This window comes from Plecotus auritus (assembly GCF_963455305.1).
Source record: "Plecotus auritus genome assembly, chromosome: 11".
Lineage (NCBI taxonomy): Eukaryota > Metazoa > Chordata > Mammalia > Chiroptera > Vespertilionidae > Plecotus > Plecotus auritus.
This window is the reverse complement of record NC_137777.1, coordinates 35,377,523-35,449,611: the sequence shown is the minus strand read 5'-3', so window position 1 is coordinate 35,449,611 and position 72,089 is coordinate 35,377,523. Positions and strand designations below refer to the sequence as shown.

Sequence of the window (72,089 nt, the reverse complement as noted above, 5' to 3'; positions counted from 1 at the left end):
GAGGGCTCCCTGCATACATTGGCATAATTATCACAGGTAGATATTAACACCTCCACGTTATTGATGATGAAACTAAGGTTCAGAGAGCCTGGCTGGAGGTGGTGTGGAGCCTCCACAGCAGTGGAGGCAAAATAGACGACCCTGATGAGTGGCTGGTTTTTAGTGCAATTGATGGTTAGGTCCTAAGACACTGGGCATGGAACCCCCAAACAAAGAGTAGGGGGAGAGTCTGCCCTATCTATGCTCTAAGGACAGACAAGGACTGTCCTTCTGAGGTAGAAATCTGTTGAACAGCCTTAGATATGGAGCCAAACGAAAGAGGGATTACTTATTATCCTTCACTCACTGAATCGTCATCCATCATGTGTCAGCACACATCCATAGAGAGGGTCATAGGGACATTTAAGTCCCTGTCCACCAAGTGTTTCTGCTGTCTTCTCAACCTCAGAACTCTGCCTCCAGTTATTGGGAGCTTTTCTCTCTCTTTCTTTTTAACTGAGCTAACTCTACCACCGCATCCTGACAGTATAATTAATACTAGCCCTGGGAGAGGAATTGTTCTGCATTTAAAAAGTAAGTATTGTAGGCAGACACTTTTAGATCTCCTTGCCTGGCTGGGGGAGAATCAGTACACCCAGCAAGGAGTCAGAGAAGTCAAAGAACAAAGGAAAAGGAACACTAATGAATTCTCAGATGTGTTGGAAACCTGTTAAGTCCTGGGTTTGACATTAGTTGTGGAGTTAAGTGATTTTTAATATTTTTTAAATTGTAATTTTAAATTTAATATAATCCAAGAATGCTGTCTGTCATTTTACAAAACCTCACTAATGGTTGCACATGAGGGACATACTAACTCCTGCCAAAGGGATTCCCTCTGGAAATCCATCATCTAAGAGTCTGGGACAAAGGTGACCTTCCAAAACATTATGCATCTATTTTCCTGCATGTATTTCAAACTGAGCTGTTTATGTTTGTCTTTGGGGCCAAATTGCAAGGTCATAAGGTTTGGGGAGGTAGAAAGGAAGTTCATCTAGTCCAATACTTTTGTTTAAAGGGCAAAGAAATAAGCGAGTCGCAGTCCAACAACTAGTCAAGTAACAAATCCAGGATGAAAATTTGGGCCTTGTGGATCTTGGTGTAGGACCCATTCTGTGTCATCACTGGACAGTTCTGGGATTTAAGGCACCCCTTGAGACAATTATCTCAATCTATCATCTTATAGGTTGTCCTGTCAAAAGAAGTAGTAATAAATTGCTGTCCTGCCCTAGCCGGTTTGGCTCAATGGATAGCGCGTCAGCCTGTGGACTGAATGGTCCCAGGTTTGATTCTGGTCAAGAGCACATGCCTGGGTTTTGAGCTTGAGCTCCAGTGGGGGGCATACAGGAGGCAGCCAATCAATGGTTCCCTCTCATCAGAGATGTTTCTATCTCTCTCTCACTCTCCCTTCCTCTTTGAAATCAATAAAAATATTTTTAAAAAAAATAAAATAAAATGCTGTCCTTCATAAATCAGCAACTCCTTAATTGAATGCAATGATATTTCACCCCAAATAATTATCTAGGAAAGTAAGAAAAAGTTAGGGAAGTATTTCCTAAACTAATATTCTAATATCTTACTGAATTTATTGTATAAACCCATCTACCAGCTGTCAGTCACAAAATGAGATAGAATATGCTGGTCAACTCTTCAAAATTCCTTTAACAGTATATATTATTGTTATTATTATTATTATTACTACTCCTACCAGTACTGTATCTGAAATTGGTGTTGAAATATGTAATAAAATAAACACCGATTCAGACTAATGGGAGAAAACAGTCTAAATCATACACTGTAATATTAAAAGGTAGTGTTATCACCCTAGCTGAGTGGCTCAGTGATTGGAGAATTATCCTGTACACTAAAAGATTGCAGGTTCGATTTCTGGTCAGGGCACATACGTAGGTTGTGGGTTCGATTCCCTATAGAGGCTCGTATGGGGGCAACTGATGGATGTTTCTCTCTCACATAGATGTTTCTCTCTCTCCCTTCCTTTCTGTCTAAAAATTAATAAAATATCATCAGGTGAGGATCAAAATAATTTTAAAAATAAGAAAAGTAGTGTTATCATAGAGAAGTCCAAAGTCTAATTTAAACCTACACCTAACAGAGTGCAACCAAGTACGGGGTTATTCTCTGTTCTACTTCAAGATAAGAAATATTTTTACTTAAAATTATATATCTACATGCTATAATTAATGTGCTAGGTTCCATACAAAGGACTTTATCCTGTTGATTATTTAAACATGTCTGTATATTAAAACCTCATTAACTTAGGTTTCCAATAATTCAGCATTTAAGCTCATTTTCCCTATGCCAAAATGAAATAAGCCTTTCTTCCCAGATAATGTAAAGGTATATTTCAATAGGACACAAGGTGAATTAATGAAATTTAAATCTCCGGAAAGAGATTTTATTTGAGAGGCTTTCAAAATCCTACATTGCTGCCATCTGGTGGTCAAGTGTGGTTCTCCAATTTTAAAATTAAAACTGTAAAATGTATAATATGAAACAATATGTGCACGCTATTGCAAATTTAAATGTATTACCCTAAAATAAATGCAAGTAGAGAATTATATAATAACCTGTAAAATTCACAGGAATTTTATTAGTAATTATATTAGTAATTTGCTTTAAAAAGTCTTTACTCAACATGTTCTATAGTAGGTTATTAATTACTGTGTAGGGTAAGGTCCCTGCCTAATGACTACAACCCCAGAACAATAAGGAATAGTCTTTGCTAAGGCAATTCTGTGTCACTTTGTTAGGATAATAGAGAGCTAATCAGTTCATGGGTTTGGAGGTCTTTTTGCCATAACCCACATTAAGTGCTACTACTTGTTGGCTAAGTGACTTGGTAAATAATCTAACTGCTCTATGTGTTTTATACCTCATTCCTCATCTTCAAAATGGGGATAATTACACTGACCTCTTGGATTTGTTGTGGGGATTAACTATGAATATATATAAAATGTCTGATACACAGTAAGCATATAATTAATGTAGCAATTACTAGTATTTCTGTCCTGAACTACAACATTGACTGACTCAAGGAGAACACACAGTTCTTGTTTGGATGCTAACCCTGAACTTTCAGTCGCCCTGACCCTAAAGTACAAATCAATCACCCACTTTCTACCCTTCTCACATAAATGCTCAGGATGTGTTTCTCTGTAACTACTCTTCCTGTAGGAGTTTTGCCTCTTGAAAGGCAAAATATTTCTTGGTATTTTCCAAAGAGCCAAGAATATAAGGAATCCACACTCAAACATGGGGAAAATGGGAAACATCCACTGAGTTCAACCTACACCTTTAAACTGCGAACTTAAAGGACAAGGTTCTCGGCCCACAGGTGTTCCTCCCCATGACCCAGGTAAGAGAGCATTCTGATTCTGCGAATTCGCCACATGTCTGAGCACCGCTAAATAGAATGGGGTGTCATCTGGACTGCCAGCTGCTACCCCCTGCTATGCCCTAACAGAGCTAACATTGACTCATCAGAAATTGTTTCATGTACTCTGGTTTCCTCGAGGACTCGATGCAGGTGTTGAGCCCTAACACTCTTTATCCCTGTATAAAGATGTGGCGGTAGCAGGAAAACAGCATGAGAGGTTTTATCTTATTGATGTGGCACCAGTGACTGCATCACCCCGCCCAGGACAGCCAGGTCAGACTTAACCCTCCAAACCTGCAAATCAATAACACTCACTAAGTGTCTTACGTATGCTTGTGTGGAATACCATGCTCGGTGATAAATACTGGCCAAAATGAATAAATAAAAACATTATCCCTACTTTCAAGGAACGTAATGTCTATCTGGGAGAACTGAATAGTAACAAGGGAAACACTAAGAAATGGCATTAATATAATGCATTGTTCTTTGCAACGTGGAGAAGGAAGAGATCAGAGTACCCTGACATGATTCTAATCTTCGAGTATCTCTCACCCACACTCGGCATAATCATCAGGCACTCAGAATATATCTGTCTGTCATGAAGCTCATCCACAGTCTATATTTGGCCCACCCCAAAAGTTTAATAGCTACATCACTTAGAGAATATTTTATTAATCACCAATTACTATGTATGTGGAGCCTCTGAAAAAATCCATCAGAATATTCTTGTTCTAGGGTCATATAAACAGAAATTGGTTTATAAATTTCAGTTAATAAGATTGAAAACAAACTAGAGAGAGATTAATGTACAGTTCAGGTTTGTCATAATCAACCACTAGATGCAAGAGTCTAGACGGGCAATAATAAAGATTAACAGTCTTATCAGGATTATGAGGTAGCAAATTATTGGAAAAGATATATTTGATTTATTATAGTCATCAAAGAAATTATTCCAGAGCTATACAAAATGATATGAGTCAAAGTCCAGAAGAGACAGGGTCTATGCGTAATCACCAAAATGATGTGTATCCTGGTATCTCAAAAATTATTTGAAAACACAACAAAGAAATTTATTTTGTCTATCTTGGAAAGAAGGAGATGTGGGCAAGTTATCAGTACACATTTATAAGAGCCTGAACTACATCAGACCACACATGTCTTCTGGCGTAATTGAATGAATACATAGGAGTTCCAATGTAATGATTATCTATTTATATCTTAACAGAGCACTCGACACTGTTTTGCTATGAAAATTCATGAAAGTCTATAGATGTGTGAATCAAGGAACTGAAAGTGACACGGTAATTAACTAATTGGTTTCTAGAAAAAGTTAGAGAAGTAAAAGTACTGGTGCCTATTGCCTTTCTTCCAGAGTTCCAAACGGCAACACAGGGATTTTTGATGCATCCCACCTTCACAAACTAAAATATCTGTTTCATAGACCAATATTTATACTAGAGGCCCGGTGCACGAAATTCGTGCATGGGGGAGGGAGGTGTCCCTCTGCCCAGCCTGCACCCTCTCCAATCTGGGACCCCTCGAGGGATGTCTGACTGCCAGTGGGATCTGGCCTAAACAGGCAGTCGCACATCCCTCTCACAATCCAGGACTGCTGGCTCCCAACTGCTCACCTGCCTGCCTTCCTGATTGCCCCTAACCGCTTCTGCCAGCCTGATGGACACCTAACTGCTCCCCTGCCAGCCTGTTTGCCCCCAACTGCCCTACCCTGCAGGCCTGGTCCCTCCCAACTGCCCTCCCCTGCTGGCCTGATCACCCACAACTGCCCTCCCTTGCAGGCCTGGTTCCTCCCAACTGCCCTCCCTTGCTGGCCATCTTGTGGTGGCCATCTTGTGTCCACATGGGGGCAGCCATCTTTGACCACATGGGGGCAGCCATCTTGTGTGTTGGAGTGATGGTCAATCTGTATATTACTCTTTTATTAGATAGGTTAGAGGCCTGGTGGATGGGTGGGGGCCAGCTGGTTTGCCCTGAAGGGTGTCCCGGATCAGGGTGGGGGTTCCCTTGGGGCATGGGGTGGCCTGGGCGAGGGGCCTGTGGTGGTTTGCAGGCTGGCCACGCCCCCTGGCGACCCAAGCGGAGGCCCTGGTATCTGGGGTTTATTTATCTTCTACAATTGAAACTTTGTAGCCTGGAGCAGAGCCAAGCCTTCTGCTTGCTCTGTGGCAGCAGCCATTTCTATTGGGATTTATGTATCTTCTATAATTGAAACTTTGTAGCCTTAAGTGAGGCCTGGGCCGGCCAGGGTGTGGGGAAACCTTGGCTTCCTCCATCGCCAGGGGCAACCCTAGCTTCCTGCTCTTTCCAGCTCTGTGGCTGCCGCCATTTCTGTTTGGGTTTATGTATCTTCTATCATTGAAACTTTGTAGCCTTGAGTGAAGGCCTAGGCCAGCAAGGGCAGGCAGAAAGCTTGGCTTCCTCCATTGCCGGGGAAACCCAAGCCTCCCTCCTGCTCTCTGTGGCCGTAGCCATCTTGGTTGGGTTTATTTGCATATTCGCTCCTGATTGGCTGGTGGGCGTGGCTTGTGGCCATGGCTTGTGGGTGTAGCGGAGTGATGATTAATTTGCATATTACTCTTTTATTATATAGGATGCACAGCCCATGGACACAGCAATAGGGTAGTGAAGCCTGGGGGTGGGGGCTAGGTAGGGACTGGAAGGAAGAAAAGGGGGGAGGGGAAATGGGAGTTATCTGTGATACTATCAACAATAAAAAATATATAGAAAAGCCCTCGCCAGTTTGGCTCAGTGTATAGAACATATTGGCCTTCGGACCAAAGGGCCCCAGGTTTGATTCCGGTCAAGGGCATGTACCTTGGTTTTAGGTTCCTCCCTGGCCTGGGCCCTAGTTGGACTCATGCAGGAGGCAACCAATCTATGTGTTTCTCTCACATTGATGTTTCTCTCTGTCTTTCCCTCTCTCTCCCACTTTCCCTAAAAATCAATGGGAAAATATCCTTGGGTGAGGATTTAAATATATATATATGCTATCTAATAAAGAGGGAATATGCTAATATGCCCACAGCCAATAAGGAGGGAATATGCTAATTGACTGACCCGCCCTCAGAGATGGTGGTGCCCACAGCCACAAGATGGCGGTGCCCAGTCCCCTCAGCCCCCCAGCCACCCAGGGCTGGCCCGAGGCACAAGCAAGCCTCAGATGTCGGCTGCCCAGGCGCCCAGGGCCTCCCGAGGCTCAGGTAACCAGGGCCGGCCGAGGTTTGCGCTGCCGGCAGTGGCAGTAGCAGAGGTGTGATGGGGGCATTGCCTTCCCCTGATCTCCGGGTTGCCTCCCACCGCTGAGGGCTCCCGGACTGTGAGAGGGGGCAGGTTGGGCTGAGGGACCAACACTCCAGTGCATGAATTTTATATATATATATATATATATATATCAAAATAAAAATTGGTGATTCTGTTTAAAAAAATAAAAAATAAATATCTGTCTCAGAGCATCTACACTCTGAAAACCTGTGATAAGAAAAGAAAACAGATAGGTTTATGGTTGTTGAATGAATGATAAATATGACCAATATACTTACTGAAATAATCTGTCTCCTGGGTACAAGATAAATATTTCCAAATCAGTAGCTTTTTTTCCTGCAGTAATAACACAAATGCAAATGGAAAATATTCCATTCTCAGAAGTGACAAAAATTATAGAGCAGTAACAAGACAGCATATATGTGAAGAACAATACAAATATTACTAAAAACCATAAAGCAAAATTGGGAGAAATGCAAAGATACAATATTATTGGATGGGGAGTCAATAATAAAAATGTCAAATCTCCCAAAAGTAATATGTAGATCAATGTATTTATAATTAGTATCCCACAAAAATCTTTTACCTCAATTGGATTATCTTGAATTTTACATGAAAGAATAAATATTCAGAATAGCCAGGAAAACTATTTAAAAATCTAATGACAATGAGAGATGTACAATAAAGCCACTGTAATAAAAATCAGCATGGCATTGACAAGAAAATAGATTAAAATGAATAAATCAATGAAATAAAATAGACAATCTAGACATAGATCCAAGTGCATATGGGACAGTGGGACACATTAATTTCATGAGCAATGCATCTGATTATTTTAAAAAGCATAATGTCATAGCCAATGCCCCATAAGGAGAAAATAAAGTTGGGTGGGTCTCTATACTATGTACAAAACATCTCCAGGTGATTACAAGAGCTAACTGTATAAATAAATAAAATAAATAAAAATGTTAGAAGAAAATGTGAGAGGTTGCATATACTACAATCTAGGTACACACAAAAAAAAATGTATTAACCAAAGAAGAAAAACCAAAAGCTGAAAGAAAGAAACAAAATTAGAAAGGAAGAGAGGGAAGGAGTGAGGGAAAGAATATAGATTTGGCAATATGATTTTTTAATTAGGATGAAAGTATCTTAAATGGGCACAGTGGATATCTGTGAATTTGGACAGTGATTGACTGTACTGAGATTAATTTACATCATCAAATATTTTGCACCACTTAAAACAAGGTGGGGAAACTTTTTTCTGCCAAGGGCCATTTGAATATTTATAACATCATTCGAGGGCCATACAAAATTATTAACTTAAACATTAGCCTGCTGTATTTGGTCAGACATTTAATTAACTCACCCCTAATGCCTTGGCAGAGCCGGACCGAGTGATTTCTCAGGCCTCAAACGGCCCTTGGGCCGGATGTTCCCACCCCTGACTTAAAAGAATGAATTAGAATTATAGACAAACTTGGAGATAGTTCCTTGAAGTTTTCTGGAGTGAGGTCAAGAAAATGCAGAAAAGTACAAATAATGTAATGCCATTTTAAGAAAAATTGCCTTCTCTTTGTGTACTCATGCATATATGAATGTCTGTATATAGTTTGTTTATAATTATAGAGCATGAAGCCAAACACATTCATAAAGGGTAAGTTCTCCTGACTTGGGGAAGAGAACAGGGGAGGGACAAAAGGAAGGAAACAAGAGAAATTATAGCCCTAAACAAATTATGACATTATCCTACTTATATAAAACTATATATGTGCACATATATGTATGATGGCATGTATTTATTTATTTATATATATATATATATTCATATATATATATATATTCATATATATATATATATATATATATATATATAGAGAGAGAGAGAGAGAGAGAGAGAGAGAATTTTTCATTTTAAAATTAAAAAGTGAGAAAGAAAAGGAGGGAGAGGAGAGAAAACAGAGGAACAGAGGAGAAGAGAGTGAGAGAGAGAGACATGGAGCTAGAGATAGAATCATTGGCAATCCTGATGCCATTACATCACATCAGCTAACTACTTCACTTGCTAGTGACTTAAGACTTAACCTTGACAGCTTTCAACAATATCAGATCCTTGAACAAGGTTAGTCCAAAATGTAAGGGCATTTTTAGTTTTTGTAATTTTCTTTTTCTTTTTAGCTATCCTCCCACCTCTTCTTCCTTTAGACACAGGAACAACGTATTGCCCATGTTGAATGTCACCTCTGTGGCTCAGAATTTTAGCTGACTGCATGGAAATCTATTAAACCGTTATGTCTACAAACTGATTTTCTAAGCATTTTGTAGCATGTATGAAGTCCCCGATAATCTATTCAGTGAGAGGCTTCTCCTAAAAGCAAATCTGTCCAAGTCCAAGAAAAGTTGGCCTTTGCAAAACAACAACAAATGCATCCATGTCTTATAAGTAGTGAAAGACTGGGGCTATATTTCCAACACAGAAGAAACAATTTCTGAAACACCTTAATAAATCTCAGTACTTGTTAGAACACCACGAAGTCAAGCAGAAAACAAAGAAGGATATCAATTTCTCAAAAGATCAAGGTTATATAATTGGTTTTAGCAACCATTCAACAATTTATAATGTGATCAAACTTGTCAGCAAATGTCTTGGAAAAGTAATTACAATGGACATACTTTGAGGCTATGTGTTAGCATAAGATGTCACCAAGGAATTAAGAATAATGACAATATTATCGATTGAGAGAACAATGGATGAGGCATACTAATACCTGGAGAGAGGTTTTAATACCCACCTCAAGTCTGCAGAGTAAAATTAATATAAAACTTGAAGCCAGATTAGTATCACTCAAATAATCTATGTCCTTTAAAATGTTATATTAACCCTCATCTAGTCATTCATTCAACCTGCCTCCCTCACCTTCTCTCTGGTTTAGCAAGAATAGAAGACTGACCTTGAAGTACCTCAATTAATAATAATCTCATCTTTTGTTGTTGCTGTTGTTGAGCCCCTGTTATGTAAGAAGCACTCTTTATATCCTATCTCATTTAAGCATAATTGCAACTTTATAGAACAGGCATTTATTTCACCATTTTAAGATGAGGAGACTGAGGCTTGGAGAATTACAATGAATATGACCAAGGTCAAACCACTGGTAAATGTCAGAGGGGGACTCAGAGCTGTGGCTAACTTCAAAACATGTGCTTGTTCTGCTTCATTGCTTTGGGTCTCTTGGAAAGTCAAACCTGTCCTAGAGGCAGCCTAGCACAGACATGCCATGTCCACAGCCATTCTAGCTTAGAGTCACTGACCCAGTATTTTTCATACTAGGCCAGTGTGGTTGTTAATTCAACATCTGTGGGATGGATCAGAGGACACAGCTGCCCACTCTCATCAGCTCATCTTCCTCAGACATTCATCTAGTGGGAGGCCAATCAGCCACCTTCCCCAATCAATGCACTCCCCACTCCCACCGGCCACCATCCCAGACTCCCAGGACTCTTAGACAAGTGACCTTGGAAAATTAGTCATGACTCAAACCCGTATCTTCTTTCTTGGGAAATATATACATTTTGTCCTTCTAAACTTAGAAAATCTCATGGGAAGACTATTAAAGGCTAATGGGTCACTAAAAATAAGGTTCCAGAATCTTATTCCTGAGGACGTGGGTGGGCTGACGCACTCAGAGATTCTGTGAGCTGGAGGCCTCTAGGCCAGCACTTTCCCTTTGCAGTTGGAAACTGGGTTCAAAGAGGTGACATTACCTAAGATCCTTCATCATGTGGCCCTATCTTCCTTTCCAGCCTCCTCTCATGCCCCTCCTGCCATCGTCCTTGTCCCAATTATAGCACACAGCCCAGAGCAGAGCAGCTAAATGCATTGGACAAATTGCTTAATGTTTCTGCAGTCCATGTCCTCGTTTTCAAAATAACGATAATTCAACTTTTGGTCCTTCAACACATTTTTATTGAGATTCCATGATATAAGTAACTTTCTAGCCAACCTCATAAGGTTTATGTAAAAATTCATTCATTAGAATTGATTAATGAGGTTTAAATTCCATGTAAAACTTTTAGCCTAGTGAATGCTAAATAGTAAATTCTCTATAAGTTTATTAGCTATTATGAGTATTTTTTATTTCCTTATCTCACCTTCTCTCCTTTGTACATGCTGCCCTGTCTACTTAAAAGCCCTCCTCCTTCAGGACTAAAATAGCACCTCCTCTGTAAAGCCTTCCCTTCTTTACCTAGGAACGGATACTGGCTTCCTTCCCCTCCTTTGGGCTTCTTTTGTACCTATAGCAGGTCCTCAATGTCTATTTTGTTCAATGTAGTTTCATTGTAACATTGATGAGATGCCATAAAAACCTAATTCTTATTTACATCAATTAGCCTGTGCTTAATTGGTTTCATTATATGTGGTTTTGCCACAGTTCCAAGAATCTATCAATGATGTTAAGGGAGGACTCACTGTATATCAGTTGTAGAAATATGCACATTATATTATAATACTCTGTTCTGTATCTGTCTTCCCCGTCCCCCTGTGCACTGAGTTCTTTGAAGTTGAATGAGAATATTGTCTTATTCACAGAAATTCCTGCAGTTAGCACCGTGGCAAGAACAATAGATTCTCCTGAAGAAGTGGAAGGGCCTGCCTGAGCTGTTACAGTCCATTGGTTCCCTGATTCCCTGCCCTGTGCTTTCTCTCTATCATGCTGCTTCTCTGAATCTCTGGGGGGAGGGGGCCACATGACGCTGTGCTTCCTGTGCTTCTCTGGAGACCTAGGTCAGCCTGTGTCCAATCAGGAGACAAAATCTACACAGTGACTTAACCCAAAAAGTATAACACCAAGAATCAGTATACAATGGTTTAAGAGAAAATCTAATACATAAAAAAACTCGACATGGTACCCTTGATATAAGAAAAGACTCCCCTCCCCATGGCTGGAGTTCAGATCTCGAGGGAGAAGGTATCGTTGCCACTGAATGGCAGAGAAGTTTGCTGGTCCACAGTCGGGGGCAAGCAGGAAGCAAGCCTCTGTGGTGCAGGTGAGCTGTGACCAATGGGTAGGGACACAGGTGTGCAGAGCAAGAGGGGGCACCATTATTGGCAAGAGTTCTGAAGCACCCAATGTCTGCATTGGGAGAGCTTCAGGACACAGCCTGGGATGGAGGGAGCAGGCAAGCAGAGGGAATTGGGTGCCAGTGTGGGCAGGGTACCTAGAGTGCAGTGTCTGTGATCATCAGTCCAGACCAGGCTGCAAGGTCATCAAAGCACCATGCATTCTCGACTCCTGGCCAGTGCAGGGCACCCACACAGCTGACAGTGCAGCCACCAGCCAGCAACAGCCCTAAAACTCCTTCCTCCTGCAATGTCCTTCCCACACCCTCTATAAGACAGCTGGATGCCATGCTCACTGTAAAGGAGAAATGTTAAACGTTAGCCTGTCCATTATGGCAGAATAGGTATTGCAAGATGAATTTGAAGCTGACAGGCAATAAATTGATTACTGGTACAAAACACAAATAGCAGTTTCAGGGTGCAATAATTGTTTATGCTAATTGTGTTCAAGTCCATGAAATTGGCAGTCAAAAGTGAACAACAGGGTCACTCTAAAGAATAATGAGATAATGCAGGTAAAGGTGTAGCAAAAACTATACTGTCAATATTTTATTCAGTTCCCTTACTGTTATAAAAGTTTGCTATATTCGTTATCTAATGCTGTGTATTAAATTATGCCAAAACCTAGTGGCTTAAAACTGCACATGTTTATTGTCTCACAGTGTCTGTGCTTCAGGAATCCAGGCACAGTCTAATTGGGTCCTGTGTGTCAGTGTCTCACAAGGCTTCAATCAAGGTGCCGTCTCGGGCCACAGTCTCATCTGAAGGCCCCGTGTGGGTCAGGTCTTCCTCCAAATTCACTGGGACGGTTGTTGGCAGGGCTTAGTTCCTCAAGAACCATTGGACGGAGGGCCTCAGCTCTTTCATGGTCATTGGCAGGAGGCTGCTGTCAGTTCCTTCCTACATAGGCCTCCACAGCTGTTTCATCAGAGCAAGTACATGAGAAGAGCCAAAGAGACTGCAAACAAGACAGGAGTCATGGTCTTCTATACCCTCATTTTGGAGGAGACTCCACAAGAATACCAGGAGGTGGGGTCATTACAGGTCCTGTCGGAAGTTATCTGCTGCATTGCCTTTGCCTCTCAGTTCTCACGATTTTTCCTTAAGAATATAAAATTAATATACGAAATTATCGTTGTTGTTAATGCCCTATTAGAAATCTAAATACGTTATTCTGGTTACATAACATATTTTAAACAGCTTTTATCATGAGGAGAGTGAACACAAAACCAATTGTAAAAAAATAAACAACAGCAGAAACTGCTTTACAGTGGACCCATTGTCTACCAATCACAAAATCTCCTTCAAGTTAGACAAGTTCAACCATTTGAAACAGATTATGAAATGTGTCAAGTAAATCTAGCCTAATTCCTAAATTAATAGTATGTATTGCCTAGTCATGCACACTTATCAATTCTTTCTCAAAAGATTGATTACCATTCTGTATTTATAGATACCCAGTATAATTGATTTACAAAGCACTATTTTCATGATGAATGAGCACTTGTTAAGCATTCATTGATGCTCACTGTACATATACACATGTGGTCTTACATTTCAGCAGTTCACATAAGCTTTAACCCTTGTATGACCAAACACAGATGTGGTAGCAGTAACAGAATCTTACAAAACACTTTTTTATCTACTCACAGCACCCTTCCAGGACCAATACTCCTGAAATGATATATTAAACAAATGTGAATTCAATAAATATTTGTTAAATGCCTATCATATGCCAGAAACTCCACAAAGCACAGGGAATATAGTGGTGAATAAGACAAAAAACATCCCACCCTGATAGGACCTTTTCTGCAGTGAGAGAGCCAGAGAATAAGTATGTACATGAATAAATAATATTATTACAGATTGTGATGAGTGCTAAGAAGGAAATCAACATGATTATGAAAGAACAGAGAAAGGTTAGTTTATATATGAGATATAGAGTTCAGAATAATGATTACAAGGATGCTCAACGACATGAGAATGGCCTTTTTGAGAAGGTGATATTTGACCCGAATGAGAATGAATGAGACTTCCAAAGAGCGAGGGCAACGTGTTCCTCTGTGGCTAAGGGTTACAGTCACTAAGAAACTGAAGAAGAGACTGTGCCTGGTGCATGATAGTGAAGTGGGGGAGAATATAAGCTCGAAGAGGTAGGCAGAGGCCCCATCATGCAGGGCCATATGGGCCAGAGAAAGGATTTTAGATTTAAGTATAGAAGTGATATAAAGTTATTTATATTATTTAAATCTCCCTGGCTGCCTTGTAGCAAATGGACAGGGTTTGAAGTGGCAGGACCAGAGAGGAAGCTGTCACAGGGGACGGGTGCCATATGATAGTGGCTCAGACAAGACTTGTGGCAATGGAACCGGGAGGAAGTGAGTGGTTTCAAAAAATATATCTGAGGGGTTAGAGGTGAATGGTGAGGGAAAAGGAGGAGTCAGGGCTGATTCCAGGTTGGGGCCTGAGCATTTACTAAGACTGAGCAGAGTGGAGTTCTGGCAGAACAGTGGCTTGTGGGGTTGGGGAGCTCTATTCACAACGTTCAGTGTTTATTCATCAAGTGGAGATGTTAGCAGTTAGATTTATAAGGTTGTAGCTCAAGAAGGGAAAATGTGGCTGGAAATATCAGTTTTAATGTAATCAGCAAATAGGTGGTATTCTAAACTATGAGAGCAGATGGGATACCTGAGGACAGATTGTAGATACGGAAGACAAGAGTGCCCAGGAGCAAGCCCTGAGGTACTGAGTCATTGAAAGACATTGATAGTGGAAGAGGAGGAGCAATTAGCAAAGGACATTAAGCAAGAGGAAAACCAGGTGGGTGGAAAACTGGGCGGGCAGAGTCAGGAAATGCAGGAGGGGGGAGCATTTTAAGTAAAAGGTAATGATATCAAATGCTGCTGACCTAAACCCTGAGCCTGTCCTTCACAGTCGGCAGGCAGGAGGTTGTCAATAACCTTGCATAGGAAGTTGTCCTGCCATGGTATATATGGAAGTCAGAGCTCAGTAGACTGAAGAGTAAATGAAGGCTAAGAAAGTGAAGGCAATGGTAGACACCTGGTACGAGAAGTATTGGGAAGTGAACGGAAACCTTGAATTGATGACAATGTCTTAAATCTTTGAACAACTCAGGGCATCCAATAGAGCTTTTGCAAATAGTAAATGGAGATTGTATTAGCCAGGGTTCCTCAGTGAAGCAGAATCAATAGGAGATATATATATATATATATATATATATATATATATATATATATATATATATATGTCCCAATTATGCCCCAATTAATTGATTATCTGTCTAGACTTAGTGGGACAAACGCAGGTGACCAGGAGTCAGCAATAACGGCCTCTCCCCTGGTACTTCAGTGTCTAGACAGCTGAGCCGAACCGGAACACATGACACACAAGACAGAATTAGTATGCAATCACTCAAGGTTTATGTACCTATTCCTAGTGGGTCCTGGGCTCCAGCAAAGGCCACCCGGCGATGCACACTGAAGGACAGACGACAAAAACAGAGACAGGCAGGCGGCCGCAGTTGGTTCAGGCTCACACAGCAGAGCAATCAGGGGCTTGTCACTTGGAGCGACGTAGAGTCCTCCTCTTATCCGGCAGGAGACCTCAACTGAAGATGGTCACCGGCTTATATAGACCGAAGTAAACAACTTGTGCCCTTATCAGTGTGGGCCAGACGGTGTGCCTTATGCTAGGAGCAGGGCGTTTACACTTTAAGGGCTCAGGGCTTTTACATCAAGATAGTGGGGTGTTCATTAATTTTGGAAGTTACAGAGTATTGGGGTTTCCACACAGCAAACATTTCACACAATAATTATTTCATACATTAGAGGGGTTTCCTTATGACCATAACATTATTATAACTATATATATGTATGTATATGGAGATATATATATATATATATATATATATATATATATATATATATATATCGATATGTAGAAAGATATATGAGGGAGTGGCCACAGGATTATAGAGGGGAATTCCACAGTCTGCTGTCTGCAAGCTGGAGGCCCAGAAAAGCCAGTGGTGGAGTCCCAGTCCAACCCAAAAGCTTGGGAACCAGTGGGGGATTGAGGGTGTAAATACCAGCCTGAGTGTGAAGGCCTGAGAATCAGGAGCACTGATATCCCAGTGCAGGAGATGTTGATGTGTCTGTCTCTGTCCCATCTCCCTCCCCATTCTCTCTGTCTCTCTGACTTGTACAACTCAAGTCCATAAGCCTTCCATTTCCCATGTTCTCCATTGCCTCTTTTATTGCCCTTCCCCTTGTTGAGGTTAGAAGTCAGCTGTCATAGCTGATTTGCCTGATAAAGATTTAGACCACAGGTGACCTACCTCATTTTTCTGGTTATACAGCTGACTCTTGAATAGTGTGGGGGTGAGGTGAGCCAACCCCTGGGCAGTAGCAAATCTGCACATAACCTTTTGAAGCATAGTAACCTCCATCATGGGTAAAAACTGCTGTTTAAAATTTTAACCCTGCTATTCTGGCTTCTGTAAACGTTTGTTTGTTTACATAATAGGGAAAAATAAGACTACTGCCCATTCCAGAGAGGCCATAAACTATGCCCCAGACAGAGTTGTCAGTGCTGGTGCCAGGCCAGGCCTTGAGATATGGTCTCACAGCCTTGTCCCAGACCACAGGAGTTTTTCTCAGAAGGTCTGGAAGTCTCATTCCAAATTTAGATAAGAAAGAGCTGAAAAACGTATAAATAAGGAAGACTTCCACCATATTGGGCCTCAGAATTTGAGAAGCAAGATTTCCTCTGGGCCTGTTAGCGCTAGCGAAATGAACAGGACTCCAAATAAATTTGGCTTATTGATTAAGGTGTCTTCTGATTTACAATATAACACTTTGACTCTAGAGTCTGCTTTTGGCAGATTCAATAAACAATGGTTGGGAAACAGTATTTTCCATCCTTGGTTAGGAATCTGTGGTTGGGAATGCAAAAATAGTTTTCAATCCCTGGCTTACTGAATCCAGCAGATGCAAAACCCAAGGATAGAAAGGGCCATTTTAATTTTTAAAATCCACATATGAATGCACCAGCGCAATTCAAATCCTGCTGTTCAAGGGTCAGACTTCTCTTGTTTAAACTTCTCTACTTGCATCTTTGCAGATAAACTTAAACTCACTTAGTGTAAATTTGGAAGATATGAAAGAGCATCTTTAGAATCATTTGTTTGGAAGGTTACACATGGGCATATACTCTGAACGATTCAGTGGCTTGTTTCAATTCACTTTATTTATCATTGCCCTTGAACTATTGCTGTTGTTGCAAACTTTAAATATTTTTTCTGTTTCATATAAATTCAACTTTCCAGAGTTGGGGCCATGAAGCAGATTATTGGCACCATTATGTAACATTGCACGAATACAAAAAGATGTACCAATGTAAGATGGAAGATCATTTCAAACCAGGGACTAAGGAGGCCTGTCACAATGGGAAAATAGGTTAGTCATTCTATCTCCTTAGAGAAATTTGCTAATAATATTGCTTTTTTTAAAATATATTTTTATTGATTTCAGAGAGGAAGGGAGAGGGAGAGAGAGATAGAAACATCAATGAAGAGAGAGAATCATTGATCGGCTGCCCCCTGTACGCCGCCCCCCTACTGGGGATTGAGTCCACAATCCTGGCATGTGCCCTTGACCAAAATCGAACCTGGGGCTCTTCAGTCTGCAGGCTGACACTCTATCCACTGAGCCAAACAGTCTAGGCAGGGGTGGGCAAACTTTTTGACTCGAGGGCCACAATGGGTTCTTAAACTGGACCGGAGGGCCGGAACAAAAGCATGGATGGAGTGTTTGTGTGAACTAATATAAATTCAAAGTAAAGGAGCGGAGGGGAGAGCAAGAGAACCGGATAGAACAGCTGGATCCGGCCCGCAGGCCGTAGTTTGCCCACGGCTGGTAGGGCTAATAACATTTCTAATTAGAGCAATCACAAATGTTTCTTCATGCTTCTTTGAAAAATCGTTCCTAAACACCCTAGCCAGGAAGAAAAAAAAAAAATGCTTCAAAGGCTAGTTTACTATCTAAGTTATTCTACTTTACCTTTTCCCCTCAAATATGGGAACTTAAGCCTACTCCAGTAACACATATTAATGCCACATTTTCTGATGAAAACAATTACTTGTTACATATAAGCAAAAGTAAACATTCATTTCTTCTGCTGTTTGTAAGATTTACATTTTTTTTCTTTGGATTTAGGGCAGTATTAAAACTTAGGTTTATGATTTCTGTTTTGGTCACATCTTCTTCCAGTAACAAGTCTGGGCTTCATTGTTAAAAATAATTTGACTGCCCAGAAATATTTATATATAGTATGATATAATATAGTATATATATTTATGTGTGTGGAAATAGATAGATGATAGATAGATAGATAGATAGATAGATAGATAGATAGATGATAGATAGATAGATGATATATAGATAGAGGTTAAAAGTCCCTGGTAACTCCAAATATATACTTTTAAATATTTTCTCTACACAATATTCCATAGTTAACAGAGATCCAGGACACTGAAGAGAATGTTGTCATTGGGACTAGTAGAATTTATTTAGTGTTGTGAAGAAAGACTTCTCAGAAAGTGATTCCTTTGCTAAGTAGGCAGGCAATGGGTAATTTGTGAGGGGGAAAGTGGCCTTTTTACACTTTATGAGTTGTGGACAAAGCACCAAGAACCTGCCAGGCCTCAGCTTAGTGGCTCAGTCCTGTGGGATTTCACCTGCCTTGTTTCAAAGAGAAGATGCTCCCAACTGCCCCGTCTTTCCTTGCACTTTTCAATGCTTCTAGATACAGAGGACCTCTGTTACCTTGCTTTTGTTTTCCATTGCACAAACTGAACCTTACCCCCCTCTCCACAACTGTACCTTCCTCAGGCCTTCACGCCACTATTATCTGTGCCTGGGTTATGCCTATATGCAACTTATTCTATTTTACTATCTTACTTTTTTACATTTCTATCTTCAGTCAACACTCTAAGATGGTAAAAATCTTATCAAATAATGAGGAACAATGGGAATTTTTTCCCAGTTTTATTGAGATATAACTGACATATAATATCGCATTCATTTTATACATACAACATGACTTTGATATATGTATATATTGCAATATTATTACCACAATAAGTTTAGTTAATATTCATCACCTCACAAAGTTACAATTTTTTCCCCTGTGGTGAGAACTTTTAAGATCTACTCTGTCAGCACCTTTCAAATATACAATACAATATTGTTGACTACAGTCACCATTACATCCCCAGAACTTATAACAGGAAGTTTGTACCTTCACCCAGTTCCTTCATCCCCAACTCCCTGCCACTGGCAACTAACAACTTGTTCTGTTTCTACGATTTCATTTTTTAAAATTCCACATATAAGTGAGATTATACAGTATTTTTCTTTCTCTGTCTGACATATTGCACTTACCATAATGCCCTCAAAGTCCATCCATGTTGTCACAATGGCAGGCTTTCCCTATTTTTTATGGCTGAATAAAATTACACCATATATGTGTGTGTGTGTGTGTGTGTGTGTGTGTGTGTGTGTGTGTGTGTGTGTGTATGCCGCATCTTCTTTATTAATTTATCCATCAGTGGACAACTATGTTGTTTCCATGTCTTGGCTATTTTACATAATGATGCAATGAACATAGGAGTACAGATATATCTTCAAGAAAGTGATTTCATTTTCTTCAGATATATAACCAGAATAGAATTGCTGTATCATATGCTCTTTTTATTTTTTATTTTTTGAGGAATTTCTGTACTGTTTTCCATAGTGGCTGCACCAATTTACATTCCCACCAACATTACACAAGGGTTCCCTTTTCTTCACATCTTTCGCCAACACTTGTTATCAGTTGTCTATTTGATGACAGCCATTCTAAGAGGTGTGAGGCGATATTGCATTGTGGTTTTGATTTGCATTTCCCTGGTGATTAGAGATTCTGAGCACCTTTTCATGTACCTGTTGGCAATTTGTATGTCTTTTTTGGAAAATATTTAATCGATTTCTCCACCCATTACAACATGACTTTTTAAACACTGCTGGTATGAATATAAACAAAGACAACAAATTCTAAAATCAATTTGACAAAATCTAATGACACTGAAAAAGTTCATACCCTAAAACCAGTAACCCATTCTTAAATATGTGCCCTAGAGAAAACTCTTCTATATCTACAAGGAGACATGCGTGAGAATGTTCAAAGCAATCTTATCTCTGATAGCAAAATAAAATAACCTAAATATCCATTAAGAAGATAATGGACTTTAAAAATTGCAATGTAGGCTTATGCCAGGGTATTATGTAAAAGTAAAAATCAGTGGATACAGCTATCTGTATCAAAATGGATGAATTTCACAAATATAATGTTGAACCATAAAAAAAAGCAAGCTACAGGAGAAAAATGCAGTATAATGATATTTCTGTAAAGTTTACCAATACGCAAAAAAATACTAATAATGAGATTGATAACTATTAAATTTAGGATGGTGCTATCCTATTGGAAACAGATGGAAGGATGTGATCAGGGAAGAGTACAGAGGGGACCGGATACATTGGTGTTGACATAAAAAACATCCAAACTTGTAGAGAATTGTGATGAGTTTATCTGAGCCAAATTGATGAAAATTGATGAGGAAGCAAAATCTCAATGGATTGAGAAAATGTTCCAGAGAATGGCATTTTTACAGCTTATTTTGTACATTAGAATAAAAGGAGGAGACATAAGGAGGGTTACATGAAATCCATTGGTGGTAGATTAAGGGGGTGGGAGAAAGCAAAACAGGGAAATCTCTGAGATCAAATAAAAAGAAAATTGGAGAGACACACTTTTACGTGTGTGGTACAGGATTGTTAACATTTTCAGCACATAGAGATGGTATGCAGGAAACAAGAGAACAGTAAAGGGTTCTGTGGTCTCCTGTTCTGGCGCCTTGAAGGCTCTGAAAAAGAAGATTACTGTAACATTTCAAAGGTATGTGATCTTAGATGCCAAAAGATAATAGACAGGCTCATTTATGGTAAAGAATGACCTTTGTCAAGGAAGCCACAGGCCTAGGATGTGACTACCTGCCATGACTCACTTTTATGTTCAGATCATCCTATGTGGTTACTTTCGGTCTGTTTGTAAGGCCCACCATGCAGGCCGCCCCTGAGCTTGTCAGGTTTAGTATGTGGTCCCTTTTTCATCCACACTGTTTTTTTTAAGCCAAGTATTAAATACATGAGTGTATTGTATTACAACAAAAAAGCAAATTTCACACCACCAATGAAGCTATTACGATCTTGAAGATTTCAGACATATGGGTAAATCAGGTATAAACTTCTATCAACAACAAGAAAAAAGATAGCTAGTGGATATGGGAGGGGAACAAAGGAGGAAAATCACTGTACAAAAAATGATAGTCCCAAATCCAAAATCTGCATGATTTTAAACTGATTCTTGTAAGGTTTGAGGGGCAGGAAATGGGAGTCGGAGACCAAGACATGTTAAAGAGGAAGTTTATTCCACACTAACGAGCGAGATTCATTACGGAGGAGGTAGAGAAACCAGGATTAGAGGAGGGGGAGGAGAAGAAGGAGGGACCCAACTGGGCTGGGAGAGACAGCAACACGTGGAGCGGTGAAGATGCCTTTTGAGGGGAGGAACACGAAGAGGTGGGACCCAGGGCGGAACGGAAAGGGGTGGGCCCCAGGGCACTCGGCATGCACTGATTGGTGCTTGAATGTCTTGGGGATGTCCCAGCGCAGACGCCGGTTATGTCATAATTTAGCCCACCAGTTGCGGGGAGAAACGATCTATCATTGCAGGCTTTTGGTGATATTAAAAAAATTGAGAGTCCGGGCAAGGTCAGGGGGTGAAGGTCCGTTTTCCGTAGCTACTTCCTGCTGAGAGAGGGTGTCGTTAGGGGCGTCTGCCTGGGGTCTCAAGGATTCTGGTGCTAGGATCTGAATTCAGGGCCAGATAGATCTCTTCCTGGGTTTCGGCACCAGATGTAAGGTTTGAGGGGCAGGAAACAGGAGTCGGAGACCAAGACATGATAAAGAGGAAGTTTATTCTGCACTAATGAGCGAGATTCATTACGGAGGATATAGAGGAACCAGGATTAGAGGAGGGAGAGGAGAAGAAGGAGGGACCCAACTGGGCTGGGAGAGACAGCAACATGTGGAGCAGTGAAGACGCCTTTTGAGGGGAGGAACAGGAAGAGGTGGGACCCAGGGCAGAACGGAAAGGGGTTGGCCCCAGGGCACTCGGCATGCACTGATTGGTGGTTGAATGTCTCGGGGATGTCCCAGCGCAGACGCCGGTTACGTCATAACTCCGCCCACCAGTTGTGAGGAGGGATGATCTATCAATTCCTATGTAGGAAAAAGTAACTGTATTTCACCTTGTCCCTTGGGACAGAATGTGTGTCACAAACCTTGACTCTGTGGAAATCCCGGTCTCCTGGCTGAAGCTGGGAAGCTGATGGAAACAGGAGGCTCAGGGAAGTGTGGACATGCTGACTGCCTCACCTTCCCCAGGGGAGTCAGGAAACACTGTCCAATGACAACATCACAGGTGTCCTTCCTGGCCTCACCTGTAATCGCCTTGAGTCCCTTCCATCTTCTACCCATCCCAAAGCCAAACCCACATGTGACAGGTCTCTTACCAAGTTGTAATGAGGAGGGAATGAGACTGAAGCCATTCAGAGGCTTTCCTGGGATGGATTGGTCTTTCTCTCCATGTGGTGGCAGGTGGTCTCTCCAACAGGGTAGCCAGATTTCTATACGACTATTCAGGGCTCCCAAATGTAAAACCAGAAGCTTCCAGATGTTCTTAGGCTTAGACCCATTTAGGCAAATGTCACTTGCATGGCCTTCTGTTGTTAAGCAGTCACAGGGCAGGGCAGATTCTAGAGGAAAATAAACTCTACCTCGAAATTCTAGGGGAAGAGAAACTCTACCTCGAAATCCTAAGGGAAGGTAAACTCTACCTCCCAATCGACCATGTTTTATCCACTCCAAATAGACGTACTGGAGATGTACTTAAGGGAGCATTTCCTCCCAGGTATATAACTTGGCACATGGACTTGATTGGCAGTGGTGATCTGGGAGAATCATCTGAGCTGTATGCTAGTGCTGGACTCTTGCTAGAACAATGCATTTCATTAAGAACAGATTCTACTGCTGCTATTTTATGAAGACACATTTTCACTGACTTGTTTCCTGGGATAACAATCTTAGCTATCAAGATTACCTTCTTGGCACTGGGTGGCGGGGGCGGGGGAGGGTGCGGAAAAGGAGGAGGGCAAGGTTTAAAACAGAGATAGAAAATGGAAGATGAAACAACGCAGTTGTTGTTACTGATAAAAAGTGAAGTGTCAAAAGAAGCAGAAAGCTAAAACCAAGCACACTGCTAGCTTGTTGCTGTAGAGAACTAAAGGAGACAGGCAGCACTGAATTTTTATAGGATCTATTTCTGGCATGTGTTTCACTCACCTGGATGCATCACCTTACCATATTAATGCAGTCCCAGATTCCAGAAGCATTTTCTAAACAAGTGAACTCTGCCACTAGCATTTATATCTTTATGGAACAATCAAGTTGATCAGTGGTTCTCCCATCTAAATGCTTCTCAAGAAGCAGAAGAAAATGTTTGGTTATACCTCATTAAACAAAATGACATAAAATTAGATGCTTGGGAATACTATCCGACTTGGGCAAAAATTATAGATTAATTAATTCATTCAAAATTTTGCATCGACAAGACTCTGCTCCAGGACAAATGCTGCTTACAATTTCAAAATAAAGCTTATTAAAAAGGGGTAATTCCTAAGAGGGGTTGACACTGTTAAAATTACAAGACCACAGTCTCTCTGTGCAGCCAAGGAACAGCACAACTTAGCTGTTTTTCTCTGCTCCACGCTGACCAGACAAAACTCACACCATCAGTGGTAGAAACTGCCTACATAGCTGATTTGAGAACGCCAAATCTTCATTCAGAATGTTCTATAACTGTGCCCTTCCTAATAGGGCAGCTGGATGTCACCATTAGGTTCCCTCTTGAGCTAAGCCAGTAGCGCCTGTTAGAAACATGTCCGCAGGCTTTGGTATTCAGCCACAATCGAGAGTGTTCATCCAACTGTCTTGACCTTTGGACTATGATACTTTCCTATTTATGCAAATACGTGCACCCCAGGGGCCCACGGGCACTGGGTGCAGAACCTAGCACCAGTTTTCAGGAGCAATTGCAAACCTCACATGGTACGTGCATCTATTCACAAAACACTCAAAACTGTGAAAATATGGTTTACATTTAATTGCACATAAAGGCAAATGGAGAACTCAATTCAGTACCAGTTAGTTTGTACATTTTAGGGGGTTTTTCCCATTAACTGCCCATCTATGTAATTTATAGTTTGACATGATGTGTTTGTTCACAACAATGACATAGTACAAACCCATTAAGGATCTGAGGGAAGAGAAGAAGCTTAATGTAGAACTAAGCTTTTATAGTCTGGATTGTTTTTTAATTCTGGTCTTGGTGCAAATGTTAGTTATGCCTTACTCATATGACAGTTAGATCACCATGCTATGACGTGGTTTATATTCATGCTGCCCTAGACACTTTTGTAATTATTTGTTGCAAACTTAGGACTCTCCCTAGTAACTTTCTTTTATGTAAGTAATTTATAAAAGTTTCAGAAAAACTTGCTTTTGCTTATTTAATTTTGAATAAAAGCTAAATTCATAATTTAAAAAAAAAAAGATTGTTCATCCAAATAGCTAGCTGAGATCACAGCTTGAAATGAATGAGACATAGTACAGGTACAATTTGACACAGAAGTCTAGAGAATGATGTCATGCCACAAAAGAAACATCTGATGTAAGAGCATTACTGCACTTATTCAACAAATTGTCAAAGTTAGAAGAATGGAGAAAGCAAGGTCCATCCTCAAAGAAATACCTGATACCTCTTATTGGGCACCCCATCAGACTAGGAGCCTTTGCATAAATTCACTCTGTCCCTCACAACAGTCCTGCAAGAATGGCATCAAGGAGGAAACTCAGGCTAAAGGAGGTTAAATTTCTTGCCCAGATCACCCAGCAGGTAAAGGCTGAGTTGGGGACTTTTACCCAGTGATGCCTGACCTCAAAGCTCCTACTGGTTCTATTAATGAAGCTGCCTCCCAAAGAGAGAAGATTCTAATTCAGTGACCACAAAGGATCACTCTCTAAATCAGACCGAGGGGTAAGAAAGGCTTTAGGAAGACACTGATGCTGGGATTCAATTCTGGAAGATGAGTACATTTATTTATTTAAATTGCAATTAGTTCAATAATAAATATAAGCTCTTTGTAGATAGTTCAAATCAAAGACAGATATAAGGCAAAGAGTAAAATCTCTCCTCTTTCCTCCTCCTGTACCTAGCAGGTCTAGCACCTTTTGTTCAGAAATAGCCATTGTTATGAATGTCTTGTGTATATTTCCAGAAACTTTATCCTTTTTAAAAAATTGCTTTATATTATGTATTAGAGTTATGTGTAAATCTTGCATTTCAATTATTTGTTAAATTTTAAAACTTATAATACAGATCATATAGATCATATATGCCGAGTTGTTGTTTTTTAATTTAGGAAAAGACAAAAACATCTTCCCACAATCATCATTAATGCTGAACCACGTATTTCATTGTTAAACATTTCACAATTTATTTTTCTATAAACAGATTCAACCTCGTGTTTACTTGTTTGTGAATCGTCACTCAAGAATATTTTTTCCATTTCTTTTTAGAGAGTGGAAAGGGAAGGAGGGAGGGAGGCAGAGTGAGAGAGAAATATCAATGTGAGAGACCCATTGATTAATTGCCTCCCGCACATGCCCCGACCAGGTCTGGGGATCGAATCTGAAACCCAGGTATGTCTTGACTGGGAATCAAAGCAGCAATCCTTTGGTGCATGGGCTGACACTCTACCCACTGAGAAACACTGGCCAGGGCCATTCCTGTTTTTAATTTGCTATTACAAATAATACTTCAAGGATTATCCCCACACACCCACACTGAACTTATGCACAAAAGAAGAAATTCCTAGAAAAGGAATTCAGAGTATGTAGAGGTAGAGAAATGAAGATCATGGCTGAAGTGTGGAGAACTCCAAGGCTGAGGGTCCAGTTAGGAAGCACAAGGCCAACAGGTAGGGTCGGGAGAGACCAAGATGTCAGAGCAGAAGTCAATCAGACCCATGGAAGAGACCTGATGACAACTGTGGAGGAAGCCCTGAACTAACTTCTTCCACTTCCCTTCCCTCACAACCAGCCACCCACAGGCTATACTCACACATGCACGTATGCATGCGCACACCAGATCTGGTCCCAGCCCTCCCCCAAGAAGGGCTTTTCATTAAATGCTATGAATTTTAACCCTTTCAGTTTTCCCCTTCCGCCACATATAACTGAGTGATAGTGATGACACCCTGAGCCCTATCAGTGTGCGGAAGCCCTGCAGGGTCTCCAGGAAGCCTGACAAGTACAATTGAAGGCAATGTCCCCCAGAGCAGCTGACCCTGATGACTCAGATTTGCTCTAACGGATCCTCTTGTTTCTTAAATTACAACTGCAACATTGTCCTTACTTTTTTTATGCCAACAACTGTTATAGGAATGTTGGGGATAAGAGAATTGAAGGGAGGCAGACATAAAAAATGCCTCACTTTTTGCATCTGATAAAACTTTTCCTGAATATCAATGATATGAGAAAGTCTAAGTCAAATGTTACAATTTAAAAGAAAAACTAAGGCATAAACCTCAACCAGAACAATGGAAAATACGTATACTCACACTTCAATAGCTCCCTCTGCTGACACTTAGTGTAATTAAATTTTTTTTATTTATGTTTGTTTTATTTTGTAAGTATTTAATTAGGAACCACATAAAGCTGGATAGTATAAAAGCCAGTAGATTAAATCCTTCTCAGTTTACCTAAAATTGGAAACAACACTCCTGTATCATAAATAATGACCATCTTATGGTCAAACTTTTTCTATATTGTAGAGGTATTGCTATAATTTAAAGAAGTGATTACATTTCTAAAGTGAAAAGTGATATACATGCTTCAATGACAAGGAAACACCAGTCTTTAAAAAATAGAGTAATTTTTTTCAAGAAAGCTTTTAATTTTCCCCTTTCTAGACAATTTTGGTTATGGTAGAGCTAAAAGCCAATAGCTTTGAAAGGCACCCACATTTGAATGCAGAGAAGGAAATAAACATGAGCCAAACCAGGGAAACGAGTTTTTCACAGTGAGGATGCACTGCCAGGAGAGAAGGGGGAGGGAAAGCAAAGCTCACACACACTGAAGATTTCAATATGTCAAAAAGCATTTTCACTTAATTCTCCAAATATTTCTGAGTGAGGATTTTTGTCATGAAATTTGTTTGGTCAGTCAACAACTAAGTAGTGGTTTGGGCACTCATTTAGAAGCATTTAGCTTTGAAGTGGGACCTAGAAAATATGGGCTTGAAGTTCTCATCCAGTCACTAACTGGGACTTGGGAAAATCATAGCCTCTCAGCCTGTGTCTTCATCTGACACTGGAAGACTTGATTAAATGACCTCCCTCCCAGGTCCTTTCCAGCACTCTAAACAATCTCAGGGTAAATCACACTCTATTGCCCCACCTTATCCAACTTAGAAAAAAATCTAGTTTAAAGGAGAATGAACAGCAATTTTGAGAGAAAAAAATGGAAGGGAAGAATGGAGGGAGGGAAGGAGGCAGGTAGACCCGAAGGTTACAAGAGAGAAATAGAGTATGTAGCCCAATAGAATATGAAAGATGACATACACATATTACCAGGCAGTCAGCTTGCCCCTTGGTAAAGAAAATGAAAGTCACATAGCTTTTTTTTTTTTCAAGCAACAATTAGCAGAATCAACTTTTTTCTCCTCTATGCATCACCAGTTCATAGACTGATTTCTGGTTTCTAAGCAAGGAGGTCACCATTGCAGCACCAATAGCAATGGCTCCATTCATCACAACTTAAGAAGGGGCTTCTAGGAGTCCATGACTCATCCCACCAGGAGTCACTGAGAACTTTATATGCCAGGCAATGTTTATGTCAATCAAGAAGACAAAGTCCCTTAACCTCGTGAATCTCACACTTTACAAAGACAAGGCCATACACAAATAATTTTAGCTAAGTTCTATGAAGAAAATAGAAGGTAAGAGTGAGAGTGGTAGTATTTAGATATGGTGGTCAGGGATATACTCTCTGAGAAAGCTATTTTAGCAGAGTGATGCAGAAGAGAGCAAATATCTGATACAGGCAGATAGGACAGAAAAACCTGGAGGAGGGAATGAATCTGAAGTGTGGGAAGACAGGAAGGCCAGTGCAGCTGAAGTGCAGCAAGGCAGAAAGAAGGTGGTGTTGATACCGTTGTAATAATCTGGTTATTATTTAACAGGAAAGGAATAAAGGGAAGACTATATAAAATAGGCCTGCCGTTTACACAGCTTTGCTATAAGCTAATTTAACACTCTCCACGTCTACTCCCCATGATCAATGGGGGAAGGGATTGGACAAAGGCAGCTTGATGCATGCCCAGAAAGGTCTGAGTGACATGGGAAGATGCTTACCTGTCAGTCACACCTGGGAGCGAGTCAATGGCCAGAATGGGCATGGCCACTGCAAGTGTTCAAAACCTAAATATTTAAACTCCTAGACAAAGGAGTTCACCCTCTTGGCTTGCTTGCTGTTTTCCAGTAACTCCTGTTGCAGGTGGTGCATTTCCCTGTATTCGCCCACATGATCTCTCCTGATTGGTCAGTGCTAGGGTAGAGGGCAGAAGATCATTGCATCTGGTCCTGATGTCAGCCATGGCATGGCATCACTTTGTCTGGTTTTGCTGCTTTTCTTGGCCTGGAGTTGAAACACAACTGAGGCCTAGGTGTTATCTCTAATTAGACTGAAACTCTGTCTCTGTGGTCAACAGACCTGAGGCTTTGTCCCTAAGATTATTTGATTACAGACCATTGTCTTGAGGGCTTGATAATTAAGAGAGTGGACATGCAAAGGAGGAGGCAGGAGTCAAGGTGCTGGATGAGGCCAATTTGAATCAAAAGGAGAAAAGGTCATTGCCGGGCTGTTTCTCAGCATCTAGAAGGGTTCAGGAATCTAGAGAAGGGGCTGCGTGTAAATCAATAGAGACTAGAAATATAAATTTGGAAGGCATTTCAGGGAGCCAGAGGAGACCTAGCTTCAGTAACCAAGTTATCTGAATCTCTGGACCCCTAGCTTTTTATTAACACAAATTGTCCTAAGGCAAAGCAGATATACATATCAAAAGGTAAAGTTTGGTATACAGTAGGCATTGTCAGGTTGGGGGAACTGCCGTCAGCTATCTGGCAGCAGGCAATAATATATGCAGATTTTCAGGTTTGGGGAAATGCTTTCAGCTATTCCAGCAGCAGGTAATAACATGTAGATTTTCAGGTTTGGGGAAATGCTTCCGGCTACTCCAGCAGGCAATGGTATTTATCTTCAGCCCTGCTGAATATAGAAGCCCATCAACCTTTTGAGGACTTCTAGCATTTTATTATGCCCTACTGGAATTAGCTTCCAGCAGGTCATATTAAAGAAAGCTTCAATGAGACTATAAGTAGAGAAAAAGGAAGTGAGAGAAAGCTGATTGGGAGGGTGTGGATTAGGACAGGTAAGGAAGACCAAAGATAAAAGCAAACATTTCCCTTCACATGCAAAGTTTCTGCACAAAAAGCTCTCACGAATACAAATCAAAACTAATTGAGTGTTTAGCCATTCATGTTCTTATTTTCACAGGCAATAAAGCACCAGGTGAAGTAAGGAAATGATACAAAGTTTAAAAAAAAAAGTTCAGTGATATCTAAAAGCTATGAATCAATAGATCCCTTGTAATGAGTATGTTGCTTGAGAAGTGCATTTGACTTTACGTTAATAGACCAAGAATGAAAGGACTGCTGTGGTCTTCAGGAAGGTTAAGGGGCCACATGTATATAGTGGAGAGTTGCGGAACAGGACTGACTGCTCAAAAAGTGGCTCAAAGATCTTAAGGATATCCATTTACACAGAGGACTGAACACCCAAAAGTCCATCAACAATGTGTGTCCCAGAGGAGAGGTTCCCTAAGGCAGTCTGCAAAGCCAAATTTATATTCAAAGGCACACTAAGATTGCACTCACATTCTCGAGTGTACAATGCAGTTTTCAAGAGGATTACATGCCAAGTGACAGTGCAACCATTTGAATGAGAAACATGAAAAGCCAAGTGCTATTTCATGAAACAATAAGAGCTTTAAAAATGTTCAGTTTTAGTTTCCAAGATGGTAAATATCAATAGACATAACCCACATGAACAAAAGCTCTTTGAGTTCCAACATAATTTCTGTGGAACTGGGTCCTGAGACTTAAAAGCTCAAGAACCACAACCCAACCTAATAAATTTGGGATGATTAATATTACATGTCATATTATATGTATATATTACAAATATGACATTTATGGGTGGCAATTTCATTATTAATAAATCAGGGGAGTCTATGAAGACTAGAGGGAAACACTCTCACAAATGGAAGTTTCCCTCAGCCTTGTTCACTGTACTTCTTGGTAACCTCCCATCATTGACTCTCCACCCCCATCTTTAGCTGAAGGATGTATTTTAAGGTGATGGCTTCCACCATTTTGGTGAACTACTCTTTTCTGGAGTCTCTTCCATATCTATAGGAGATGCATGTTATCAAAATTTAATTTTTCTCTTGATAATCTGTCTTGTGTTAGTTTATTAATGAAACCAGAGAACTTGAGGGTAGAGGATTTTGTACCACTAGACTTCAAAATTCACTTAAGGGAAGTAGTGGTCATATTTGATCAGATTCAATGAATAAAATACAATTTGAGGTATTCATTACCTACACTCTAAAAATAAAGGATGAAAATTACAAAGTATATTGACTTCCAAACTTACTTTCAAAAGAACCATTTGCCATTGCTAGAGTAGGTCATAGCCTTTCAAAATGGCAAAGAACCTTAGATGCATTCTACACCAATGTCCTGGAATTTACTAAGTGCACTAACAACAAAAGAAATGGTCTGTTCAGTATCATTCTACCAGTTAGATAAAAGTCTGGTCTTTCTACTCCTGAATTTAAGCTTTTCCTCGACACAGTAATTCCACTCTGGTTATGATGTGTCAGAAATATCCTTTTAAAAAAAAATATATGTATTTTTTAAATCCTCACCTGAGGATGAGAGAAACATCAATGTGAAAGAGAAACATCTATGGGCTGCCTCCCTTACTGGCCCCGACAGGGATTGAACCTGCAACCCTTTGGTGCAGGAGATGTTGCTCCAACTAACTGAGCCACCCAGCTAGGGCTCCCATATTTTAAAATGGCACTTGAATATCTAAACGTATTGTATGTATTCTTTGGAAGTGAGGTAGCAGGAAGGAATGCAGAACCCACCAATGTTATAAACTCTCTGCATACATTTTCCTTGCATACTAAGTTTTACAGAAACAATTTACATTTAGTCCCAATGTTGTACAGGTTAACAAATTATAGAGTAGACAAATTGAATTTATTTCACTATTTATAAACTATTTAAGCTGTCACTACTAGATGATATATAGGCGAGTTCTGCTTCTCTCCACTGCACAAAGAGGACTGGGGAAAGACTACAAGTACATCAAGATTATGCAATGGTAAGTATGGTGATTTGAAAGCAAACAAGCTTGAATTCCTCAGTTAAGTACTAAATCTAGAACCCCTCCCTAATCAAGATAAAGCCAAGTAAGTAAGAAGTATGGTCTCAAATACAAATATAAGTGTACTGATGAGACACAAGCCCTCCCATTAGATGACCAGTAAAAAGGAGGCTTCTGATACTGCAGTGTGGGATACTTGGGGTGGTTCCAGAAAACTCTGCCTTGGTCACAGGCCAACAGTTTTGTATGCATTCAGCAGGTACTGACATCCTAAACTCTGGTTTTCCCCCATCAGAACAAGTACCATAGATAACCCTGAAATGACAAATGTATCATCCAGTGTCATCATAATCCTACTGACATAAGCTCTATCTATCCAAAGGATAATGTACAGATCATTAGAAAAGCATTCCTTGGTACCAAGAATGGGGGATCAAGGTTCTTAGCTGGTGACACAAATTCTTATTACATGAAAATAAACAGGCCTCTTTCTCTTTTCCTCCAAGTTTAGTAATGGTATTCAATTAAATCACTTAAATGGGCAATGGTCAGGATAAACTGTTAACCTCCCTTTTTTTAATTCTCCCACTTAAGTGCCCAGCTAAAATGAATGCTATAATCTCTCTGTGTTTGAAATATCTGTCGATCAGAAAACCCAGAACAGTGTCGACAACAATGTTGTTTTCCAGCAGACAGTACATATTTATAAAGATAAAAGGAAAGAACACAGATATGAGTGAACGTTTTTATTGAAACCCTCAAAGATTAAAGAGGACCAAATGGTGAGTTTGGGTACCATAACAGAAAAGCTCACCTAACTGTACCATCATTCACGGGAATGAACAAACCCAAACACGACAAAATTCAAATTCTCATGTAATTACTACAAGTGAATGTAAATGAACTAATAATCATTTTATCATAACCTTTCTGTAATCATACGAAAAAGGGAATTTACATGGCATAACAAAAGATATGCAAAACTTAATGAAAACACAATTCTCTTTAAATTTCTCAAACTTATTTTTATAGGATGCAGAAAGCACTTGAAATGATTAAATGACTTAAGCTGATTCTTTTTTATTGCAAACCATTTTATCATCAGCTTAACCTCCATGCATGGAATTCAAAAAGAACACAGCTTTTGAATTAGAAAGATCACAAGTTAAAATGAGGAATTAAGTATTGAAATTAGGAAAAAGCTGGGGTTTCTTTTGAAAGGAATCTTCAAGTACCAGTAAGTATAGAGACAGAATACTAATTTTGGTTACATTTTCCCCCTTACTGTTAAATACACAAACTATTATACCTTCCAAAATACCCACATAAGATAACTTTAATAAGAAACATTCAAACCAAATCTTGGAAAAATATTAAGCAAGAAATTTCCCGGGCCCCAATCATGTCTTAACTTGTGATTATTCAAACATTTGATTATGTGTTTCCTGCTATAGAGCCCAGGTTCTCTCCTTTTTGGTCGCTACAGTTAAACATTCAGTTAGTTGTGCTATTTAGACAACCTGTGATCATTTCATTAGAGGGAAAACATTTTGCAATATAGTGATAGACCAAGGAGGAAGAGAAAGTAGGTGCTCTGAAGAAATCGTAAATGGAAAAAATAATTACTGATTGAAAAGATAGCTTTTATTTCCAAAGGAATGCTGCACCCATTTCACTTGATATTAGAAATCCAGGTTAAAGGCACTGGGATGTATACCTCACGATGAGCAGACCACTCAATTACATTAGACGTTTCTGAGTCTGCTGTTGCAATCAGCCCACTTGCTGTGTGTTTCTGTGACACTTCTTACATAAAAACCAAATGTAAATCAAACAACTTTCAATCCATTTATAATGTAACTAGTTTTATAAAAATATTCAGAGTTGCTAATAAAGCACCAGAAAAAGTGAACCTCAGAGTGAGGACTCAGATCCTTTCTATGAGGGTCCCCTTTATAGTTTTCTCTAATAGAACCTCCAGAGTGACAACAGTCATCTTTGACATGTCCTACCTATATAATCTTAGGGATGTAGAACATTGCTGTGGTTACTATACCCAAATGCCAATTTTTATTATAAATAGTTAAGAGACATGTCACAAGATAAGATTTCATGGCTTACTCTTAAAAAGGTAAAATAGGTGCAACTTTCCTTTAAGAAAGTCTTTATTTTGTAATATACCATTAATATTTTAATGTTCCCTTCAGTAAACACTGATATAACTACAATGGGACCACCAAAGACCTGTGAAATAGCTACGATTATCTACAAATACTGTATTTTATTTCACTTGAATACAGCATTTGCACATTTTAAGAAAACATTGTACAAAAAAATTATATAAATGAAAACCTCAAAGAAAAATCTGCCACTAAATTTTTGAACTTAAGTGATCAAATGTGTAAATGTAAATGAAAAGGTTTCTAAACATGATGTAAACAAAAATGGAGTAATGCAAAACACCAAGGTATTCAAATCTACTGTATTGCTATTTTCACCCTTATATCTTTCTACAGAGCTTTCTCCTTTTGGAACAGTTAACATAAGGGGCAGTACATTATCTTCATAACCATATGCCATCAGATCAATTAATACAGATGACACATTTAATTATACAAAATCAATTTGCTTCAAGACACAAAATTAATGTTGATATGTAATTAATGAAAAAAATAAGATGTTAAAAAGATAACTATAAGAATACCCAGATATATGCTGTATTCCCATTTATATAGATTTGATGAATAAAACATCAACACATTTACTTAGATACTGATTTAATCCATGGATCAAGGCCATATTTTCAAAGTATTTTAAGGATGCCAGGACACTGCAAAAGCTGGAGAAAAGAGTTGAACAGTATATGCTTGCTAAACAAGAACTATGTTTATTTATCTAGTGAATACCTAGAGTAATAAATGTTTACTTCATGATAGCAATCAGGCTCGCAAACACCCAGAAATAGGAATTAAGGATTTTAAATGTAGTTATAAAGGTCATAAAAAGTCTGATTAGACTGAGGTACATTTACTCAAAATTTTGAGATTCATTAAGTGGTAGCAAACAAAATAATTCCTCAGACAAATGCACATTTTTCAGTTTACATATTATTGGGGGAAGGAGGAGAGAAGAATGTGCATTAACTGGTGAAATCCACCAAGCTGCATATCAATATTCTGTTACACCAATTTAAAGACAAGGAAAATGTTCTAATATAATCTCAGATTATGTTTCATTTGGCTAAAATAGAGCTTAAGATTGTTTTGCCATATTAAAAGTTTACTACAATAATTCTTCACATAAACATTTAGACTTGAACTCCAGGACTAAATATGGCATGATTATTTTGCTTTTAATCTGTCAAATAGCTAAAAATCGACAATTTAAAAACTACAACAAAGAAATGTTGAAGCAATGTGACTCTTACATCATTGAACCACTTCTAATGGTTAACTGTTAGTATTTAACAAATTCAAAGAGTTAATGAATCCTTGCATTCATTCAGTCTTCTGTGCCTTAGCTAGGATGCATAATTACAAAAGACAGCAGATACTGGTAAAAGCTTCAGGACAGAAAGTGCTTGACGAAGTTACAGTTCTCAAGTGTGTTTGGTGAGAATATAAGGGCAGATGCGCTGATGAAAACCATTACAAGAGTCAATTCTGTGTTAAAGAGTTCAAAGATGTCACCTTATGCAGAAAAAAAAAGCTTTAATAATGTCTTCTTTGACTTATTAGGCATTTCCAGAGTCTACATCATTAGTGTTGTAATTCTAAGAGGACATCTTCATATGGTTATTGTTTGTTTCTATTTCTCTCCTGAAAAACAAAAAACACAAAAAAATGTAAAATGCCATCATTTATATAAGATTTAAATTAATATAATATAAACCATATTCATAAAAAGTTCTTCAAATACTAATTCAAGTAATTAGTTAAAACTGATTTACTATTACCTCTACACACCATAGTGGGATGATCATCACAAAACATTTCTAAGTAAAAACTACCAACACTTATTTCAGGCCCTCTCCACATCCCTATTTTCCCACAGCATTCTGGTTAAGGTGAAGACATAAATAATGTCTTTCTAGCCTTTTCAAAGAGTTTTTGATAATGAGGTACCAAAGAGACTAAAAGGAGACTGTAGCAATTTCAAAATTATTTGAAAAGGTAGGGTTAGTAGAAAAGGAAAAGAGTCCTATTAAATTTTCTGTGTTAAGACTGTCAAACTACAGCGGGAAGGCAGGGGTGGTTGGGCTGTAAGAGATCAACCGAAGGACTTGTACGCATGCACATAAGCATAACCAATGGATACAAGACACTGGGGGGGGGGGGGGGTAAAGGCATGTACTGGGGGGTAGGGGAGGCCGGGGGGAGGTCAATGGGGGGAAAAAAAGGAGACACATGTACTACTATTTATAATACTTTAAACAATAAAAAAAAATTTGTTAATAAAAATACTTTGAATCACAAACTTCCTCCATATCATATTCTCACGTTCAGTATAACTTTTCACATCAAGAAACATTAACACCGATTATTAATTTCTTCTAATAAAAAAGAATCCCCTTGAACAAAAGTTAAACTACGTGATGTTTTCATGTTTATCAACCAAATGTATTTACCTATAAAACTTCTTTCAACTGAATGCATCAGTGTGTTTGTACCATCTTGTTTTAATGTGCAACTCAGAGGTTCTCAAATTTCAGCAACATCAGAATTACCTGGATGGCCTGTGGTAACACTACTGAGTCCCCAAACTCAAAAGGTGAACAAACCCATGAGCTTGCAGTTCTAACAAATCTTGAATATTTACATAAGTTATACAAATGTATGTCAACTATAATTTAAACATTTTAAAAAATTAAGTCTGTAGTTTAGCATTGTTGTAACAATGTTAATTTCTTAGTTTGGATAAATGTACTATGATTATGTAATATAATCTAAAACTAAATAAAGAACATACAAAAACTTGCTACATTATTTTTACAACAAAATAATTTAATAAAGTTTTTAAAAACCATTAATAAAAAGATAGAAAAATACAACCCCCACATTTATCATATTAAAGTTTAAAAGAAAAAGGTGTGCATATTTCAAGAAAAGATAGTTTATAGATGAACAAATGATTGGACTTAAAATATATAATAAATTCAATTCTTCAGGATGCCTTACCAGAAATGAAATCTGCATAGGTTGGCTGTCAGGACTGGAAAAATGCATGCTACAGAGCAGAACAAGGACAGTAACAGATGGATAAAACTCCCAGCTGTTCAAAAGCCTGTACATTTGTCCAGAGCCATTAAAGTGCTATAATACTGAGACAAGTTTGACATGCACTGTCCCAACAACATGATGGGTTCTTTAGCATTAAGAGAGCAAAAGACAAAAAATGTAAAGAAAACAGACCAATTCTGCACTGTAAAATTCAAAAAAAATTCATCAGGGGAAAGGACAATCAATGACTATGCTATGAAAGTTCTGTTTTTGGAAATCAACTCTTCAAACTTTAAACTTATGCTTCCATTTAATTGAGATTGTCACATTCTTGATCCTCTGCATGAGCACACTATAATAAAGAACTGCTTTAAAAGACTCTAGTGCCCAAGTGTGCATTTATAAAATAAAGTAGTATTTCAGGTTTGAGAAAATAGATTCAATCTAATATATAATATCAACCAAAGATCAAATAACCTCAAAGTGTAACACAAAATGAGAGAGTTGGAAAAAGTTCAAATGCTAAAAAATGGTGAACAGTCATGGTCCAAAATGGTCCAAATGAGGGTAAGAATGTAGTTCTAAGACTTAGGACTAATTCATGTTTTGAGTTGTGATTTAGTTTCCACAAAATAGTATCACCCAACACATTATATTATTATTTTTATGTGTAGTCTTATTTTAGTTTTAGAGTTTTCACCTAATTTCATATTCAAGTAAAACTATCTTAAAAATAATATTTCAAGAAAAAAGAAAAAGCACAAAGATAAAAAAGAAGTAAAATGGTCTCTATTCACAGGTGACGTGATTGTTAGGCAGAAAATCTTAAGGATGTTAAAGAGGACTACTAGAACTAATATGTGAATTGAGTGAAATCACAGGATACAGGACATTTCTATAAACCAACTGGGAAGTAAAACTGAAAAGGCAATTACAATAACAATAAAAATATAAAATACTTAGCAATAAATTCAGCAAGGGACATGATGGCCCTGAACACTGAAAATCACAAAACAGAGAAATTGTATTTGCCTTTCCAGGCAGCCGGGCTTAAAAAAAAAAAAGACTGGGCTATAGTGGCTTACTGGTAACCTTTCGTATTTATCTGTTGAATGAATAAGGGAACGACTGAAAAAAAAAATACACACACACACATATATATGGCGATAAAGGTTGACTAGATGTGTGCTGGAATTCTCAGGGAAAAAAATTAAACTGGGACACGGTGAAAGAGGCACTTAGAGCCAAAGCAAAGGAATCCTCATGCAATTCTATTTTAAAGTCAGATTTTTGACTCTTTACAGCAGTGGTTCTCAATGTGGGGCACATGCCCCCCAAAGGGGCAATTTGATTTTTAAGGGGGGCAATTCGAGAATGAGTTATTAACAGTGAATTTTTTGCATTTCTTATGGGTCTAGGGGCCTCATATATATTACATAAATATATATTGTGACATATAGATGCATATCATTTCTGTCTTGAAACTTTATTTGCTATTTTTTCATATCACTTATTAATTTTTAAACAATTTCTTAGTGATTTCTTCCTCAGTACTTCAACTGTCCTTTTGTTCTTTTGTTTTTCTCTTTCATGGATACCATGTTCTTTGGAAGCTTGTTTAGATCAAGTTAATGGCCTTTTGGGCTTCCCTACGTGAATAGGAGTTCACTTTTTGAATTATAAAAATTATATGTCACGGGGGTGGGGCATCAGGATTTTAGAGATGCTTAGGTGGAGCATGGCCAAAAAAAGGTTGGAAACCACTGCTTTACAGTAAGATGAACATGATAAAATGATTACTTTCCAGATTGTCATTCACAAGTGAAATTGCCAACAAGTAGCCTTTTATAGCCTAGTTCTTTTATTATTGCACTAGTGGCCCGGTGCACGAAATGCATGCATGAGGGGGGGTGTCCCTCAGCCTGGCCTGCACCCTCTCCAATCTGGGACTCCACAGGGATTGGGCCTAAACCGGCAGTCAGACATCCCTCTCGCAATCTGGGACTGCTGGCTCCTAACCGCTCTGCCTGCCGGCCTGCTCGCCACCAACCGCCCCCACTTGCCGGCCTGATCATCCCCAACTGCCCCCCCCCCGCCAGCCTGCTCACCCCCAACTGCCACCCCCCTTGCCAGCCTGACCGCCCCCAACTGCCCCCACTTGCTGGCCTAATTGCCCCCAACTGCCCACCTCCGCTGGCCTGCTCACCCCCAACTGCCCCCCCTCCCGCCGGCCGGCTTGCCCCCAACTGCGCCCCCCCGCCCCACCGACCTGATCACCCCCAACTGCCCTCCCCTCCTGGCCTGATCACCCCTAACCGCCTCTGCCTCGGCCCCACCACCATGACTTTGTCTGGAAGGGCTCCCGTCTAATTAGCATATTACCCTTTTATTAGTATAGATTCCCGAATGTTATTTCAAATGCAAAAGAGAGCACCATTAATGTTGATAATCAAATGTGTAAGATACTAGAGTTAAAACACCTTTCAAGTTTTCTGCCAAGAGACAAAGTCTGTTTCACTCAAAATTAAGAGTGTAATATATAATCACACATCACTTAATGATGGAAATGTTTTTTTGAGAAATGTGCCATTAGGTGATTTTGTCATCATGAGTGCATTAATACAAACCTAAATGGTATAGCCTACTACACACATAGGCTATGTGGTATAGCCTACTGTTCCTACACTACAAACCTGTCCAGCATGTCACTGTACTGAATACTGCAGGCAATTATTACATGATGGTATGTATTTATCTAAACATAAAAAGATACAGTAAATATATGGTATAAAAGATAAAAAATGGTATAGGGCACTTACTATGAATGGACCTTGCAGGACAGAAAGTTGCTCTGAGAGTGGTGACTGAATGTGAAGGCCTAGCACATTACTCTACACTACTGTAGACACTATAAACACAGTCCCATAAGCCTTGCCCTCTGCTTCCGTCTGACAGGGTCAGAAATAAAATACTGAAGCTGCCAAAGGTACTCCGTGAACAGGGATATGAACTGGACTGATGGGCAATATCAAGTAATCAGCTAAAGCATACATCACCATAATAGTGACCATCAGGAGGGAGTGAAAGCTTGCCTGAGGATTAATAATAAGAAATCAAAATGGAAAGTTAAAGGAACACAAGGGGATTGCCATGGCAATGTGGTTTTGGGTATTGCATATTGGAGCAGTGGTCATATTAAGGAACTTCCTGTTATTCATTAAAAAAAAAAAGAAAAAAAGGAGAAGATTTCTAACATGGAGAAGGTGTAGAACTGATACTTCAATATTCTGACTTTGGAAATTTGTTTTTGGTCCCATTAACCCTTTCTGGCACAAAAGGTTTCTCTAGAACTGAAGGGATGGGGAAAAACAACAACTTATATATGCTTTATATCATTACAACTTGAAAAAACTTCCAAAGTACAGGGACAGGCTGGCTCCACACTACCTACAGGAAAATCAGCTCTATACTACTACTACTACTACTACTACTACTACTAGAGGCCCAGTGCATGAATTCGTGCACGGGTGGGGTCTGGCTGGCCTGGCCCCAATCTGGGTGGATCAGGGCTGGGCCTGTCGGGAGGAGATGGTGGAAGGTTGGCCAGCCGGCCCACCCTGATTGGGGCCCGGTGGGCCCTGCCCCGATTGGGGTGGGGGGGTGCTAATTGGGGTCAGTGGCCAGGGAGGGTAGGATACATGGGAGGTTGGCCAGCCAGCCCCACCCCCGATTGGTGTGTGTGGGGCCAATTGGGGACGGGGCCAGCTGGGGGGACCATGAGTGGTTGGCTGGCCCTGCCCCTGATTGGGGTTGTGGGGGCCCATCGGGGACAGAGCTGGTTGGTGGGAGGGGCCGTGGGCTGACCGGGGTGGTGGGGGCCCATAGTGGGAAGGGCTGGCTTGGGGGAGGGGCCATAGGCAATTGACCAGCCGGCCCTGACCCTGATCAGTGTGGTGGGGCTGATCTGGGGTGGGGTGGGGCTGGGCGGGGGGAGGGGCTGCAGGAGGTTGGCCAGCTGGCCCCACCCCCCGATTGGGCCGGTTTGCTGGCTGCAGTGGGCGTCATAGTGACCAGTCATTCCGGCATTCCAGTTGCTGGCTTTTTATATATATAGATTATGTCACCATTATATATGTGGCCAGCTGTTGACTGAAACATTGTTATTCTGTTGACTGTACTTAGTAAATTCCTAAATAAAGAATTGCAAACTTCTACAATTAATAAGTAACAGGAAAGATAATTGAATAATTTACTTCCTGAAACTTAAAAGTATTTCATATTCACTTACAGTTAAATATGTTCCTGAAGTAATCATATATTTGCTGAAGAAAAATAAATGAAATTGAAATGCCTTCATTTTAATAATGACTGTTCATAACGTAATAGGTATGAAAAAAAGTATCTCCCAAATATATATAATTAACCCAAGAGACTATCAGTAGTTCAATTACTAAAAACTCATAAAATTCTTTATCACTATTGGAACATAACTCAAGACACCATTACCTTTCATATAGGGCAACAAAATTAATGAGAAAAAAAATCAATATAAAGTGTTAATTGAAGCACCTCCTTTTTCCCCACATCTGGCTTATCAAGAATATTTGCTAAGTTAGAATAGAGTATTACTGAAGCAAAAAAACTGAATCATCTTGACTATTCAAAATATCACTCACTGTTTCATCAAAGAATTACTCACTTAAATGTAATATAACAGTTTATGGCATCAAGTGTGAGCAATACACCCTGGGCCAAAATCTATTTTTCAGAGAAACATTCTTCAAAGTTTTCAGTAAAGATGAAATTAAAAGCAAGACTTCATATACTAAACTTATTTCTGTAAATCATGATCAATTCATTAATAGAAAACTACAGCCATAGAAAAGTTTACCAAATGGCAGTAAAATAGAGAATTCAACCTATTCTTAATCCTAAGAACTGTAACTTGATTAACAGGGAAACATTAAACCACAAGTTCTACTTGAAAAAAAGTACAAATGGTATCCAACTTACAGTGATTTGACTTAAAATTTTTGACTTTACAATGGTGCAAAAGCAATATGCATACTAAATTGCACTAAATATTTATTATAAAATAGGCTTTGTGTTAGATGATGTTGCTGAACCCTAGGCTGATGTTAAGTGTTCTAAGCACGTTTAAGGTAGGCTAGACTAGGCTATGATGTTCAGTAGGTTAGGTATATTAAATGCATTTGCAACATGGTTTTTTCAACTTGCAATAAATAGGATTACAATAGGGGGATGAGAAACCCCATTGTAAGTAAAGGAGCTTCTGTACATAAAGAACTGTCAGAAAAATGCTTACTGTTGTCACAGATATAATTATTGTTGAAGTAACTTCTTGTATATCAAAACAAACTTGGTTACTTTGAGGAAGACCTAACATCATCTCATCTCAGAATCAAAGTTATTACAAATGTGAAAAAAATTTTATCAGATACTAAAATTTACTCTTTGGAAATATCCAACAATATAAAATAGCATAAATAACTAAAATAAATAGAAGATTCTAGATTTAAAACTATTTAATTGGGATTTTATTATAATTATGTCTTCCTTGTTTCTGTATAAATTGCAGGGCTTCCTCTCTTTCTGATGGAATAAGTAAATGCCATAGTTTGAAAGTTCATCTCAAAGTTACAGGCAATTAAAAACTTTAATTATTCCTATAGGGTATAAAGAGCTAAAAATCTCACCTCAGATTTTGTTTTCTGATTAATAAGGATTCATGAAAATCAAAGAACAGAGTAATATTTAAACAACTAACATTCAGTACAACAAAAAGTAAAATTTCAATAAAAGGATTATTAGTCAAAAGTAGACTCTTATGCTATGTAGATTACTTGAATTTCTACTGTACAAATACACGCAGGACATATCAGTTCTTTGTTTTTCATTTTTTATTTTCCAATTAACTAGCTTTATCATTAGAATTTGAAGAAAAAAAATAAAGCCCCTTTATCCTCCTCTAGTCCTTTATATTTTAAGTTCCTCTGATGGGTTGCCACTAACTATAAGTAGCGTACTAATACATAAATTTCTCAATTTAGCATTCAGACACTATCAATTCCCACTGTATATGGTAATTTATCATAGTTGAATGCTACCTTCTCCTCTTCCCCCTCTCTACATTAGAAGTCACACTATTTTTAGTTCTAATGATTGTGCTTGTAACTTTAACATGCTTAAGGCACAACTGCGTGATATATCATCTCTATAAACAATTATTTTACCTTCAGAAAGATGAGAAAGTGCACCTTCCTCAAACCTTTTCTTCTTGATCCATCTCATAACATTTTGTCTAGCTATAATTAAATCTTTTATATACTATTATCCATTTCTACAAATGGAAAAAATCAATAGGCAACATTACATAACTTGAATGATCAAGTACTTAGTTCCCAAATAAAGTACAGTAATTAAACCAATAAAAAGAAAAATTCTATGACATTCAAACTTTTCAAAAAAAATTTTTAAAGCATTTACTCATTTAACAAATGTTTACTAAACACTATGTGCCAACTATTACGTGCTAGGGCTTCAGCAGAGAACAAAGCAAGTTCTGCTCTCATGGAGCTAGCTTATGGTCCAATGAGAACAAACATTAGCTAGATTTTTTTTTTTTTTTAATTTCCTTCACACCCATCATCAAGGTCAGTGGTTTCCAAGTGAGGGCTCCTTTCATTTGTTGGGCTTCAAAGACCATAGTGCCATTTAACAGAAAGTGGAGAGATGCATACAGCCCTGATACACATTATATACAATGAAGACCAGTCTTATTCAAAATGCCTAGAGCTGCTTTTGAGAGAAAGATATTGTTCTGGTATAACCAGCTATCAGGTCTTATCTTTCTTGAATTCCTTTTTCATTCTGCTGAAATAGTTCAAGTAACTTTCTCATAAAGAGCATTTGGCTAAGCTCTTTTACACCTGAAATCTTTATTTTGCACTCTCCCTTCACTGACAGAATTCAACACTCATCTTTAAAAACTATATACACCATTCCTCTCCACTCCCAAATAGATTTTACATGTGAGAATCCAGAGCTGTAGATGAGAATTCCCATGATAATCTCCTTTCTTAGTAATTTGTTCTTGCTTGGAAAGCTTTTAAAACATCTTTATCCTGTCTTTTTTTTTTCTTTTCTTTTAAATTATCCTGTTGGTCACTCAGTGAGTCCTTCCTTCTGAAAACATGTATCTTTGAGTATGGAAACTTTTCTTTAATCATTCTTCCTATTGTTTTTTCCTGTACTCTTTTAAACACTGAGAGATAGTGAACCCCTTTTTCCACCACATCGTTCACATTTTATATTTTTCACCTCTATTGCTCCACATTTGGAAATTTCTTTGATTCGAAATTCCAGATCATCAACTGGATCTAAAACATGAACTTTTTATTAATCTGCTTGCTCACTGCTTTTTTATTAGGAGAATCACATTTCTTATTTCCAATAACATTTTCTGGCTTTCTTTTCTTTTTACACATAAATCCTCCCTAAAAACAAATCAAATTTTGTTTTATATTTTAAATTACCTTTTGCTCCCTGTATTAAATATTTCTTTTAATGCGTTTGTTCTGGTTGTTCTTTCAACAAGCTTGATATCTTCTTTTATCAAACATAACAAAATTCTGTGTTCAAATTTAAGAATGAAGAACTATACAAATACTACAATAACTGGTATGGAGTTCTCCTACTGTTTTAAGTTTCACCAATACCCCTCATTCTAAAATAGCCTGACTTGCAAGTTTTATGTAACAAGACAGGATGTCTGGTCAGCTCCTCCATATGGTGCTTTCCTGGCAAGGCAAGTGGGGAATTCCTCCATTGCCAAAATAACCAGAATAAAAATTTTTAGAAAACAATAAAAAAGATCCAGCAATGACAAGATAGAATTAGCTTTTGGAAGCCCTTGTCTATCACAAGTAGACTCAAGAATTTAAAGAAAAACATGAACACAGTAAGAAGAGAAACGTGAGAAAGCTACAGTCACTATAGACATAAACGTGTAATTTTAAAGCACTAAACTTCTATGAAAAAGCAAAGAAAAAAAGTCACGAATTTGGGGAAGGCAAAGATTTGAAGTCAGATTAATATAAGCCTTCTAAAATTGTTCTTCCTCAAAATTGTTTTGGCTAAAGGACCTTTGCCTGATCTTAGCCTGGATCTTACACTAAAGGAAAAAAAATAAAGGCTTAAAGGATACTATGGATCAACTAACAGAATATTGCAGTTATATAAGAGAATATTATTCTTAGGAAATATGCACTATACTTTTTTGGGGGGAAAGAGACACAATATATGGAACTTACTCTCAAAGTGTTAAAAACAACAACAACAAAGCAAACAGGAAAGAATGTTAACAGGCCTGAATGTTCTACATACTATTCTTATATTTCCAAATAAATTACAAATTATTTCCAAATAAAAAGATGAAGAAAAAAAGAGATTCCCTCATACTGTCGCAAGTAGCTATATATATATATATCGTTCAATCATTCCACCATATTACTATTGCACCAATATGTTTTGGCCATATTCCTGCTGATGGACATTTGAATTAGTCCCTGATCTTTTTGTTTTGTTTTTACTGTTATCACTTGTTTCCACTAAGAACATTCTTGTATGTCTTCTGGGGTATGTGGGAAGTTTCTCTTATGTATCTATCCTGAAGGAAAACTGCCAACTATAAGGTATATGGAATATTCAGCTTTATAATACAATACAAAACTGCTTCTCCACATGGCTTTATCAACTTAAGGTTCCCATCTGTAATTTTATGAGATTTTGTTGATCTGCCGTCTTCCAATACTTGATACTATTAAATTTCTTAATTTGCCAAATAAATGGATATAAAATCTTTCTCATTATCATTTTCCTAATTATTAAGACTGAATATCTTTTTATGTACTTATTAACCATTATTGTTTCTTCCATGAAATGACTGCTCATCCATATTTTGCCCACTTTTCTACTAGATTATTTATCTTTTTCTTAAATTGACTCATAGATGTTCTTTATTCTTGATACTAATCTTTGGTCAGTTATGTTCAAATTTCTCCCAGCTCCTAATAAGTCTTTTTACTTTCTTTGAAGCATCTTTTCATGAGCAGATTTTAATATAGTCAAATTTTAACAATCTTTTCTTTTATAATTAGTGCTGTTTTGTGTCTTAAGAAACCCTTCTTTACTGACGGTCGGAAGGACGTGCACCTGGGAAAATGTAATCTTCACATTATCAGACGCTTTGAGGAACTTCAGCTAAATACAAGACAGAGGGTGTCATGTTAAAGGAGAAGTTTAACTAATGACTTGCAACTACTTTTATTTAAAAATTTAAAAAGCATAACAAGTAAAGAGAATCCTACCAAAACACCACTAATTTGTCTTTTTGGATAGAGCAAAGAAGGACCTAGAATATATATACATCCTTCCTTCATCACTAGGATATCAAGAATATTTTGAAAGCAGTTTTGCTGGAGAGCCAAAGTGCAAGTACAAGTACATCTAAGAGAAAATCTACAAATGAAAATCTACAAATTCTGCCTGGACAAGAGGTAATAGCACCAGGAAGAAAACTGGGTAAGGACACCTAATACCCCAAGTGTTAAACAGTTAATATGCAGGAAAAACTTTCTTGACATGGTGGTTTCAAAAATTTCACCTGCATATCCACTGTACTAGCTCTCCCTTCTTACTCTTCATAGACTGATGAATTGCTTAACTGGTAAAGTCAACTTACACCATGCCTTTCCCAATTCCACATTTGCAATGGGAAGAAAATATGCAACAAATACCAAGCATTAAAGTACAAAACAAAGAAACACCAAGACCAATAACAACAAAAACCATGCTATTTAGGGACAAATACCTGACCTGGATGATCAATCCCCTTCCTTGTTTAATGAAGACAGGAAAAAAAGCCAAAAAGAATCAAACTATTTTCTCACAAAAAAAGATACTAACAAAACTATAATGAATCCAGGCAATGGCTGCCAGAGGTTAGATTTGGGGGAATATAAATACAAAGGAATAGTACAAAATAGTTTTGGAGGGATAATGGAATTATTCTGTATCCCGATTGTGGTGGTTACACAAATCTACAAATGTATTAAAATTTATAGAACTGTCCACACCAAAAAGGTGAATTTTACTGTATGATTTAAAAATGTTTTTAAAGGATTTGTATACAAGTATTTATTAATTTTTTAAAATATATTTTTATTGATTTCAGAGAGGAAGGGAGAGGGAGAGAGAGATAGAAACATCAATGATGACAGAGTCATTTACTGGCTGCCTCCTTCACACCCCCTACTGGGGACGGAACCCGCAACTCAGGCATGTGCCCTTGACCAGAATCAAACCTGGGACCCTTCAGTCCACAGGCCAATGCTCTATCCACTGAGCCAAACCAGCTAGGGCCATATACAAGTATTTATAGAAGCTTTATTTACATTCTTCAAACACTGGGAATAATCACATGTCCTTCAAAGAAAGAACAACTGGATAAACTGGTAAATCCATACAATGAAACAGTACTTAGTAATAATGAAAAAGAACAAAGAATTGATATACAAAACAACATAAACAGTTAGACATAAAAAGACTGGCTGTAAACAATAAAACAATTTAAATGTAAAATTTTAAAGTTCAAATAACTGTTGAATGTATAATTATAAAACAGTATATGTAATGGTCATAATTCCCGAGATAGTTATATAATAATTAAAAATCACCCTAGAATTAAATTTTCAGACCAGGTAGAGAAGAATTGTGGAAAGACATAAAAGGGTGGCCTCTCCTTAGCAGTAGAACAGTTGATAACTATTTTCCTTGCCTTGCATCTTTCTCCTGGAGTAATCTCATCCCACTTCCATGGAATTATCTGTTTAAGAAAAAGAAGGTCCCAATCTGTGACTCCCACATCTAACTGTCTAATCAAAGAGAATTCACTGTCTATATTTCTCAAAAGCATCTTAATATTAGCACATCCTAAAACAAAATCTTCACTTGCATCCCACCTTTCATACCCCAAATCATTTCTCCTGGTCCATTATTTGTAAGGGCAGTTACAAAAGGTTAAGCAGGACCTTAAATATTAAAGAGTCATTTGTACTATTCCGAAGCAAAGTTTCTAACAATTCAGTTCAGGAATCACTAGCAGCAAAATTATGGAGGTGCTTGATTGAAAATGTACTCTTACCAGGAGCCTTATCAAATATATCAGATTGCCTGAGGTGGTCTCAAGAGTCTGCATTTTCAAGAAGTACCTAAAATGTATGGGAACTACTGCTCTAGGATCATTTCACATGCTTCACCAGTAAGAAATGTGAACTGAAATAGTTCCCTCTTTTGCAAATATCAAGAAGCTACAAGACGCTTATGTTCACACACAGATAGGAATCAACTTTAGTTCCTGTTTATTCTTAATTTCTATATGCAAGTTTTCCATAGCAACCATCATAATTTATTGGAGAAGCTTCTAACTTTATCCCTGATTCACTTGAAAATAACTTTAAATGCACTGTCTATGGAAAAATCTGTTATTTTCTTACTCCATCCATCCCTTTTCTCCTAAAATTAGCACCCTCCCCCACACCAATTTTCTTTTGTAGTCTGAAATAGAAAACATTCCCCAGCCTATCTTGCTATCTGCCCTCTGATCAAATCTGGCCAATATGATACTACATGAACAGTGGGTAACTTCTTGAGAAATCTCCTTTGGCATCTCAACAAAGGTAAATAACTGAAGAAATAAAATTCTGCAATCTACATCTAAAGCCCCATTGTCTTCCCAACTCTTAGCTGCCTTCCTAAAGTCAAATTCTTACTACATTTTGTACAAGTGCTCTAACTGCATAATTATAAAAAAGCTTGAGAGTTTTAGGGAAAAATATTTTATTTCTCATAAATACAAAATAAATAATGTTCAAACATTTATTTAAAAACTGTTTGTTTCAAACTCCAGACACGTTATTCCCATAAAAATGTTTAAGATTAAGAGTCCCTTGCTAGTTCTCAAGCCTGATTAATTATAAATGCAGAATTCACTGAACTTTGATAAACACAACTCAATGACCTTTATCACCTGAGGAGTATGAAGAATAGGCAAGAAGCAAATTCAGAGTAAGGATTACCCTTGGAAAGGAAAAAGGACATGTTTCAAATATGGCATCACAGGTCTTCAAGGATCTTTGTAAAGTTGTTTCTTAAAACTAAGTGATTGTTTTCCTTCAGAGTAAAGTTCTTAAACTCAAAATGTAATATTAAAAGGCATTAAATACCCATCCATGCACAGTACCCCAATAAAAAGACCCTACACACAAAAATTACGGTACTCTTACCCTACGCATGGCTTCCTCCTCTTCTTGACGCTTTTCATAATGTGCAAAGTCATCAAAGATTGAGGTGGTATGCTTGAAGGTAGCAATTATTTTAAGCACTTGCTTAGCTTTTTCTAGGGGTACCTCTTGAGTGTCCCTTGAATTGGTAACTGGTTTGTTGTCATTATTTTCTAAGCGAATATGCCGTAATTGGTTATTGGGAACATCTTTGACAAAGATCCACTTAACTTCAAATTTGCCCTTCCACTTATCCTGAGACCAGACACCAGCATATGCATTATAGTCCACAACAGACTTCATTTCAGCCACTCCACAAAAATGTCCACTGCCATTAACACTGAAGAGTAAATAGAGTGGGCCTTTCCCATTCAGGGAACGGTAAGCTGCATCCAATCGCTTATTACCATGTTCAGTACTACACCAGATAGAGTACTTAATGGAACGGTGAATGTCATCCTCAGAATAGCTTTTAATTATAAACACACGTCCATTTTTCAGGTTCCAGTCAAAGTCTTTGGGATTATAGTTGTTTATGGCCTTTAGCTTTTCCAGCACTGGATGCACTTCTACACTAGAAGGTGAAGCACTGATAGGAACAACACCTAAACCAAAGTTTTCACCGCCTGCTCCATTGTTCTGGTTGAAGCCACCTCCCCTATTCCGAGGAGCTACCCAACGGTTCTGCAGCTGTTGCTGTTGGGGCTGCACTTGGTGAGGCTGAGCCTGTGGCTGAGGTCCTTGTTGCTGCTGTGGTTGTGGTGGCTGAGGCTGCTGTTGAGGCAGTTGGCTTTGCACCAATGGTGGTGGTTGAATTAATGGCTGAGGCTGCTGGATTATAGTTTGAGGAGGCAGAACTGGTTGGGTTGGTGGTGCCTTTACCACGGACCCCTTTTCATCCCAAGTTCCAATATTCATGTTGTGTTTTATAGGAGGTGGTGGCACAGCAGAACCCCCAATTCCTACATTGCCCTTGGGTTTAAGTTTCGGTTGAGGTTTGGCAGGCTTTCTGGCAATGGCGGCCCAGGAGGTTGGTTTAGGTGCTGCACTGCTAACTGGGGGCACACTATTGGTTGCAATGCTAGTCATACCACTGCTGCTCAAGGCTGTACCTACAGTTTTTGTCACTGCAGCTGTCAGGTCACCACCAATTTTCAGTCCAGTCATGCCTTGCTCAATACTGCTAATGCCGGGCACCTTACTCAAAGTATCATTGCCAAATCCAGCCTGTCCATCAGTAATAGCTCTCCCAAGAGAACTAGGTGGATAGCCATAACTGCTACTATAAGCAGAACTTTGCGTTGATTGTCCCTGAGATCCACTTGTCCCCCACGTAGAGAAATCAGCATTACCAGGAAAAAAGTTAAATCCATGCTGACCAAGAAATGGAGGGGTATTTCCTAATGCCCCAGGTTGACTAAACACACCATCTGGTATATAATGATGTTCTCCATTACTCATTTGTCCATAGGTTGTCAGATATGGCATAGGTTGGTCTCCAGCCGTGGACCATGCTGCTTCCCCAAGAGAATATGGAAATCCAATGGATGGAGCATAGTAACTAGGCATGTATGGATCTGACATTGGTGGATAGCTGTTACTCTGGAAAACAAAAGATCATAATCAAGAGCGAAAGTTCCTCTGAAGTGTAGGGGGGGAAATCTGAAAGATGAAAATTAAATAAATTTAGGTAAATAAAAAATAAATCCACCTGTTCCAGATAAGCAAAATTAAAGTTTCAAAACTAATTTTATCAACAGAAAAATTTGCTGATGAGTATTTTTACTTTAAAATGTTTATAAAATTGCAAGTTTTTTGTTACAGAGCTAGGGGTGGGAGAAAATTATTTTTGTTTAAAGAATCTGGTCCTCTACCACAATTTAAAAATACTGTACTTTCTACAAAAGATTGATTTCTAAATTTGCCCATACAAATTGATTATTTATAGCCAGCTTTATTTTAAGCAACTGGTGTCTACAAACAGGTATAATCAAGAATTAAACAAGCCTGAAAACTATGCCAATAATAGAGAAATTATAGCATATCTGTATTACGGGAATCCAGTTCAGCAGTTAAATTTTGAAATTTCATTATGAAAAATTAGAGAAATACACTCTGAGAAGCAAAGATTCAAGATTATACTTATAGCATGATCCAAATTTGTTTTTGTTTTGCCTCACTCAATTTAAAAAGAAACAAAACCAAATCCTTTGTATGGTTTCTTAATGGTAGGATAACAGGTGCCTCTTTGCTTTGTATTAGATTTTCCAAATTTTATACAATAAACATCATCTTCCTGATCAGAATTTTCATTTAGAAATTGAGTTCCTGCAATTTCCCCCCAGAATTACTTCAATTACATCAACTTTTATTTTGAATATTAACTAATCATTCAGTGATTTGTCAAAAACCAAGGTAGTAAATTCTATTTTTAAAAACTCAAATTTGTTATTACACAATGTGAAAAATAAAATATTTAAGGTTTTCTTTTGAATATGTGTTTCTTATGCCCCAAACAGGCCTAATAACAGATTTTCACAATTTGATGTAGGTGTGATTTTTAACGCCTCGAACAGAGTTAGAGGATTTGTAGAATAAGCAAGGTGAAAAAAAATTAAGCTAATATCCAGTCAGAAGAACTAGTATTTCTTTTGCAAGGGTCAAATTTTGAAGGCTGATAATTCACTTTATTTTTACAAATATTCTAAGTTTCCCAGAGCAAAGTATGTAACTGTCCCCCCCCCCCCCGCCCTTTTTTTTTTGCCATTCATCTCTTGGGACTATTCTAAAATGCTGCTTTTTCACTCAAGAAAGTACATCAATATAAATGGGAAACAAACATCAGACTGCCTGGAATTCACTTTAAATTATTTGTGTAAAGCCCAATCATTAAAAACTGAGATGCTTTATTGTTACTATTAAGTTTCAAATAAAGGTTGTATTTAAAATCATAATTATGACATAGTATTACTATTTCCAGTAAAGATTGCACTTAAAAAAAACAACACTCAATTCATACTATTTAAAGAAAAAAAATGACTTCATACACTTGATATGAAGTACATTTTACTATATTCATAACTGGAAATACACGTGTTACTATTTACTAATTTAGTTGAACATATTCGTTAACTATACATAGATTACTAACTGTATTTGAAAATATATTCCAACAATGTTCACAATATTAGCATATAAAAGAAATGAAGAGCATCTTTGGAACCACCACAGTAGTGCCATCTTTACCGAAATTAACAGTGGAAATTCTGACTGCTATATTTAAAGACAAAAATGAAAGCTCCTTGAGGAACAGTTCAAAATCACTAACAATGGTTTTCAATGAAAAAATTATTGAATTATTAAGTAAACTTTACCAGCCAATGAAGTTGATACACACACATACACACACAGTATAACCAACCAATCACTAAATTATTTGCTAAAAATAAAATCATGTTTCATACTGACAAGGAACCCACTGTGATATAAAACTCTAAAAAGCTTAATAAAAATGATCAAAAGTTCAGCTAGAATAATCTATATAATTGATTAAAAGATTTTTTAGCCCTAGTTGGTTTGGCTCAGTGGATAGAGTGTTGGCCTGCGGACTGAAGGGTCCCAGGTTCGATTCCAGTCAAGGGCAGATACTCAATCCCCAGTAGGGGGCATGCAGGAGGCAGCCGATCAATGATTCTCTCTCATCATTGATGTTTCTCTCTCTCTCCCTCTTCCTTCCTCTCTGAAATCAATAAAAATATATTTAAATATATGTATTTAAAAAAAGATTTTTAAAAATTATATTTTAAAATTTAAAGTTACTAGAGTTATTTATTACTAGAGGCCCAATGCATGAAAATTCATGCACTAGAGGGCAGGTCCCTCAGCCCGGCCTGCCCCCTCTCACAGTCTGGGAGCCTCGGGGTGGGAGGCGACCCGGAGATCAGGGGAAGGTGACGCCCCCATCACACCTCTGTTGCTGCCACTGCCGGCAGTGCAAGCCTCGGCGGCCCTGGTTACCTGAGCCTCGGGCGGCCCTGGGCAGCTGGGCAGCCGCCATCCGAGGCTTGCCTGTGCCTCGGGCCGGTCTTGGGCGGCTGGGGGGGGGGGGGGGGGGGGCTGAGGGGACTGGGGGACTCCGGAGGCAGGCATGTAGAGCGGCTGGAACCGCCTGGGGGCGGGCCCAGCCATGCGGCGTGCCTGTCACCCCGGAGGGCTGAGGGGACTGCGCGCCGCCATCTTGTGGCTGTGGGCATCGCCATCTTTGAGGGCATGGCAGCTGCCACCATCTTTGTGAGGGTGTGATGGTCAATTAGCATATTCCCTCTTTATTAGGATTAATTTTAACCAGAACACTTATTAAATGTCTAAACTATGATATAAGATACTCATTATAAAAGAAAACGTACAGCTAAAGACACAACACAGGGAAGTGAATAAATTCCCCATGAGGGAAGAGTAGGAGAGCTGGGCTAAATATGGAGGTAATCAGTTTCAAAGTTTTAATTTATAATGTTAGCACTGAAACCAATATTCAGTAAGTTCTTATCTGGATGTGGGAATGGAAAAGCAGACCAGGTAGAAAGTTTTTAAGTTCATTATTCATAATAAAGTGTTTGTAAAATTATACTTATAACTTATTTTCAATATTCTTATTTCACCTTCAGAAATGCTGAATATTGCACAACAGTTACACATCAAGTTCCTAATTTATCTATACCTAAAGTATAACTCAGGGGTCAGCCAACAAAAGGTCAAAGAACAAATATGTATTTTAAGCTTTACAAGCCAAAGAGTCTCTGGTTGATGCCACATATTCAACTTTTGACAAAGTCTGCTAACTCAAGGGCTTTCTCAAAGAAGCAGCATGGACTGAATTTGGTCCCTGGGCCACAGTTTTTTGTCAATTCAGTTTTAACTGATTCTGTAACCTGTACAGATTCCTAAAAGAAGAAAGTCCCCAACCTCTATTACTAAATTAATGTGGAACAAATGTCTGCCAATTGTTACCTCTGGGGCTGGAATAGACCCAAACCCTTTGAAGGCTTTGATTAGATATCTTGTCAATTATTTTTAAAATCGTGATCTTTTTTCTACTCCCTAAATTAGTGATTTGGCCAAAATAACAAGTTTAAATTACTTTAAAATGTGTCCCATTAGTCATATCTGCCTATCAAACAAACAGCTCAGGGTAAATAAGCAGAGAAAGCTGTCTGCAGTGCTATTATCACATACAGTTGTTGAGAATGCTATATAATAAAACTATAATATGCAAATCGACCAAACAGTGGAACTACCAGTTGCAATGACGCACACTGACCACCAGGAGGGTAGACGCTCAACGCAGAAGCTACCCTTGGTGTTCAGTGCACTCCCACGGGGAAGCGCCACTCAGCCTGAAGCTGGACTCACGGCTGGCGAGCCCAGAGGCGGTGACAGTAGCCTCTCCTGCCTCCACTGCAGGTGGGCGGTAAGAAGCAAGGGGTCCTGGACTGAGAAAGGGATGTCCTAAGCCAGCAGTCAGACATCCCCCAAGGGTTCCGGACTGCGAGAGGGTGCAGGCCAGACTCAGAGACAACTCCCCCTGAGGGGTTTTTGTGCACCAGGCCTCTAATATTGGATAAATGGCCCGCTTTCTCCAGTTTATCAAATGCTAACCGTTTATTTTCCAGTTCTCTCAGTAGTTTTAGTTGAATGAGATGTTTTTTCCTAGCTCTGTGTAAGTAACTTAAGCAAAGGCTTCAGTTTGGATTCTAGCAGAAACAAAACTGTAGGAAACTAAAGTCTGAATAAAAAGATATGGCCAACACATTTTGAATAACTAGAGCTTTGATAATAATTGGAAATATTCTTTCATGTTTTGCTAAATTTAAAATTAATTTCTAATTGCTAGCTAAGTGGAATATCAATTAGAGGAATGTACCTTGGTAGTGGAGAAAACAAAATTTCTAATTCCTGATAATGGAAAATAACTCAACACTTACTTTTTTTTTCACCTTTTACTTAAAATGTGATTTAATGAGACATAATCAATTTCAGTTTATGTAAACTAATAGCTTTAAAATAGCTTATTCATATTTCAGAAAGTGACCAATAGTGAAATTTTACTATTCTTTTTTTAAATATTTTTATTGATTTTAGAGAGAGGTTAAGAGAGGAGAGAAACATCAACTGGAGAGAGAAATGTCAATCAGCTGCCTCCTGCAGGCCCCCCCACTGGGAATCAAGTCCACAACCCTGGGCATATGCTCTGACCAGGGACCTTTTGGTGCATGGGACAACACTCAACTAACTGAGCCACACTGGCCTGATCTACCACATTCTTTAAAATTTACCACCTTTAAATAAAGTGATATAAAACTTTTGAGATTTCCCTTATATTTAAAGAACGAATTAAAAGGGGAAAATAATAACATGTACCTATAAAAAGTGATATAATTACCAATGGATAATTGAAACAGATGCATAAACCCTTTACCCACAGCACAAACTTAGAAACACTCCCTGAGAAGTCATCTATCTATCTATATAAAAGCCTAAGCGACCGGTTGTGGAACGGTTGACTGGTAGCTATGACGTGCACTGACCACCAGGGGGCAGACGCTCCACGCAGGGGCTGCTCCTTGGTGGTCAGTGCGCTCCCACAGCGGCAGCACCACTCAGCTGTGGGAGCGCACTGACCACCAAGGCTCATGGCTGGTGACCTAACCAAGTGGTGGCACAGCGCCCAGCCCAGGCTCGGGCTCCTCCCAGGCTGCCTGCCATGGCCTGATTCCTGCAGTCCACACCGAGGGACCTCACCAGTGCACAAATCCATGCATTGGGCCTCTAGTTTAATATAAGGTTGAAGTGAAACCATAAGGCAACCAAATTCTAATCCCAGCCTAGGCACTTATCAGCTAAGTGAAAGTAGCCAAAATACAACTCTGAATTTTTTCCTCCTCTATTCAAAGGAAATAAAGATACAGTGCCTACGACACAATAAGTAGTCAACAGTTATATTTATTGATACAACTCAACCTGCCTCTTTAAACTGTAACTTAACCATCAAGCACATGTGTATAGTTTGAAAGCTAGTCCAGTTCTTAAGAGTATAAAGTCCTGGCCCTGGCCAGGTGACTAAGTTGGTTAGAGCATGGTCCATTACAGCAAAAGGTTGTGGTTTTGATTCCCAGTCAAGGCACATGTCCAGGGTTGCGGTTTCAATCCCTGGTTGGGTGTGCTTGGGAGACAACTGATTGATGTTTCTCTCTCACTCTGATGTTCCTTTCTCTTTCTCTCTCTCTTTCTCATCTATCTCATCAATAAAAACATATACTCAGGTAAGAATTTTAAAAAATCAAAAACAAAAAAAGGTATAGTCAAGATGTGATGTAGTAGGCAAGGATGGGGGTCAATTCTGTACAGTTCCACTTTCTATGTCAGTGATCTCACTGATCATTAATTTCTCTAACCTTGGTACTTCATTGGTAAAATGGGGATAATACCTGCTGCTCTAATCAACTGTAAAGATTTTTTTAAATCTTTAATTACAAAGTGCTGTATTAAAATATAGATTAAGCCTTTACCTTTTTTAATTTGAAAAGTAAAATATACAAGATTAAAAATTCTTCTTTAGAATTTTGAAATCATTTATAATTACTATCCCATAGCCCGCAGGCCAATTGTTTTTATATTATCTCAAAGAACATCTGAACAGTAAGAAAAAGTTTATGATCACTGTTCTGACCTGAAGACATTTTAATACAACTCAATTATAACTGAGTCGTTTATTTTGTGTGTGTTTTGTTTTAGTTAAAGTAAATTAATATCCATTTTTGCTTCATAAACACCCAAATTTCCAAGGGAGAACACTGTACAATGTTTCAGAAGTTCAATAAAAAAGACTTGAGGCATTATCCTCCAATGTCAGCACGTATGTACAGAGGAAAAAAAAAAACCTGCTTTCCCTTAAGAACCTGAGGTACTTCAATCTCCTGAACTCATTTCTGAATAAAAAGTAAAGGTTAGTCTACTTTTAATGTTTACCTGTATTTTCCTCAAATATTTTAAAAATATTATTGTACTTTAAAAAAAGGATAATTTATGCACATTAATAAAAATGTCGTAAGAAAATGTACTCTATGTCATAGTCAATTAACTTGACATTTCAACCATAATATTTCCTTCCTTAATTCTGAAGATTACCTAATTCACATTCAATAAGTATTTAATGAATGCCTACTATGTAACAGATTAAAGTGCCAGTTACTGGAGACAAGATGAAAAACATGGTTTCTGACCTAAAGGATTTCACAGGTCTAGGGGGAAGACATATTTACCCTACAATTTGATAAGCACTATAATGGAAGTACAAACAAAGCAAAACCAACACTCTAGCACAAAGAGAAGGAAGGGTGCAAATAACTGGGAGAATCAGAAAAGACTTCAGAAGCAATAGACACAGGATTCTGTGTGTGGGTGTGTGCAAATCGTACCCATTAAGATTATGAAAGAAAATATTTATATTTTCTGAAAATAATAATAAGCCCTATTTCCCTGAGTAAGTTAGATGGAAAAAGCTGACCAAAGATGAGGCAGGAGGGATGTGTTGTGAAGTTGAGGTAAATTCTTTAATATGTCAATGGCACAAACTTCAACTTTAAGACTCCTGAGTGGCAATACAGAATTACCAGTTAGGAAATCATTCAAACAGGCAAAGATAATTAAAACCTTAACTAAGGGCAGGGACAGAAAATAACAAAATTCAAAGTATTATTCTCTTAGTTCTCTTTATCTCTTTCCTGATAAACATGACTAGGAATTTATTTCCTCATATATACAAACAGACAAATTCAAACTTCATTTTTCCAACTTATTCTTCCAATGTATATGGCACCTTTAATAGTACCAAGTAAACATGAATTTTCTGACCAACATAATTGTCCAATTATTCTGAGGAATTACAGAGAACTATTTTTTGGCTGATCTTCATTTTTACTTAAATATAGTGATCTTTTAAGAGAACAAAAAAAAATCTCTACACAGCAAATATTTTACATAAATTTTACATGCACATCCACTTCATAATTAAGCAAAATAAACTTTTAAGCATAAAATTTTTTTAAATAATTAAAAAATAAGACAATAAACACAAAACAGAATTAACAGAAGCAACAAAAACACACATTTCATAAAGCTTCAGTTGGTCTTGTCTCCCAACCTACTGGTTAAAGCCTGCATTTTGAAAAACCCTACCTTCCTTGCCAAACAGAAACCTCCAATTTGACTATACCTAATATATATCCATATAACAGAGAACTAATTTTAAAACCAGGAATTCATTCACTTGTAAATTAATATAAAAATTATTCTCTATGCAAAGTGAACACTAGAAAACAGAAGAAATATGCTGCCACAGAAGACCAATAGCCTGGTTTAAAGTATCCCTGGGTTTGATGTGAATTAGATCTAAGTATATAAAACAATTTAAATTAACCAAAAATATTAAACACCTTTCCAAACGAATGATTCATTTTTCTTATTTATAATATTAAAATCAAATGATGAGATTTAATTTTAAAGTCATACTGCGTATTTATAATTGAAAATTTTAAAAATTAAATAATTACTTCAGGTAGGTCAGTACAAGGACCTACAAATACTTGCAGAACTTTATATCTGCCAATAATTACCTGACATATTTCACCAATAAACCCAGTATTCACTAATCTGTTCTAAAAGGTCAATTTTTTTAAGTTTTTAAAATTTCAGTTAAGTAATTATAAGTTAAATTCTTACAACTTATTTCAGATTTCAGATAATTTTCCATTTTTCTTTTCAATAAACCCAGTATTCAATATTCAATAATTATAGTGCTCTTTAAAAGGTAAATATGGCCTTGGACAGTGTGGCTCTGTTGTTTGAGCATATCATCCCAGGTACCAAAGGTCACTGGTTTGATTCCAGGTCAGGGCACATGCCTGGGTTTTGGGCTCAATCCCCAGTAGGGGGCGTGCAGGAGGCAGCTGATTGCTGTTTCGCTCACAATGATATTTCTATCTCCCTCTCTCCATCCCTCTAAGATCAATAAAACATATTAAAAGAAAAAAAGTAAATATGTACCTTGACTACACATAATTATTTAGTATTACAGAAAGATAACTGCTGAAAACCTATTCACTAATACTGGCAAGAAGAGGGAAGTAAAGTACAGCCTTACTGGTATTAAACTTTAAAACCTTTCTTGAAATAGCACATGACTATATTGATTCACATATCATGAATTAAAATGATTTAATTAATATAAAGCATAAGATCTTCCACTTAAACATCACATTAAAACAAGTCTTTTATAGATGTTTTGCCAATATTAACAAGGAAGCTTTTATGATACAATTTAAAAATTGGATTAAGGTAAATGCATTTATAGTCTTAAAAATTAATTTTCCAACACTTTAAAATATTTTACAAGTGAAATTTTATGCAAAATTCCAATATAAAAGAACAGATAAAAAGCAAAGCAGAGCTCTGGTTGCCACAAGGGTGGGATCAAGAATACCCTCCCCCAGTCTCCCCTAGGCAGACCTGAAGCACCTCTGTGGAATGCCAAATAACCAATCTTCTAAGTCCCTGTGACAAATGAATTATAAAATATCTGTTACCAAGTAAAGCGAGGATTCTTATGGTAGCAATTTTCAAACACTTAAAATCTATTAAAATTTCTTGAAAACAGACTTTGAACAATGAAGACAGTGGATCTGCATAATATATCCTTATAATAGAAATTCATTTTATATTTTAATCAAGTATAAAAATCAAGCAGCAAAAACACCCACAATTCAATTATTTAGACCAAATAAACTTCTCAAACTTATCTGATCATAAAGACATTGTAGGGGTAATATCTACTACACCTCATATCAGGATTTCTCGAAAAGGTTGGAAAACACTGCCATAAGGGGTATTAATTGAGGCCACTATATGGACCCAAATAGAATACTGTATGTTTCTTTTAAAACTTGCACTACAATTGTCCAACAAATGATCTTCCCTATTTTCCAATTATATATTCTTTCACAACATTTAGGTAGAAAGTAAATTTACTGAGATTATAAAGTAGATTTCATAAATGTGAAATGAAATTTTTCATTCATAAGAGTAGCCAATGCTGAGACCGGTTTGGCTCAGTGGATGGAGCGTCGGCCTGCGGACTGAGGGGTCCCGGGTTCGATTCCGGTCAGGGGCATGTGCCTTGGTTGCGGGCACATCCCCAGTGGGGGGTGTGCAGGAGGCAGCTGATCGATGTTTCTCTCTCATCGATGTTTCTAGCTCTCTATCCCTCTCCCTTCCTCTCTGTGAAATATCAATAAAATATATTAAAAAAAAAAAAAAGAGTAGCCAAACTTCCATAGATTTTATCACCCATTTTTCTTCTTATTTATTTATTCTCTCCCAACATATGCTAGGACTGCAGAGCAACAGACAGAGGAGAGTGGTTAAAGAAATTACTAATAGGTTAAACATAACCATGACTCTCCACAGTCCTAAAAATAATTCTACATCCCACAAAATGGGAACTACTTTTTGTTCAAATTTGCTTTAAAACTATAAAGCTGTGTAATAACATTTGGTTCCTTGTTCTTTCATAGTTTTAAAAAACTAGAAGTTAAGATTTCAAGGTACATTTTTTTTCACATATCTTTCTTTTTAAGCAAAACAAAAGCAACTTCATTCCAGAATGTTCTCCCTAAAGAAAATGATTAATAATGAAAAATTTTTAAATTTCTAGTAGCAATATTTTTATTAACAAGTGGATGCAGAGATGGTATAGAGACCAAAGAATACCAGATTTTTAATGTTTACATCTAAATTATTCCTATATATAAATTCACAACATTTGTGAATAATTCAAACACACAAGAATCTCAAAAGCCAACAATTATTTGATTTGTTAAAATTCTCCAGGCCTACAATATAGAAGCAAGTGTTTATAAAGTCTTAATTATTTTATTTATATATATTTACCTATTCCCTCCATTACCAGGTTAAATTAAAACTTTAACTATCAATAAAATTCAAATAGGAATGTCTTATAAAGAAGAAAACACTACATTTAACCAAAAATGTCAGGCACAAAGTAGTCCTCTCCCACAAATTTCTAGCTAATTAAACCTTGTAATTTGCTTTGGCTACAAAGATATGACAGTGACACTAAAAGATTAAATTCTTTCAACATTCCAAAAAACCACACTACAACATATACTAGTAATGTTCCATGTTCAAATCTTTTATTTCATAATCTAGTTTCAGCTATCTATAATTTTTAAAGAACTCTTCTGTGTCTTCTGCAACTGCTATTCAGGTACACTAGATTAATTCATGTTATTGTTAGTCTCATTCAACTAAATATCTATTTGAGAAATCAATTTATACTAATATAAGTTTAATTCCCTAAATACGAAACTGTCAGACTTACCTGATTTGTCTGGCTACTTAAGTATGGCTCAAAATCATCATCATTTAGAGCATCTTTTTGATGAATGGAACCGTTTTGTACTGAAACTAAAAAACATATTTGTATTAGATGTGTTGTAATCATTATGAGAATCACAGAACAACCTAACACTTTCAGTATTTTTCAAATCAAGTCACAAAAAGTTATCCTGAGTTCTTTCTTTTTTTCATCTAAACACTCTCAAGATTAATTTAATTTTGGATACAAATATTCGTGCTACTAAAAAGTTACAAATCTTATATTGATATGCCTAAGATTAGAGAAATACAAATTATATATACACTTTCCATTACCAAAACCATAAAGTAAATATCCCAATTTCAACACTGTAGTAAGCAAACAGTTAAATTAAAAAATGTTGAAGGGTTCGCTAATGCTGTATTTGAATCTAAAATACCACTTCAAATAGTGTTGCAGATTTCTGAATGTTCTCTAACTTCGTTAAATTAAATCTATTACTTAGTCCAAAAAAGGTAAATAAATAAAGAACTTTTTTGATAACTAAAGTTACAATCAATATCTTAAATGTCTCCAGTTAAAAAAGTGACTAAAATTAACGAAGCAATATCACAATGAATAAATTATGAAAAAATTCTAAATTAAAATTACGAAGACTTTCACATGAAAATACAAATAAAATTCAGACACTAAAGACAGCCATGATTACTCTTGCAACACACAGGAAAACCAATCAGAACAATTTATAATGCCATATTTGTCCAGAGATCATTTCCATAAATGCTCTACAGTTATTCTCTTGACACTGTCTCAGAGAGCTTTTGAGCAAATTTGAGGTAAGAAGATCCTGGGTTTGAATCCTAAGTCCAACACAGAAGTTGGGTGATCGATCTCTAGTTAGTGACTTAGTTTTTATAACTCTACTTCTCTGTTCAAGGAGGATGTTAATAGTACCTATCTACCTCACCTCAGAGTATTCAATAACAGTATGCAATAATCTTGAATATTATATAAAATATTACAAGACCCAGTTAGGATTTCAATTTACTTTAGGACCACAGAAGTTTACCAGGCTAAAACTTGCTGTGCTGTCTATGAAAATAGACTATTCTATACTACTTAGATATAAACAGTTGAACCTTTCTGGTGGATATTGACTTATCTGTTATAGAAACAACAAAAACACCCTCAATATCTGGGTATTTATTACTTAAAAATAGTGTCACAAAATATTACAATTTAATGTCAGAGGCAATGGATTTAAGGTGTGTTCCTTTGTAACAGCATACCATTTTAATTTTTCTTAATTTGAGTTTAAATCACCTATAATGTAATAGCGAGTTCACAATGACATGGGAACAAAAACAGGCGATATCCCTTGGTTCTTTGCCTCCCACTAAGTAGCAATGACAACTCAAGAAACAATGCTATATTGTGAAGCCTTCAAAGTAAACATACATTGCCCCTTAAAGACTACAAGAGAAACCTGATGGTCAACTTGATCCACTGAGGTGGTTTAATGCTATATAATAAAGATAGCACAACAGCCAAGGTTGAGCTAAATGTGCTCCCCAGATTTTAAACAGGTTAACAGCTACTAGAAATGAAAAAGAGATGGGTACCTTAGGCTATTTCTGGTGGGCTAATCATGTCAGCCCAAGAGATCCTAAAATACCTGTTTTTCTTTACCACTCCTTTATCAAAGATAGCTATGCATAATGTATTACCTCTTGAAAAATAATTCTTCACTACACTTTTGGACTAGTACACTAGTACTATTAGCACATATTTGAAACAGCCTCCCATTTCAAATCACAACCATCTATTTCTTGTATTTGTAAGATTCTCACAAATTTAATCCGCACTGCTAATGTGGTAAAAAGTGCCTGCTTAAACTTTATCTAAATACATACTACACTGCTATTCTTATTTCCTCTGTTCTATCCTTTCTCTTCTTGTAAGAGGCTGAGACTAAGAACAAAACATTCACACACAGTAAGTAAATAGTCTACAATCATTTGTAAGTGATGCATAAATGTCTAAGAAATTTCAAAAGACTACTCAAGGAGTTTGTCAAAGAAAATGTTTAATTAAACGTATTTTATGCATACTGACAAGTAATTTGCATTCAATTAAAGTCTGAATAAGAAGCGAGCCTTTGAGTTTCATAAGCATACATTTAAGAAATTCCACTGTCTTAAAGACTTTGGTTTTTGAACATTACTTAATCACAATTTAATGTCTTGGAGACTGAGAGCCATTAAATAGTAATGAAATCTAAGCTAGTTCCATAGTCTGTACAAGTTCTTCAGGGAAAAAAGAACAGATGACTTACATGATTCTTCGCTTGTTTCCTCTGCTCTATGAAGCAGAGTCAAATCAAGATAGAACATGGGCCTTAGGAGCCAGGTGATTCTTTGCTCTGGTCTGACTACATCAAGTTAGGAAAGTCAACAGATCTGTGCATCATGTTTTCCCACCTACAAAAACAGTGACAATACCATATACCCTCTATCTCCTTATAGGAATGTTTTGAGGATTAATAATAAAGCCTAAAATGACAGTTAAGTGCTTTGCAATCATTTCCAGAGGGGATATTGGAGAGGTTACAAAAGAATATTGCCAAAATACAAGGCATTTTCAACTACTTTTCTGAAACGCTCAAAAATAGCCCAATTTAACCTATGTCTTTGACATTGCAGTTGTACCAAACAATGTTGGGAGGGGAAGAGAGAGAAGTAAAAAGATAAATTACTTTCCATGTATCTACCTATTTATAAACTTAAGGAATAGGAAGAAGCAAGCAGTAAGGCCTGAGGGCTACTAAGAGCATGGGATCTGCCACTTTCTCTGTGGTGCCTGCAGGAAAAGGAGTAATACACTTGATCCAGCAAGCAAAAATCCTTCTTGTTAATAAATAAAAGCGATATAAAGTAAGTTTCAAATTATGGACCAATAGGTAACTAATCATCTTTAAATTTCTACTACCCTTCACCATGGCCAATGGTCGGCAAACCGTGGCTCGTGAGCCACATGCGGCTCTTTGGCCCCTCGAGTGTGGCTTTTCCACAAAATACCACGGCCTGGGCGAGTCTATTTTGAAGAAGTGGCTTTAGAAGAAGTTTAAGTTTAAAAAATTTGGCTCTCAAAAGAAATTTCAATCGTTGTACTGTTGATATTTGGCTCTGTTGACTAATAAGTTTGCCGACCACTGACCATGGCCAATAATAAGAACAATTCTAATATTTAACATAGAGTATACGATAGATGAATTTAAAAGGATTCAAACTTATAAACAAATAAACCTAGAATTTATACAACAAAAGAATTTTGCCTTACAAAGACATTGCTATAAAATTCCCTTAAAATTTTAATTTTAGTTCCTTTAGTGCATTTATGTCATTGAAGATATATAGAAAAACAATTAGCAGAAAATCAAAGACACTAAGGCCAGGTATAAAGCCAATGCTGTCGACTAACAATAAATCAGAGGAGAAACACAGCATCTCTGAAATCCTATGAACTGAAAAGGATCCTGCTTTCAAAACTCTGACACCTCCTCAGGACATGTATTTTTCATAAGTTCTAAATTCAAGTTTAATACTCATGTTCTTCGAATACTGAGGCTCTAAGTTCAAGAAAAATAACTTTGCTTTCTGCTTCATAAAAATAAACAGAATAACTGTAAATCAATTTCACTAGCTTGAAAACCAAGTCAGCTAAGGCAGAGTAGTTTTTCTTACACATATACTACTTGTATAAGTTCACTTGGGGGTGCCTTCTCCTTGTAATTTTTATGCAGAGGCATAATAATACAAGTAATGTATATGTGTATTTTTGCCCTTGTAGTATCTACCATTTTAAGGCATCTTAAGTGACTATCAATATTTTTAGGAGAGTAGCATTTTTCTCTCCTGCCATATCTTAGGCAATAGTCTTCCTGCATCTTAAAAATACCAGTAAGATAAATTGAGGCCCTGGCCAGTGTGGCTCAACTGACTGACTGTCGTCTGTGCACATGCTCCGGGGTTGCGGGTTGGATCCCAGGATGTACAGGAGGAGAAATCACAGGGGGTTCTCTCTCTCTCCCCCGCCTCCCTCTCTCCCTCCCTCTCAAAAATTAATAAAAAACGTATTTAAAAAATAGGTGAGGAAGGTGAAAAGAAACTCAGCAGATATAACTGCTAGACAGTGGACTACTGTAATTACAACAATCCTCATAATGTATTATAGGTTTTATGACTGGAATTACTCATTCTTTTTTATAGAGGGGAAATTCTGGTTCAAAGATGCACTGTGTTCAAGCTCACTTGGCAAGTCAGTGGCCGCAAGCAGTATTAGAACACAGATCTCCTAGGTAACCCAGTCCATCCTTCTATCCATGAATGAGATTATGAACTGAACAATAAAGGAGAAAGAAAATTTCTTGGCATAAAGAACTATCCAAATAAATATTTTGTACATGTACCTAAATACACCTAACAAAGGTGATACTAATAGATTAAAACAATGTTAATAACAAAAAATATTTACTTGTGATCAATATACAATATTACTTATATATAATTTACATCTATAATATAAAAAATGTCACTAGGACATATTTAAGTGAAATGACTATGTTATAAATCAAGTTTATAGTAATGGCTTATTCAATAGATTTTCTATTTTGTTTTGTCAAACAAGTACTTCATAGAACTTGCATACTTACCTTACAGCAAATTAACACAAAACACTTAGCATTTCAAATAGCCTTGCAAAGTGCCACCTCCCCAAAGATCGCTAGGCAATAATGGGAACAAATTTCACATATCTCCAAGTCTACATACCTCCTAATGGGGAGACTAGCAAAAACAAGTAATAGATCATTCTTTTTAAATTTACAAAAAGTTTTTTAAAACTCACTTAAAATAAACCAACTGTATCAAATTCTGAGGTTTATACTCACAACATAAAAAAATTCTAAAATTAAAAACTGAACTCTAAAAATTAAATTTTAGAATTTAAAATTTCTAAATGTCTATATACTCCAAGAAAATTTATCTTAATCAAAACAAAACAATAAATTGTTACTGAATACAGTGCCACATATCTGGAATGCATAAATTCTCAAATAAATTGTACATAACAAAGAAAATTAACTAAGCTGTGTATACAGTACCTATTCCTTTCAAATTTGCTATAGCAAATACCCTGAATCTAAAGAGCATCATAAAGAGATTGAAGTGCATCTAAAAGCTATTGTAGATCTTATTTTCTAAGTTAATACTTTGCTTCTAAAATAAAAAACAGGAAGCATAATCATGTTTAGTCTAATTTCAAGTCCTATTACAAACCGTCAATAAATATATCATTCACTGTAATGTTAATTGGCACTGTCCCAAGAAAGCAGTTATTGTTTCATACTCACTCATGTCACATGATCAATGTCATGTTTCAGTCAGCTGACTGAACTATTTATTCCACATTAGTAAATACAAAATACACTTATTTTAAAAAATGCGTTACTTTCAGTAGTACTTTCTTCTTTAAAAACTAAATAGCAAATCACATAATCAAATATCTCCTTCACAGTCAGTCCTTTCTAACATACCAAATTGAGTCCCACCTTGCAATCAGGACTACAAAGAGTGATAACATGCCTGCTCAGCTTTGATCTCTAACATAACTGACTTCAATAGAATCAATGATTAACAGTACAATTTGCACTAATGTGACATGGAATGCTATGGGGTTGCATGTTCCAAAGTAACCTAGACATGACAAACAAAATCTCCACTTATCTACATATATAAAGAAGTTACCCAATACAAGCAAATTGAAAAAATTTTTAAATGTTACTATAGTCAAAACACTACCACCTGAACTGAAATACAACTAAGTAGAACACTGTTTCTTATACCACTTTGCTTTCTATAAAATTGGCCTCAAAGCAAGGAACTACAGAAGTTTTGGAGAGCATTGGGCTGCCTTAGCCATGATGAATGTTTCTCCAAACCTACATTTCAAAAAAAGGGGGGGGGGGGGCAAAAACAAACAGAAAGACCCTCACACCGTTTAAAAAATAACATCGAACCAACATTGAAGAGTGAGATAAGAAATATCCAAACTCACCTTTATTTCCTTGTCCTTTAGGTCTCTGTAGCAAGACGAAAGGTGTCGTAATGTGAAGGGGGGGGAAAAAAGAAAGAAAAGAGGAAAAGTGTCTTAATCAAAGGCGCTATGGAAGACAAGTTATTTTAGTCCGCGTAGGAGTGAAAGCCACTCTATCCTCCATAGCCCCGGATTTCCCCACCACCCCAGTCTTTACACCTACTCCCGCCACTCGGGGTCTTTCTCCCGAGCTCGTCGGGCTCAGCCCCGTCGGCTGCCCTCGGGATGCGTCCTAAGGCCCGAAGAGCAGTCAGACCTTCCCCCGCCCCGCGGCCTCCCGCCTCCACCGCAGGCTCGGGGCTAGGGCGCACGCCCGGCCCGGGCGGCAGCGCCGCAGCAACTTGCGCCCGGGGCACCGTTATAGGGCCGGCAGCGGCGGCGACGGGGAGGAGCCGAAGCCCCACGCGAGGGTGGAGCTCCGAGCTCGGGCCTTCGCCGAGCCTGAGGCCTCGGCTCCCTCACCTGATCCACGCTAGTGGCTGACATTCTTCACCGCACCCGCGAGCCGCCGCCGCCGCCTGGGCCTCTCCCCGTGCACTCACAGCAGTTGGAAGCAGCCCTCCGCCGAGTGGACCGTGCCAGCCGCCGCCGCTGCCGCCGCCGCTCGCAGAAAAGCCGGAACGAGGGCCTGGCGCTCGGGAGTCGGTGGCAGGGGCCCGTCTCTTCCGCTTGCACGCTCGTCTTCCCCTCTCGCTCTCCGCTTCTCGGGGCCACAATGGCGGACAGACTCCCTGGTCTCACTTCCGCTCCGATCCTCCCTGACCTTCCGCTCTCCACTCTGACGTCCGCGCTCACCTCGCGCTTCCTCCCCCGCCTCCCGCCACCGGCCTGGGCTCCGCCTCCGCACGCCACGTCACCGGAGACCGGAGCCGCGCGCCGGCCGCTGCACGCATGCGCCACGGAGCGAGCGCGCCTGCGCGGCTGCGTGCGCCCACTTCCGGAGGTGCTTCCATGGCTTCCTTCTGCGCTGCCCCGAGAGTGCAGGGCGCGCGTGGGGCGGCGGCAGCGGGATACCGGGCCACAGGCGGATTCCGGGTTTTTCTGGCAGGAAGTTGGCCCGGGCGGGAGGCGCGGCTGCCGGGGACTGTAGTAGAGCCGGGCCGGCGGCGGAGTGAGCTTTGCCTTGTTGGAGCGCTGCAGGTGCGCCCGTCGGGCTGAGCGAACAGCGGTAGCCGGGCCTCCCCAGGAACCTTCGGAGACTCCAAAGCCACGTGCGTGGCGGGGTGAGTCAGCCGCCCTCAGGACACACTTGCTGGGCCGTCGGCACGAGCCAGCACGTGCAGCGAAGTGGCTGGGTTGGAGCTCTGGGCTCTTGACACCTAAAAGCAAGTAGGAGGTGAGCCGGCAAATGTTCGTTCTCGCCAAACCCCAGCAACATGATAGGAATATCTCACAATTCACCCGGAATCTGCGGAGCAGACTTTGCCACCCAATTCATGGACTTGTGTTCCCCTCCTGAGATGTTAAGTTGATTTTGATGAATAAAGTTAACTTTGGTAAAGATACGTATCGTTGCCGGACGTTGTTTTCCATCCTAAAAGGAGATATGTTTAAAGTAATTGGTAAAGTTACTTTTCTGGAAATTGGCATAAACCAAAACACCGATATGCAACATTTTGAAATTTGTTGAAATAACATCTTTGCAATCAAGGCAAAGATTCCTTGCCTAACAGGCGTGGTGTGGACTCTATATAAAGAAACAATTTAAATGACTAAATTCTCCCAAAGCCATCCAATAGGTGATAATTTAGAAAGTATAAAGTTGCTGAGTTATAGGATTAATTTTGTGGTTTACAATGCAGCAAGATTTTGGAAGCACTGATTAATAGTACTGGAACTTTGGGAATCAGCTATTTCATATCAATCACCAAGAGGCCCTTTCAGGTCTGGTCAGCTTCCCATGCAGTCCCATTTTGCCACATGTCCCAGGGACGCACTAATTTTCAATTCAGGCTGCTCTCTCTTGCCATTTCCCAAGAATTCCCCACCCTTGCAGTTGTTGATCTTAATCTCCCTAGCCCTAGCCCTAGCCCTAACCCTAACCCTAACCCTAACCCCTAACCCCTAACCCCTACGCCTAACCCTACCCTAACCCTTACCCTGTTTTCATTCCCATGCTGACCTTTGATTGATGGATTGGTTTTCCTCACCTGAGGACATGCACAGAGGAATCCACGGACTGAGCCAGTCTGGCTGGGCCCCTACAGACCTGTTTAGTTTGAGAGAATTGGCTACTACAGGACATGTTAATGAGTGGGGGGAATTGAAATCATATAAAAAGAAGTTTGTGAAATTTTTCAGGCCGTGTCTTTGATCCCTAATTATCTCAGTAAAAAAGCATGGCTTTGGAATCCAACCAATCTGAATTCTGGCTGGGCTAGAATTATAAAACCTTGGGAAAGTCATTGAAATTTTCTAAGCCTCAGTTTGCCAATGAGTAAAACAAAGGTCAGATACGTGTGATTTCTGGCAGAGAGTAAGCTTTCAACCAGCAGAGGTTATACACGACTAGTGTCTGGCTCCATTGCTAAATAATTCCAGAACGGTGGTATAGTTTGCATTCATTCAGTGTTCATTGTGTTAGGCACTATAATAATCATTTAAGTCCTCATAGCATCCTTGTGTGTTAAGTGCTATTATAGAAAACTGACACACATTGAGGTTAAGGAGCATGCTCAAAATAGCACAGCTAGTCACTGTGAGAACCAGGATTTGAACACAGGCAATCTGGCTTCAGAGCTTGTACTCCAGCCACTACACAATGCTGCCTGAGGGCTTGATGTTCTGGTGAGTTTCTGTTCACTTTCATTCTTGCCCCTCCAACTCCTTGCTTGTCCTTTCTTCTTGTGAGTTCTGCACTTGCACAATGGAGCACTAATTGCCATGAGATATAAACCCATTTAATATTAAATACTTTTTCAAAGTACATCTGGGAACTACCTAACATCATCACCACATTGTTCTCATATTAGGCCTAATATCCAGGTGGTATTTCGGGAAATGCTGATCTAGAGGTGAGACAAAATTTCACTTTTTCACAGGGCCACTGGTATATCAGCCCCCTGGTGAACACAGCACTCTCCGAGCTTGGAAAGGAGAGAGCAGACTGCGTTTACCCTTCAATCGCTTTGTGCCTTTATCCAGTGAACTGTCCTTCTGTACAACTCTACACAGAGGCCCTGTGCTTCTGCATGACTCCCTGTATCAGATCAAATTAGGTTCAGCTGCAGGTAGTCAGGCCAAGGCTTGGGCTGCTGTCACAGTATCAGGTATTGGGCTTCTAGCCTCTTGCTCCGCCATCCTCATGATAACCTTTCCCCCAGTACAAGATGGTTGCCCAATCTCCAGCCCTCAAAATCACATTCCTACCTGGGAAAAGAAAGATGAAGAAAGGCACATCGCTTCCCTTTAAGGACATTTTATAGAAATTGCATTTCCTATTTCTGCCTACCTCCTGCTAACTAGAACACAGCCGTAAGAAAATACCTAGTTGAAGGAAATGTGAAATTTGAAATTATATCCTGGTATGTTCTAGGTTGCCATGTGCTCAGGTAAAAGTCAGAATGTTTACCACTAAGGAAGACTGGAACAATAGATGATGAGAGATACATATTAAACTTGTTTTCTCACAACTTAGACTGGGCTTATGGATTTTGGAAAGGCACTTTGGAACCCAAGGAATGTAACTTTATGCAAATAAAGCCTATTTCCACATCTCATTCTCCCATGGGGGTTTCCGAAAACTTATTTCAGTGTACCCCAAGAACCTCATTCTCACGAGTGATGGGAAATTTGATTCTCCGGTAACACTTTCTCCCAGATTTATATTATTATTTAGGTTATATAACCCAGTACTGTCATTATTTTGTTGTTTAAATTGTTCCAAGCTTTGGCTATCAGGAGAAAAGGCTGATTTTTGTGTCCTTTTGACATGCCCCCATTTTTTTTTTTTCCAGCCTCCCACTTAGGAGCTCATTTCATTCATTCTCATGTTTTGTCCAAGAAATTTACAAAGACATGGCAACTTCCTAATCCAGCCTCATCATTTCTCATCTTGACTAATGCCTCTGAACTTCTTGCATGCTCTCCCATCAACCATCCTCCACCCTGCTGCCACTGGTTAGATCTTGTTGCCATACTTCCCTCCTTAAAACCCTTCAGTTGCCCTTCACCTAGAGCAGTTGTCTCCAAATGTCATTCCACTCATACCCTGAAACAGAAAAGCAATTTTGAGCATCATTCCCAATACAGCAAATTTTATATCTTATAATTTATGGTTTGCATTATAAATTACATCATAAGAAAAATTAAAATAT

The 72,089-nt window shown here is 38.3% G+C and overlaps 1 protein-coding gene across 3 annotated transcripts; it reads right to left on the bottom strand.

Annotated features, from left to right (window-relative positions):
* Positions 1-32,321: 32,321 nt before the first annotated feature.
* Positions 32,322-69,265, bottom strand: YTHDF3 (YTH N6-methyladenosine RNA binding protein F3). 3 transcript variants are annotated; one of them, XM_080646982.1, is made up of 6 exons: positions 68,236-68,305; positions 67,735-67,759; positions 63,956-64,100; positions 61,624-61,709; positions 49,173-50,771; positions 32,322-35,406 (listed from the first exon to the last, which is right to left on the bottom strand). In XM_080646982.1, exons 3-6 carry the CDS (start codon positions 64,011-64,013, stop codon positions 35,383-35,385), a joined length of 1,767 nt encoding a protein of 588 aa, XP_080503108.1. In that variant the 5' UTR covers positions 64,014-64,100; positions 67,735-67,759; positions 68,236-68,305; the 3' UTR covers positions 32,322-35,382. The 3 variants fall into 3 exon arrangements, with proteins under 3 accessions (XP_080503108.1, XP_080503109.1, XP_080503110.1); XM_080646983.1 differs by lacking the exon at positions 63,956-64,100 and having other exon boundaries at positions 68,236-69,265; XM_080646984.1 differs by lacking the exons at positions 63,956-64,100; positions 68,236-68,305 and adding an exon at positions 68,316-68,562.
* Between the last annotated feature and the right edge of the window lie 2,824 nt (positions 69,266-72,089).

Bases quoted from the DNA above. Each gene is read 5' to 3' on its own strand.
- YTHDF3 (XM_080646982.1), bottom strand. From the start codon at position 64,013: ATGTTCTATCTTGATTTGACTCTGCTTCATAGAGCAGAGGAAACAAGC. The intron at 50,772-61,623 runs GTAAGTCTGACA...TTTGTTTTCCAG, and splicing joins TAAGTAGCCAGACAAATCAG to AGTAACAGCTATCCACCAAT. The intron at 35,407-49,172 runs GTAAGAGTACCG...TTTGTTTTTCAG, and splicing joins AGGAGGAAGCCATGCGTAGG to GAGAGAAATAGAAACAAACA.